The sequence below is a fragment of the Ceratotherium simum genome, chromosome 14, assembly GCF_057802395.1.
Source record: "Ceratotherium simum simum isolate JZ-2026a chromosome 14, ASM5780239v1, whole genome shotgun sequence".
Classification (NCBI taxonomy): Eukaryota; Metazoa; Chordata; class Mammalia; order Perissodactyla; family Rhinocerotidae; genus Ceratotherium; species Ceratotherium simum.
This window is the reverse complement of record NC_141913.1, coordinates 54,918,874-54,990,962: the sequence shown is the minus strand read 5'-3', so window position 1 is coordinate 54,990,962 and position 72,089 is coordinate 54,918,874. Positions and strand designations below refer to the sequence as shown.

The 72,089-nt window shown below is 37.2% G+C and overlaps 1 protein-coding gene across 2 annotated transcripts; it reads left to right on the top strand.

Annotated features, from left to right (window-relative positions):
- Nucleotides 1–23,037: 23,037 nt before the first annotated feature.
- On the top strand, nt 23,038–67,040 carry TMX3 (thioredoxin related transmembrane protein 3). 2 transcript variants are annotated; one of them, XM_004422627.3, is made up of 16 exons: nt 23,038–23,171; nt 24,208–24,262; nt 30,291–30,330; nt 31,821–31,944; nt 39,426–39,471; nt 41,018–41,098; nt 43,241–43,340; nt 44,280–44,357; nt 48,793–48,859; nt 52,352–52,450; nt 55,231–55,288; nt 55,470–55,523; nt 56,354–56,410; nt 60,313–60,442; nt 61,898–61,966; nt 63,523–67,040. In XM_004422627.3, the coding sequence occupies exons 1-16, from the start codon at nt 23,126–23,128 to the stop codon at nt 63,781–63,783; spliced, it is 1,365 nt and encodes a 454-aa protein (XP_004422684.1). In that variant the 5' UTR covers nt 23,038–23,125; the 3' UTR covers nt 63,784–67,040. The 2 variants fall into 2 exon arrangements, with proteins under 2 accessions (XP_004422684.1, XP_087295452.1); XM_087439326.1 differs by lacking the exons at nt 23,038–23,171; nt 24,208–24,262; nt 30,291–30,330; nt 39,426–39,471.
- The last annotated feature ends 5,049 nt before the right edge of the window (nt 67,041–72,089 follow it).

Sequence of the window (72,089 nt, the reverse complement as noted above, 5' to 3'; positions counted from 1 at the left end):
ATTTATAAAGTCTGAAAGGAAATAAATGGGGGAATTCATTTTCAGAATACTGAATGAGGAGGCATTGCTTTAAATCTGAAATAGACTTAACAATTGTGAATTTTCAGTCACTACACGTAAAACCTTTGGCATTTACGGATTCCTATTTGTGGCTTAAATATAATGATACACAAAATTTCTCCCTAAGCAAGGTGATGACAGTAGTCTCTGGCTATTGTCATCCTGTGGCATTCAAGACATACTGCATCATGCTGCCTGTAAACTGCAGCTTGGACTTGAACATAATACATACATCAGTACCCTGCTGTTTTGGCTAATCTCTACCCCTCTGATGCAGCAGCCTCATGCAGTAAACGTACTTACACACAGACACTTGTCTAGCTGTTTGTCTTTTCCGTGCTAGGTGTCTGCTGTCACCCCGGGCCTCTTAATGAGCGCTGGAACCAACTTCCCTGGGGGAAACTAGCTATTCTTTCCGTTCTTCCCGGAGGACAGGTTTACTTTCGCTACTATAGCAACCACCGCTAACTGCTCTCTCTCTGAATTTTTAAGCTTTTTAGTAGTGAGGTTTCTTTGCAAAGATATTCTAGACGCCTTCAGCTCTTTCGAAATCTTGTCTTCAAGAGCTTGGCTTTGTCTATAATAAATCTCTATTATAAATAAAGCATGGACTTGATCATTTCTCCATTTGCTTGCATAACTGTAACCTCTCCTGGGAAATGCAGGCATGACTTGAGTCAAATTAGTTGCCGAGACCTAGCTCTTCGATGCCGAAACACGTCGCCATTCTTATTACCAGCAAAAGTTCCAGCCTAAAGGTCCTTCCAGGCTAATAGAAATAATTTTAGCTCATGTGAGAGATATACCATCACAAATGGAAGGAGCAAACACATGCAATCCAGTGTAAATTTCCTTTTTAATAATTGAATCTACAGAGGCTGTTGGTTGGAAGGCCTCTTAGGTAAGTTCTCATTTGAGACAACTTATTGGTAGTTTGCTCCCTAAATCTCAGTTTCCTCATCTATAAAGAAGAGTTACCAATTCATAGCACTTGAAGTTGTTATGAGAGGGTTATATAGTAACATATGTGATGTGCCTGGCATGCGATACACTTTCAACAAATTTGTTTTGCTTCAAGAGTATAAGTATTTCTTTCGCAAAGACAAATTATGAAGAACTCAGCCCCTAGGTAGTCAAAAGGTAGTTTGAGCAAGATAGAGCCTCAACAAAATGATACACCCTTAATATTTTTGTTAGAAAAATCTTATATGAATATGCACAGTTTACTGTATGGCAATTATGCTTTAATGAAGCTAAAAAATAATAATAAAAATTAAAAAAAAGAAAAACCTTGTGACCCCATTGAAATCTATATTTTCAATGCCTCTTCCAAAGAGCTTCTTGAAGCTTCCTAACTTATAACTGGAAGTTTGGCCTTCCTCTCTGGTGATTGGTATCACCACGTCTTCTCTTCCCTGACTGTGTGCCTGTTAACCACAGGTAATTCTCAAAGAGATTTAAACAACCAGATTTGTAATTTTGATATATTAAAGAACCAATTATGTGATGTGTATTCCTCTCCTCTCATTTATTTATCATGCAGTTCTTTGTAAACAACACTTATTTTTAATTCTGAATCTGTGGTCTTATTTGCCAGGACAAAGACAGAGTATGTGAGAGGTATGAGTCATTGTGTCTTACTTTCAGACCCAGCTCGTTATCCCCCCTCGCTGTCTGGGGCTGACATCACTGGCTCTGGCTCCATTTCTGAGCTGTTCTAGTTCAGAAAGACTTGTGAATTCACATAATGATCACAAACTGCCTCTGTTTAGTCTCTGCATACGAGCTCTTACATCCTCTCTACATAGTTCTCCTTATAAATGGGACGCCTAGGCTAGATCACTCTACAGGAGGTCCTCAGTCCAAGGATGGGGAAGGGGTCCCTGCCATTGTTCCACTGATGTTTAAATTATTATGGTCCCTGGTCTGTAAATTTGTCATTGGCATGGCAGAGATGACTCAAAATTACAGTTTTCTATCCATGATTCTGGGAGCCATAATATCTTAAAGCATTTAAAAGAAAACCAAAAAACTTCAACCCTGAATAGATTAACTCATGTTATCTGTGGGCGGTGAGAGTTACAAAAGAAAGATAACCGGAGACATTCCTGTGAAAAGCCCTCAAGAAATGCCAAACACCCATTTAGAGGACTAAGACCTCAAGGAAAGATTACTATTTCCTGAGCCCTCTGTGGGGTCCACCCTAGAAATACTTAAAATACACAAGATACTCACATAAAAGCCCTGTACTTCAATAAATTCTGTCTGGCCCACACAAAAGAGGTTCAAGATTCCTTCCCCGAAGCAGTATATTTCATTGAAATTAACTCTTCCACTCACTGAACATTTAACTAAACATATATCAAAATGGAGAAAGTTCCTCAGATTGATCTTAGAATACTAAAGTCAGAGGATTGAGAAATTATTTTTATTTGAAAGAAAAATAGCAAGAAATTTTTAGCAGATACTAAAACTTAATCTGGAAAACTGTAAACTATTCTCCTTTCCTATGAGACATACTCACAATTTTATAAAAAAAAAAAAATACATATTTCCCCAAAAAAGAGCTTGGACTACACTGATTCATATAACTTTCTGAACTTGAACTGAATTCGAAATGATGTTCAGAGATTTCAGAGTCTTAAGAACAATTGTCTGTTTGAAGAGCATCCTTCCAAATGAATTTGACAACTGATATGTACCTGAATTAACATTATTATGTAGCAGATTATATAACAGATATGTATTTATATATATAGGTAATATTATATATTTATATATTTTTTATATATATTTTAAACATATATAATTATTAATAAAATTATTTCTCCCTCTGTCCACTCAAATGGCCTAGAGGCAATGGCATCTCAGATGGGACCATATGAGTGATGAGTGATCACATTTGTGATTGTGACAATATGAGCATCAAAAATGCAGTAATAATTGTGGTTAATTAAAATATATTAAATCTATCAAAGTCCTGAGTCCATGATACAGAATAAGATAAACATTAATTTAAATATACCAAAGAAGGTCAAGAGATCAGAATATATTCCTCCTGGATCTTATTACTCAGTCCTTTTGATATTGTTGACACATTTATCATATTGATGAATGATACAAACTCTGGTATGTATTCAATACATCATTTAAAAGACGTTTTCTGACTAAGGGGAATGGCATCATAAGTGTGACATCCAGTCAGGTGAAGATATATGACATCCATAATCAATCTGCCATCATTTTTAAAATCAGTAAGATTTGCATGCTTTTAAGAATGTGAATGAGAATAAGGTTGCATTAGTATTTAAAAGTCTTTAAAATTCAGGGGAAAACTTCAGCTGTTTATCCTAGGTAGAGCTGCAGACTTCTACGAGCAGACAGAGTTGTCACGTTAGTCACTCCTATGCTGAATTACGAAAAAATTGGCATGATAAGTAAACATAAATTCAAAGCGTTCCTTCTGGGTGATAGACAAGAATCTAAGTTATTCCCCTGGGCTAACTCACTAGAAGTGAATAACCTAATTAACTGGAATATTAACTGACTGCCATAATTGGGTTAGCACCTTTCAACTCCGGAGAGATTTAGAAGTAAATATATATTCACAATAGCCAAGACTTGGAAGCAACCTAAGTGCCCATCAAGGGACGAATGGATAAAGAAGCTGTGGTATATATACACAATGGAATACTACTCAGCCATAAGAAACGATGAAATCCAGCCATTTGTGACAACATGGATGGACATTGAGGGTATAATGCAAAGTGAAAGAAGTCAGAGGGAGAAGGTCAAATACCGTATGATTTCCTTCATTAAGTAGTAGATAATAACAACAATAAACAAACACATAGGGACAGAGATTGGATTGGTGGTTACCAGAGGGGAAGGGGGGAGGGAGGAGGGTGAAAGGGATAATTCGGTACATGTGTGTGGTGATGGGTTGTAATTAGTATTTTGGTGGTGAACATGATGTAATCTATGCAGAAATAGAAGTATAATGATGTACACCTGAAATTTTTACAATGTTATAAACCAATGTTACTGCAATAAACAAAAAATTAAAAAAAAAAGAAGTAAATATAGACATTTTTATAAAAAAAGAAAATAGAGCATTAACATTTTTGTATTTTTATATTTATAATGGGTAAGAGAATCTGGCCTATTATAATGATAGCCTGGAATCTAATCTGAAACACATAATCAAGGAAATTTATTTAGACGAAATCTTACATTTTATATGTAGTATAAAAACATCTAAGAGAAACTTAGGTGGACTGTATTCATAAATATAAATTTTACTCACATTGATAGTGTGTAAGAATTCCCAATGTTCTACAACCACATACAAAACGAAAGGCAAATGGTACGTTAGAGGTCTTATTTTGAATGTAAAAAATGTTAATCCAATAGAGCATCTTCGCATATTGTTTGATATGTGTTTTCTGTTTTGTAAAATGCCTGTTCACGTGTTTTGCTCATTGTAATGTGCTTTGTACTTTTTTCTTCTCAACATTCTTTATTAACTAATCCCTTCTCAGTTATGTATGTTACAGGTAATAGTTCCAGTTCCATTGCTTGTCCTTACACTTCACTTTCTCCACGGTGTCTTTCAACAAGTGTATCACTCTTTTTCATTTGACTAGCAATTTTTATGTTCAAGAAAATCTTTTCTACACCAAAGGATCAAAGATATTCTCATATATTTTTCTAAAGATTTTGATATTTTGCTTGGCCAGTTGTCTTCTTTCTCACTGGAGTTGATTTTTGTCAATGGTGTCAGATTTGGATTCAAATCAATTGTTTTGTCTTTATGGATATTAAATTGTCTCAGTGCAAATGTTCTTTTCTCCAGTTTTCTCCAATGTGATCTCTGTCACATGTCAAGTTTCTATCTATGCATGAGTCTGTTTCTGAGAAGTCTATTTTATTCCATTGGTCAGTTTGTCTATCCCTGTGATAATACCATATCATCTTCATCATTATGGCTTTAAGGCTTGATATTGAGCAGAATAAGTTCTCTCACCTTATTCTTTTTCTGGATGGATGTCTTGGATATAGTTGGATGTTTGCTATTCTATATAAATTTTTAAATCAGCATGTCAAGATCTTTGAAAAAAATTTCTTAAATTTTTCAATTACACGTCATTGAGTCTATAGATAATCTGGAAGATAATAAATACTTGTATGTTGTTGAGTTTTCTATCCATCCAAGTATTCTGTCTCTCCATTTATTGGTGTCTTGTTTAGTGTATTTAAATAATGTTTATAATTTTCTCCATATGGCTGTTGCACACCCTTAGTTTATCACAAGGCAACATTTTTTTGTTAATAATATTAATTATATATTTTTAAAGTATGTTTTCTCTTTATTGCTATTTTAAAGAAATATAATTTTTGCATAATGATCTTATATCTAGCCACTTTTTAAACTTTTATTAGTGCTAATAATTAGCATGAGGTTTTTTTTCATTTAAAAATTTTTTAAATTTTTATTTATTTTTTTATTGATGTAGCATTGGTTTATAACATTATATAAATTTCAGGTATACATTATTATTTTTCAATTTCTGTGAAGACTACAGCATGTTCACCACCCAAAGACTAATTACCATCTGTCACTGTACACATGTGCCCTATCACTCCTTTCACCCTCCTCTCTCCCCACTTCCTCTCTGGTAACCACCAATCTAATCTCTGTATCTATGTGTTTGTTTGTCGTTGTTTTTATCTTCCACTTATAAGTACTATCATATGGTATTTGTCTTTCTCGACCTGACTTATTTCACTTAGTATAATACCCCCAATTTCCATCCATGTTGTCACAAATGGCTGGATTTCATCGTTTCTTATGGCTGAGCAGTAGTCCATTGTGTATATATACCACAGCTTCTTATCCAGTCATCTATTGATGGGCACTTAGGTTGTTTCCAAGTCTTGGCTATTGTGAATAATGCTGCAATGAACATAGGGGTGCAAATATCTTTTTTGCATTTATGTTTTCCTGTTCTTTGAATAAATACCCAGAAGTGGAACAGCTAAATCATATGGTAGTTCTATTCTTAATTTTTTGAGGAATCTTCATACTCTTTTCCATATTGGCTGCACCAGTTTACATTCCCACCAGCAGTGTACGAGGGTTCCTTTTTCTCCATATCCCCTCCAACAGTTGTTGTTTCTTGTTAATTATTGCCATTCTGACAGGGGTGAGGTGACATCTCATTGTATCTTTGATTTGTATTTCCCTAATAATTAGTGATGTAGAACATCTTTTCATGTGCCTGTTGGCCATCTGTATATCTTCTTGGAAAAATGTCTGTTTACATTCTTTGCCCACTTTTTAATTGGGTTGTTTGTTGTTGTTATTGTTGACTTGTATGAGTTCTTACATATTTTTGATATTAACCCCTTATCAGATATGTGATTTGCAAATATCTTCTCCTAATTGTTAGGCCACCTTTTGGTTTTGTTGATGATTTCCTCTGCCGTGCAGAAGCTTTTTAGTTTGATGTAGTCTCATTTGTTTGTTTTTTCCCTTGCATGGTGAGACATGATATTCAAAAAGATACTGTTAACATCAATGTCAAAGAGTTGTACTGCCTATGTTTTCTTCTAGGAATTTTATGGTATCAGGTCTTACATTCAAGTCTTTAATCCATTTTGAGCTAACTTTTGTGTATGGTGTAAGATAGTGGTCTACTTTCATTCTTTTGCATGTGGCTGTTCAGTTTTCCCAACACCATTTATTGAAGAGCCTTTCTTTCTCCATTGTATATTCTTGGCTTCTTTGTGGAAAATTAGCTGTCCATAGATGTGTGGGTTTATTTCCACGCTCTCGGTTCTGTTCCACGGATTTGTGTGTCTGTTTTTCTGCCAGTACCATGCTGTTTTGATTATTATAGCTTTGTAGTATATTTAGAAATCAAGGAGTATGATACCTCCAGCTTTGTTCTTTCTTCTCCAGATTGCTTTGGCTATTGGGGTCTTTTGTTGTTCCATATAGATTTTAGGATTCTTTGTTCTGTTTCCATGAAAAATGTCATTGGGACTTTGACAGGGATTGCACTGAGTCTATAGATTGCTTTAGGAAATATGGAAATTTTAACTATGTTAATTCTTCCAATCCATGAGCAAGGAATATCTTTCCATTCCTTCATATCTTCTTCAATTTCTTTCAATAATGTTTTATAATTTTCAGTGTACAGATCTTTCACCTCTTTGGTTAAATTTTTTCATAGGTGTTTTATTCTTTTTGTTGTTATTGTAAATGGGATTGTATTCTTAATTTCTCTTTCTGCTATTTCCTTGTTAGCATATAGAAATGCAGCTGAATTTGTATGTTGATTTTGTATCTTGCAATTTTATTGTATTCATTTATTATTTCTAATATTTTTTTCCAGATTCTTTAGGATTTTCTCTATATAAAATCATATCATTTTCAAATAGTGACAGTTTTACTTCTTCCTTTCCAATGTGGATCTCTTTTATTTCTTTTTCTTGTCTGATTAACATACCAATACTATGTTAAATAAGAGTGCAAACATGGGCATCCTTCTCTGGTTCCTGTTCTCAGAGGGATGGCTTTCAGTTTTTGCCATTGAGTATAATATTAGCTGTGGGTTTGTCATATATGGCCTTTATTATGTTGAGGTACTTTCCTTCTATACCCATCTTATTCGGAGTTTTTAATCATAAATGGATGCTGTATCCGGTCAAATAATTTCTCTTCATCTGTTGAGATGAACATGTGATTTTTATTCTTCATTTTGTTAATGTGGTGAATCACGTTGATTGATTTGTAGACGTTGAAGCATCCAGGCATCCCTGGAATAAATCCAGCTTGATCATCATGTATGATCCTTTCAAGGTATTGTTGTATTTGATTTGCTAATATTTTGTTAAATACTTTTGCATGTATATTCACCAGTGATATTGGCCTATAATTTTCTTTTTTTCTGTTGTCATTGCCTGGTTTTGGTATCAGGGTAATGCTGGCATCATAGAATGAGTTAGGAAGCATCTCCTCCTTTTCAGTTTTTTGGAAGAGCTTGAGAAGGATAGGTATTAAGTCTTCTTTGAATGTTTGGTAGAATTCACCCGAGAAGCCATGTGTACTGGACTTTTGTTTTTTGGGAGGTTTTTGATTACTGTTTCAATCTCCTTACTAGTGATAAGTCTATTCAGATTCTTTATTTCTTTTTAATTCAGTTTTTTGGAAGGTTGTATGATTCTAAGAATTTAACCATTTCTTCTAGATTATCCAATTTGTTGGTGTATAGCTTTTCTTAGTATTCTCTTATTATCCTTTGTATTTCTGTGGTGTCTGTTGCAATTTCTCCTCTTTCATTTCTGATTTTACTTATTTGAGCCTTCTCTCTTTTTTTCTTGGTGACCCTAACTAAAAGTATGTCAATTTTGTGTATCTTTTCAAAGAACCTGCTCTTAGTTTCATTGATCTTTTCTGTTGTCTCTTTAGTCTCTATTTCATTGATTTCTGCTTTGATTTTTATTATTTCCTTCCTTCTCCCAATTTTAGTTTTCATTCGTTCTTTTCCTAGTTCCTTTAGGTATATTGTTAGATTATTTGAGATTTCTCTTGTTTGTTAAGGTATGCCTGTATTGCTATAAAATTCCCTCTTAGTACCACTTTTGCTATATCCCTTAAATTTTGGTGTGTCGTATTTTCATTTTCCCTAGTCTCCAGGTATTTTTTGATTTCTCCTTTGATTTCTTCGTTGATCCAATAGTTGTTCAGTAGCATTTTGTTTAATCTCCACATATTTGTGACTTTTCCAGTTTTCTTCTTGCGATTGATTTCTAGTTTCATACCATTGTGGTCAGAAAAGATGCCTGGTATTACTTCAATCTTCTTAAATTTATTGAGACTTGTTTTGTGGCCTAGTATGTGATCTATCCTGGAGAATGTTCCATGTGGGTTCAAAAAGAATGTATATTCTGCAGTTTGGGGATAAAATGCTCTGTATATATATACTAAGTCCGTCTGGTCTAATGTATTATTTAAGGCCAATGTTTCCTTATTAATCATCTGTCTGGATGATCTATCCATTGATGTAAGTGGAGTGTTAAAGTCCCCTACTATTATTGTATTACTGTCAATTTCTCCTTTTACGTCTGCTAATATTTGTTTTGTGCATTTAGGTGTTCCTATGTTGGGTGCATAGATATTTAAAGTGTTATGTCCTCTTGTTGGATTGTTTCCTTTATTATTACGTAATGCTCCTCTTTGTCTCTTGTTACAGTTTTCATTTTAAAGTCTATTTTTTCTGACATAAGTATTGCTACCCCAGCTTTCTTTTTGTTTCCATTTGCATAGAATATCTTTTTCCATCTCTTTACTTTCAGTTTGTGAGTGTCTTTAGGTCTGAAGTATGTCTCTTGTATGCAGCATATATATGGGTCTTGGTTTTTTATCCATTCAGGTACTCTGTCTTTTGATGGGACCATTTAGTCCATTTACATTTAAAGTAACTATTGATAAGCATGTACTTCTTATCATTTTGTTACTTTTTTCTGGACGTTTTTGTAGTTCTTCTCTGTTCATTTCTTCTCTTGCTCTCTTCCCTTGTGGTTTGATGGCTAAAATTAGTGTTATGTTTGGGTTCCTTTTTCTTTATTTGTTGTGCATTTAGTATAGGTTTTGGTTTGTGGTTATCATGAGGTTCACATATAATAACCTGTGTAAATAGCAATTGGTCTCTTAATTTTGACCTCTTACTAAAAGCCCTACACTTTTACTCTTCCCTCCACTTTTTAATATAGATGGTCTTATCTATGATTAGTGAGTTTCCTTTTCTTCCCATCCTTTTGCTATCCCATTTTATTCTTTATTTTACTACATGAGCCAGGACTGTCAGTGCAATATTTAATAGGTATGGTAGCAATAAACTTCTCATCTGGTTCCTAATATTAAGGGAAATTCTTTTTTTTTAACCATTAACAATAATGTTTGATGTAAGTTATTGATCCTTAGTATGTATCCTGGTATTTCCCAACCCTTTGAGCATGATAACACCCATAGAAAATGATAAGTTTTAAGGGCATATTGATATAAATGTATGAGGCTGCTCAAGGCAGGAGACAATAGACTTGGTTGTTCTGCCTACTCCAGGCCACACCAGCTGCACCTAAGGCTGAGAAGATAATATCATAGCACAGCTGCAACATATTCTTGGTTCATGGGTTGAAAGCTTTGCCTGGTTCTGGGGAATGTAACTAGGAGGACCAAGCTGGCCCAATATTTTTGTTTCTGTTGTTCAGGAATAGAAAGAGAGTCAATATAATCTACCCGCCTTCTCTGTGCTGGGCCCTAAGTATTCTCCCCTAGGAATACTTCCCAGAAGTAACTGCAAATGTTGCCTCTCCTGTTGGCTAGCAGTGTAATTTTATTAACAATTTGAGCTTAAACAGAGCCCAGTGATATATGTTGCCATTCAGCCCCTCACTGCACAGTTTGAGTTCTAGCATGGTCACTCATTGCATGGGCCCACACTGCCACTTCAAGAGACAGAACTAGAGAGTCAACTTAATTCCAGTCACCTGTAGAAACTGGAATAGTTCTTTGGTGAGCAACAGTATGTTCTACTTTGATTTGCACTCAGAAATGCTATAGTGATTTCCAAAGAGCAGTACCTGACACAGGGGTCCCTTTATTGTTTATTTATTTGTCAGACCAAATTGCAAGTCTATAGGCAATTCCAAGAGTCAATACACACCCAACTGTGGATATTTTATTTGTGTCCAGTTCTCAACCTGCCAGGAACAGGGCCTGTAACTCAGCCTACTGGGTGGCTGACTTGCTTTTGTCTTCTTCCATGAAGAGTTTACTATCTGCTTGTCACAGGACAGCTGCTTTCCCTCTGGAGCCATGGCACTCCATTCTGGAACTGCCACCTATGAACCAGGCCAATTCCCTTGTATCCTTGGGAAACTGATGGAAAGTTGATGCCCATCAGTAATAGCAGCAGGCAAGTCTTCAGATGGCTTTTTATGAGGTCCTAGTGGGAAATAGGCTACTTGCTCATGAATACATTGAGCCCCACTGTGTATCATGGCAGAATGCTTCTGTAATATTATTTTCATTTTATGATAGAACTTCTTTTGTAATTTCCCTCCTCGTTGAGATACTTTTTTGACATTACTCGTGACTTGAGGGGTAATTCAGGAGTTGATATAATTTTATGTCCTTCAGTTAATGGAGTTGTCTTAGTAAATGCCCAATAACTAGCTAGTAACTATCTTTAAAAGAAATTTACCAGAGGGCTGGCCCCGTGGCTTAGCGGTTGAGTGCGCGCACTCCGCTGCCGGCGGCCGGGGTTCGGATCCCGGGCGCGCACCGACACACCGCTTCTCCAGCCATGCTGAGGCTGCGTCCCACATACAGCAACTAGAAGGATGTGCAGCTATGACATACAACTATCTACTGGGGCTTTGGGGGAAAAAATAAATAAATAAAATTATTAAAAAAAAAAAAAAGAAAGAAATTTACCAGAGAGCAGTATCAAATAGTTTTCTTGTCCAAAAACCCAGAGGTCACTGTTGACCACAGTTATGAGCTTTTGCCAAAGACGTGAGTCTGCATGAAGGTAGGTGGTTGATATTTTGAATATCATTTCAGCATTAGCACCTGTATTAGTCTGCTCGGGCTGCTATAACAAAATACCATAGACTGGGTGACTTAAACAACAGACATTTATTTCTTATAGTTCTGGAGGCTTGAAAGTCAGAGATCAGGATGCTAGCATGCTTGTTTCTGGTGAGAGCTCTCTTCCTGGCTTGCAGACAACTGCCTTCTTGCTATATCCTTACATGGGAGAGAAGAGAGCGCTCTCCTGTCTCTTCTTCTTATAAGGACACCAATCCCACCATGGGGGTCCCATCCTCCATGACTTCACCTAATTACCTTCTAAAGACCCCATCTCCAAATACCATCGCATTGGGAGTTAGGGCTTCAACATATGAATGGGGGCCCACAAACACTCAGTCTACAACTTTATGTCTCTGGCTCCTCAAAATTCATGTCTTTCTAGCATACAAAATACATTCATGCCATCTCAATAGCCGCCAAAATTTTAACTCCTCCAGCATCAAGTCTAAAGTCCAAAGTCTCATCTAAATATCTAAATTAGATATCCGTGAGACTTCAGTTATGATTCATCCAGAAGCAAAATTCCTCTCCAGCTGGGAACCTGTGAAACGAGATGTTTCAGTCAGTTCAGGCTGCTATAACAAAATACAACAGACTGGATGGTTTAAACAAAAACTTATTTTGTACATTTCTGGAGGCTAGCCGTCGAAGATTAGAGTGCCAGCATTGTTGGGCTCTGCAGCCCTCTTCTTGGCCTGCAGATGGCTGCCTTTTCTCTGTATCGTCACATGGAGGAAAGAGCAGGCTCTGGTCTCTTCCTAGTCTTTTAAGGATACTAATCCCATCGTGGCCCATCCCATGCCCCCCTTTAAACCTAATTGCCTCCCAAATGCCCCACCTCAAAACACCATCACATTGGGAATTTGAGCTCCAACATATGAATTTGGGGGACACAATTCAGTCCATAACAGCAACATATGGTCCAAATGGGATAGCCTGGGCTACAGTCTCTGCAGTTCCGAGAAGGCTTGTTGTGTAGGATCCCAAAAAGGGAACCCCAACTCCAGCCTCGGGAAGGCGCGGACCCACAGACACAGAAGACCGAGCTTGATGCAAACGCAAGAGGTAAGAGGTTTATTAAGCGGAGCTCCGGGTCGACACGTATCTCTCGCAGGAGACAGAGGAGTCGACCCCGAACCTTAAAGGGCAAGCTCTTTTATAGGATTCGGAAGCATAAAGCGGGAAAAGGTTGGCGCGGTCTTACATGATTGGCTAATTTAAAACATTTAAACAGTTACATTTTATGGCGCGAATTGCTATGGCGCGAAGCGATTATCAGGTTACACACACGTGTCCCCATCTGGACCCCCTCCACCCCGACCCTCCCAAACTTATCCCTCTGGAGCACTCTCTTGTTCTCAATTCTTCCCGGAACAGTTTAGGGTGGGTCTTTCATGAATAGAGACAGTCAGGATTGATAAACGTTCCCTCCTATACCAGGAATCCTTAGGGCGTGGAGGTGCCTGTCTCTAAGGTAGTAACTTTTAAATTTTTAATATAATTTACTTCCTTCAGTTGTTGTTCAGGCTTCCAATCAAATATTACCTTTTTCAAGGTAATTTAAATGGATTGGGCCCAACAGGATCCTTAAGTGGGGGGATATGATTTCGCCAGAAACCAGATACACCTGTTAGGCATTAGGCCTCTAGCCTAGTCTGTGGGGCAGTAGCAAGAACTTTTATTCCTAGTGGTCTGCAGTGTATCACAAGACAGTCCAGCCCATGTAATCCTCTCAAACTTTACAGTCTATGCACCACGGTCCTAGATTTTCTTCAGGGTTCATTAACCATCCTCAACCAATCGTATAATTTACGATCATAATAAAGTTGCTTTTAGCTTGATTCTCACTTTCAAAAATAATCATAATGTCATCAATATAGTGCACTAGAACACTGTACAGTTGTATTACATTAGATCTGCCTCGCTAGATTGTGACAATACACAGGGGAGCTCAAATATCTCGAGGCAAATGTAGATTGGAAACCATTCCACATGAATGCCCATTGGTGTTGACTAATTGGTGTTGTTAATTGAGCAATTAACATTGAAAAAAGGCATTAGCCAGGTCACCTACAGAAAACCAGTCACCTTTAGCTTGTTGAAATAATCTGTTTAGCAGTTGAATAGTCTGGATTATAGTGGGGACTGCTGAACTATTAGGGTTACTGTTAATGGAGCCCCCTGTAGTCCACGGACAGACTCCACGATCCATCAGCCTTCCCCACTACAACATCAGGTCACTGTAGAGTGAGTGTGTGGGCACTAACACACCTGCATCTAACATGTCCTTAATTAACACAGTAAGTTTTGTTGCTATAGGCCTATGATAGTGTTTCAAATTAACTATTTGAGTAGGCTTGGGTAACTTTTACAGCTCCCATTATTCATACCCAATTAGTACTGGATTTAGGGTATATCTATGAGTTATTTCTTTTTCTCATTTTACTCAGTAGAGAGAGGAACTTTTACCCATCATTATATCCATACCAATTTTATATTCAGATAAGGGAGACATCCCCACAGTATACTTTTTAAAATCATATATTTCAACTTTTAATGAGACTTTAATTTTTATTTGTTTCACAGCAGCGTCTCCCTGTCACCAAAAATTAATGTTATCATCACTAAGGGGCTCATTAGTAGGCCTAGGCAGTGCTCCTGTATCCAGATGATCTAAAAGAGTTTCTTCTCCATCTGCAGGCCATTTCACCCACACATTTGTAAAAGGCCTTGGTTCTTCCATAGGGATATGGCCAGGAGACCCTGTCCTTCACGTCATTCATGTCTTTCTCCATTACCAGGCAGAATTCTGAAGGTGTCCTCTCAAGCTTCTTATACCCTACTTATTCAGTCAGACACTAACCCAGGAACTGCTCTGAAGGGATTTTGCAGATGCAATGAAGGTTACTAACTGGTGATTTTAAGATAGAGAGATCATCCTGGATATCCAGGTATACCCAGTGTAGACACCTGAGCCCTTAAAAACAGAAGAGGAAGGAAGAAGATTCAGAGAGGTACAGCAGAAGGGCAAGTTAGAGAGATCTGAAACAGGAGATGGACTGCATCCATTGTTGCTGGCTTTGAAGGGGGTCACAGTCAGAGTATGCAGGTGGTCTCTAGAAGCTAAGAACTCCCAGCCACCAGCCAGCAAGGAAACAGGAGCTGCAGTCCTACAACCACATGGAAACTAGCAACTTGAGTGAGCCTGGAAGTGGGTTCTTTCCCAGAGACTTCTGACACCTTGATTTTGGCTTTGTGGAACCTAGAGCAGAGAAACTAGCTTAGCCTACTAGACTTCTAATCTATAGAACTGTGAGATAATAAATTTCTGCTGTTTTAAGCTGCAGTGATAGAAAACTGATAGCTTGTCTTAGTATTAAAAGTGGGTACTTTGGAGATGCTGTATGCTCATGAGAACCTTTCCGTATCTGAAATTCTTCTAATCTTGGACAAGACAAGCATATCTGCTTTGATATTTGTATATCTTGGGAAGTTTGAGGAGAGGCAGTATAGACGTACTGGTCTCATTGGCTTCCTATAAAATTCTATCAAAGTTTTGGTGGGCACTCGGCCAATTTCCTCCTTCTCAATGCCATTTAAAATTAACCATCTAATGCCTTCCACACCATTTAGGTCCTGAATTTTTGCCTTTTCTTGTTTTTGATTCTTTTCTTTTGTAATACCCAACCTTTGTATTATCTTGAAGACTCATATGAGGAAGCTGGAAAAAAAGATGCCAAACTGCCTCTTTTACAGCCTCTGAGGTCCCAAGAGCAAAATCACAAGTGGTATCCATGGTGGTGGGGCTCCTTTTATCGTAACCTGGGTGAGGGGCATCCCACAGGGAGCTCGTCATGTAGCCAGTGCAGTACTGTCTGCATCTGCAGCATTTCTGCAGCTTCCGTAGACATTGACATTTAAATGACAAGGGAGGGGCAGAGCAATTCCCCTGCTCTAGCATGAATGTCACCTGTCTTAATCTATTCTGGTTAGCAAGGACTTTTCCTTGAACCATCCTCACAAAGACAGCAGCCAAAAAAGGATCCAGGATGAGCACAAACTTCCCCCTCCACTCAACAAAGTTCAAAGCCAGAGACACTGCTACTTGACGTAAAATTCTCAGGAGACATTTTAACAAGGGTCATCAGGACAATGCTTGTAACAATCTACAAAATGCCTCCATTTCATTACTGAATAATCCCTTGCTTGACTGGTTTCTGGCCCTCCATCCTCAACTTGCCCCACTGGAGTTATCTTCTTGGTTGTAGTGGGTATCACAGGCTAAGCTGACCCGTCAAAAGTTATAGTGCCCAGGTTCCTTTGGTTGGAGATCCACTGTCCCACAAGACAGGATAAAGCTCAACCAAAGGGGATTGTGAACTGTCACTTTTGCTAATGCTGAAAGCAGCAACCAGGAATTGATTTAGCCAAACTACCATCAGTTTGCACTTGTCTTCTAATTTTGCTAGCTCCTGGAGTTCAGGTTCTATCATTTCTAGATTGCAATGGAAAGTCTTATAATCAGTAACTGATTTCCAAGTCTGTGCTACTTCAAACCAAGCGTAGCTTGGCAACCACCTCTGCATAATTCATTTTAATCTCCTTTATCAGAACTAATCGTTTTCTTTCTAAATAATGCCCAGGCCACATTTTTAGCAAAGAATGAGTCGGAAGTCTTTTAAGCAATCCCACCTCTAATGCCAACTGTATTAAAACAGGCTTCGATTACTAAAGGAGACTGTTAGGACCCCCAAATAACAATACATATAAATCTATAATTCATTGGAGAAAAAGGAAACAATATAACAGCAATGTTGAAGTAAGGATTTGGATCCCTGTCAAAGGCTGTCTTGCAGTAAGGGGTCTGGGGAGGTCTGGTACAAGCTTTTGTCTTCTACCTTCTGTAAGGGTCATGGTTGTACGCGCTTTCTCTCTTGGGTCAGGAACCACCTACCTGTGCATAGAACACTTGGAACTAGGGAGCCCAGGAGCCTCACTGGGTTTTTATATTTGGCTGGTCACATAGACATATTTCTGCTACAAAGTCAGCTTCAACAGCAGAGCTCTCTGAGGGTCTCACTAAGACCAGTTGCAAATCATCAATCTTACTCTTACAATAAACAATGCTGACAGGCTGGTAAAAACCAACCTAAAACTCCTCAGATCCATGGTTACAAAAGTAACATTAATAGTCAGCATGTTTCAGAGGTGAGTGAACAGCAGGAACTTGAGCAAAACAGCTCAGATTAATTCCAGGACTGCTGGAAATTAACCTGTACAGCACGTCATGTTGAAGAATTGTCCTTCTATTCCTAGTTTACTGTTATTATTGGGGGTTGATATGTATCAAATTCTTTTACTGCATTTATTTAAGTGATTACATATCTTTCATCTCTTATCTGTTACTGTGGAAAATTTACACAATTTTTCCCTCTAATGTTAAACCACACTTGCTTTTCTAGGAAAAAACCCAATTTTATGATTTTTTGTCACTACCAGATCTGGTTTGGTAATATTTTATTTGGAATTTTTTCCATTTTTGTTCATGAATGAAACTGACTTGTATAATTCCTTTCTCACACCTGCTCCTCTGGTTTTCTTAACAAGTTTATACTAGCCTCATTGAACAAATTGAGAAGTGTGCCTTTTTTTCTGTTCTCTGGAAGAGTTTGTAACAGATTTTTTTTCATAAAAGTCAGATAGCACATTTTCTTTATGAAACAATTTTAAACTTCTGATTCAATTTCTTTAATGGCTATCCAATTATTGTCTTTGTAATTCTTGAATCGACCTTGGTAAGTTATATTTTTATAACTTTCTGATTTTGTTTAATTTTTCAAATATGTTGTGATAATGTTATCTTTTTAACCTCCACTGTCTATATTTATGTCCGTCTTTTGGTCCTAATATTATTAATGTAATTAATATACCGAATAAACAATAATGGCAACATAATCAAAATACAACTGATTGTTCTCCCATCATTCTGTTAAACATTTTCCAGTGTGGGTATTCTCCCCATCCCTGTATGAAAATTCCAATGAACCTACTTGGATAATAGATAGTTCTAACTAACTTTAAGTTGCAAACACAGTCTAATAATTTGCATATCCAGTCCTGGTAGTAATCAAAATTCTGAACTAGATTTCCTATCAAAAATTTTTCCCCTTCCCCTCCTAGAGACTGTTTTAGGCTGGAAATGTGCAGTGGGATAGGGATAGGGATAGGGGGTCTTGATCTGCCTGCTCTCTTGTTGGCCTTCCCCAGCTAACTGCCTGGGGCTATACTCTTCTAGGGTTGGTGTGTAGAGAGAGAGAATGGAATGGGGCAGGAGCTGTCTTACTTGAACCGGCCCAACATTAAATTGGCTTCCACTTCTCTGGGCCTGAAGGATGATTCAGCCTGCCTTTCAGAAGGTATCCTGGTGATTTCTGGATGTGTTATTTTCTCATTTCTTCATTCTCATAAGCTCTCACTCTATTTCTGGATTCACTATAAATTTGTCCATTTTATTGATTGCTACAAAAAACACACTTTGGGACTTACTTCTTTGAGTCTATTGTATCTTTTTCTTCCTATCTCTCTAAACGAGTCAATGTTGCATTTAGAACCCTGCTCGACTACATATATGCCATATAAGTGATAACTCTTATAACCTACTAGGAAGTGAACTGCGCTAGGGTCCATTTTGTTCAATGCTATGTTCTCAGTGCATAGCACAGTTTCTGGGATAATGAAATAAATGTCGCTGTTTATCTTTTGCGCCTTCCTTCTTTTCTGTTGTTTCTCCCACTTCTTGAGGAGAATATGTAGTTCACTGATTGTCATTCTTTCTTCAATCTAAAATAAAAAAGCATTTATGTCTTTAAGTTTCTCTGAATGCACAGATTTTGCTTCACTCCACAATTTTAATAGGTATATTTTCTTTCTTGTTCAGTTCTAAGCATATTTTAGTTCTCATTATTATTTTTTACAAAGATGTTATTTATAACTGTGTTTTTGAATTTCCAGATTGGGGGGGGTATTTTTATCTTTTATTATAGATTTATAACCTAATTGTGTTGTGGTCAGAGAATATATTGATAATACCACATTTTTCTCAGTCTGTTGAGCCTTACTTTATGATATGCTAGGTATGTGAATTTCTTTTACCTCTTCGATGCATGTTAGAGAAGAGTATGCATTCTCTGCTTGTTGAATGCAGAGTTCTGTAAACGCCCACTTTGTTTTCAAACTTTTGTTCTCAGGACCTCCGTACATTTTTAAAAATATATTGAGGACTCTAGAGATCTTTGTTTTTAAATGTGGGTTATATCTAACAATATTTACCATATTAGAAATTAAAACTGAGACATTTAAAAATATGTAATGTTATTTAAAATTAACAACAAAACCATTATACACCGTCAAGAAATAACAATTATAAAAAATTTGATTTTTATTTCTAGATTTGTTTTTACCTCATGTATTTTACACAAAGCAATATAAAAACGAATGGTATTTTCTGGATTTATTTTTCCTCAACACCACTGAGATCTGCAGGCCAGTGCAACAGCGTCACCTGGGAACTTGTGAGAAATGCTAATCCAGACCTACTGGCTCAGATTCTGTACGGAGTGGTCGGAAACTGTGTTTTATCAAGTTCTCTAGGTAACTGATGGTTAGTACAGTTTGAGAAGCACTGCTTAACACTTTATAATGATCATCTTTCCATTAAAAAAAAATTACATAGCTTTATTTATTTTTGTTTTTAAACTTTTGTTAGAGTCCATATACAGAAAAGTACAAAACCATAAGGGCAGAGCTCAATGCATTTTCACAAACTCAACAAATCTGTGTAACCAGCACTTAGGTCAAGAAACAAAACATTACCTGTACCCCTGACTTTTAACACTATGGATTAATTTGCCTGTGTTTGAGTTTATGTACATAAAATCATACAGTGAGTACCTTTCTTTGGTTTCTCGCTTCTTTTGCTCAAAATTTTGTTCATGATATGCATCCATGTAGTTCCCAATAGTTCATTCATTCTCACTGCTATATAGTATTCTTCTATAAGAACACAGCATGACTTATCCAGTCTACTAAGACATTTGAGTTTAGTTTTTCACAATTACCAACAGACCTGCTATAGACATCCTTAAACATGCCTTTTGGTCAGGATGTGTACGCGTGATATACAAGGCATATATATGTATAATATGTAGTTCATTTAAAAGGTTTTTTAAAATATTGTTACATTTACTACAGAACTTTCTAAATCTCAAGGAAATTCATAACCACTAGAGACAGATAAGCAGGAAAAACACAACTTTTTCGTTAGTTAAAACTGTATTCCATATTGTACTATGAACTTACTAAACATAAGTTTTAGCATACGTAAATTTAGCCTTTTTCTATTCAAAAACTCTAAAAAATTTGTTTTGGTTATCATTTTCAGATTAATGCTTTATTTTGATCATTTTCATATTGTCTAGGTCAGTGGCGTGCAATGGAAATACAATGTAAGCCACAAGTGTAATTTTAAATTTTCTAGGAGTCACATTGAAAAATAAAAATAAACAGGTTAAATTAATTTTAATATATTTTAACTCATATCTAAAATATTATAATTTCAACATATAATCAACATAAAAATATTGAGAAATTTTACATTCTCTTTTATATGTCTTCAAAATCCAAGTCATATTTTACATTTATAGTATATAACATTTCAGATTCCAAAATTTCATCAGAAATATTCATTATTTAGATTTCATAAAATTTACAGTCGAGGGGCCGGCCCTGTGGTGTAGTGGTTAAGTGTGCACGCTCTGCTGCTGGCGGCCCGGGTTAGGATCCCGGGTGCGCACCCACGCACTGCTTGTCAGGCCATGCTGTGGTGGCTTCCCACCTAAAGTGGAGGAAGATGGGCCAGATGTTAGCTCAGGGCCAGTCTTCCTCAGCAAAAAGAGGAGGATCAGCATGGATGTTAGCTCAGGGCTGATCTCCTCACAAAAAAAAAAAAAAAAAAAATTTACAGTTGAAAAAGTAGAGTCACATAATCAGGTTTTTCCAGCCATACTTAAAGTTTTCCAATAAATGAATCAAGTATCAGTTTTAACATTTAAGTTTATTAAAATTAAATTAGATATTGTTACTCAATCACATTAGCCACATCTCCAGAGCTCAACAGCCACCTGTGGCTGGTGGTTCCACTATTCAAAAGCTTAGGTCTAGGTCAAGCATGGTTTAGGCTGTCCTCCACATGCCAACTGAAGCTGTGATGCAAATTCTAGAAGATTATTCACATGCTGTGGAAGATGGAGAATTTTGAAATAAATGAGAATGATAATTTTTTTAGTCTACTTATTTTTTGGGGATATCTTTGCACTTTTCTTTCAATTTTGCTGTGAACTTAAAACTGCTCTTAAAAAAATATGGCTTTTTTAAAAGAAAATGTAACATAGAAGATTTTTGCTAAAATAGCAAACATGCTGATGGTAATAACATTCAATCTAACTGATGATGAAGATTATTTTACAAAAGGTACAAGGGATGGAAACAGCACGGCTGGTTCAGCAGGGAACTGTCACTAGTGGAGCACAGTTAGGGGAGGATGGAACTAAAGGAGAGAAGTTGGAGAAAACAATAGATGATGACTGTACTTGCTCATAGTACAGAACTGATTTTATTCTGTATTCTAGGGTGTAGGATTAAAGTTTAAAGTAATCTGTTTTGATTTGTATTTTTGAAACAACAATCTAGCAAGTGATGGGCACAATGGCTTGGGGTGAAACTAGAGGCTACGAATCCAGTTGGGAGGCTATTTCAATTATCCAAGCAAGAGAAGATGAGAACCTGACCCGGGAGTAACGGAGATGGAGAAAATGGGGACAGATTCAAGAGATATTTAGGCAATAAAAGCAGCAAGATGTGACCACTTGGATAAAATATGAGGTTGGCAAGTACCTAGCATAACTCTCCTGGAAACTGACTGCTCAAACATTTGTACCATTAGCCAAAATAGAATGACTGAAAAAGAAGATAGAGAAGAGGGCAGGAGATAATTTTAGGGCAGAAAGAAATCCTGCCAGGCAGTGTAGTGTTACAGAAAGAACACAAGCTCTGCAGTCTGAGCCTTTGTTTCAAATAGCAACTCCATCATTTTTGGTTATTAAGCAAATTACCTTCTCCGAGGCCCAGGATCCTAATCTATAATATTTCCTACTTTGAGAACTTTTATGAGGATTAAATATTTATGTATGTGAAGCTCTTAGAATAAGCCAGATAATTAAAAAATATATTTGAATCTGCTGAAGGCCTGCACTGGTACTATGCCATATGCATAAAAAGGATGAAACCTGTAGCTTGCTCAATCAGATTATAATTTAATCTTCTAGTCATTAGGAATAGCAATGTTTTGAGATTTCTGCCTGTTGGAATTTTGAACCTAAGGTGAACTGGCTGACATCATAATCCGTTTCCGTTCTCATAACACACGTTCAATAATTGACTTAATCTAAATCTTCTGATATTTTATGTCCCATAAAAATTTCATCTAAGTCAGATGTAGTGACTGCTGCAGGAACCATCGTATAAAACTATTGCTTTTATAAATCATTTTTGTTGCATAGAAGAACAAACAGCAATATAAGTATTTTATAATATTTTACTTATTTCAAAAATAATCAAAAAACAGAGGAACAAATAAACAAAAAAATTATATCCTATGATCAACTTCATTTTTTCAGGTTTCAACAGAAACAAATTTTAAGCAGGGACTCCTTTAGTTGGCAAAACTGCATTTATGGGTCTTACTACTATAAGACCGATCTCCCATTTTGCAAACAGGTTCAAAGAAGATTCCAAATTCATTTGGGAAATATATGGAGGGTCACACAGCAATCCACAGCCTTCCATCTTTCTACCAGTGCTAACTCCCACCTCTTTTCACGAATTGGATCGCTCACTGCACAGGAGCAGCAAGTGAAAGAGCTGGCAGAATTCAACCTCAGGCAGCGTTGTCCGAGACGAAGTCGTTTTCCAAGTTTAGCTAGTATTTAACTTCCGGGAAACGCCCCCCAACCCACACAGCCTGCCCCGCCCCCACCGAAAAGCACCCCCTCGCTAGGTTCCCACGCTGCCGGAGGCAACAGAGAGCGCAAAGGGTTCCAGAATGCGACTGCGCGTGCGCCGCAGTTCCGCGCATGCGCCGTAGTCCCGCGCATGCTCAGAGGCGGAGGCCGGCCGGGTCCTGGGAGGGTACCGGAGGCCGGCCTGCCCCGCCCCCGCCCTCAGCGCGGAGCTTCCGTTCCGCGCCCGCACCGGCGCGCTTCCCTTTCCGAGAGCGCAGGCGGCGGCCGCCGGTGTCTCTCTCCTCTCCGCCAAGTCGGCTCTGACCGCTCCCCTGCGGCGAGCATGGCAGCTTGGAAAGGCGGGGCTGCCCTGCGGCTCTGCGCCACAGGTAAAGGCCGCGCGGGCCATGGGGCGGGCGCGGGGACCCTTCCCCGGAGGGATCGGGCCTGGGCAGGGGTCTGCGGCCCCGCTGGGGCGAGGCTGCGGGCTCTGCCCCAGTGCTCCTCCGCTCCCGGGCCCGCCTAACTGAGCGGACGCCTTAGGGTCCTTCCCCCACCCGCTCTGCGGGGACCCGGGCCCGCCGCCGGGAAGATGCGGCTGGCTTCCGTTCCTTCTTTGCTGAGAGTGGCAGGAAGTTTCAGGAGCGCTGACTCCATTGATCGGCGTGAAGGGTGATGCCGCCTTCCCAGCTTGTGGCCAAACCTTGCTCTGGCTTTAGCTTCCGAGTTTTGTCACGTCTGAAGAATTTTTACCCCCAAGAGGGATGGCCGAGGACAGAGAGATCACGGTCAGGTCGCCGGGGTTGTGCGGTGTGAGAAGTGATCTGAGGGCGTGGTGGCTTTTCTCAGCCTCCTCCTGCCAGCTTGGGGCACCGTGGTCCTCACTGTGGTGTGTTCACTCACTCAGCCACTGTTTACTTCCCACTACGTGCCAGACCCTCTTCTGTAATAAGTGTTAGAGGTGGAGCTCAATTTTGTTTCTCTCAGTCAATTTGGGGGGAAAAAAACCTAATAGTATTTTGAATGGCATTTGGAGTTTATACTGAGGCGGTAATTGCTACTAGAGAAAAAGGAGAATATAGAAGAACGATTTCTATTTCTACTCCAAAAAGATGGAATGGTAAACAGGAAAAATTAGGAGGAGAGAAAAAATATATTTGAAAGGAACTTCTATGTCTTAGACTTACCAGCCTACATAGAACTTGCCTGTCACAATGGTTGCATGCAGAGTAAATGTTGATTCAATGGATGAACTCCTTATGCTTGCATCGTTTGTGCTCTGGGATGAATCAGTGATGCATTTTTTGTTAGGTTGTAAAAAATCAAAAAACATTTTATGGGTGACTGAGCGTATAGTACAAGCCAAATGATAAATCAGCACTTAATTGTGTTGTGTATATTTTGTCTTTTTCTTTTCTTTTCCAGTTGTTTTACTTGATATGGCTTTCTGTAAAGGATTTGTAGAAGATTTAGATGAATCGTGAGTATACATATTTTTAAATAGTATATTCTTTCAACTCTAATGTTATCTGAATATTTGCTTAAATATAATCTTTTAATAATAGAGACAGTAATGACCAGTGCTGACAGCACTCATTTTGTGGCAGGAGCTGCCCTCAGTGCTATGTAAGGACAAAATGGGGTTATGCTCAGAGTTTTACTAGCAGTTTTAAGATCAAAAAACTGTGGCATACTCTTCTATATTCTATTTTATCATTTAACTGTGTACTTGTTATGTTTTTCTGCTTTAGTCACTACTGAGTGGGTGCTGAAATTCTGTAACCACACTATATATTTATCTTTTCAGTACCACAGCATTAATCACAAGGCCTTGCTTATAGACCAGATTCCTATGTGTGATCTTTCAGTCCTGACCAAAGGCAATTACAAGGCTTTTTCTAGCAGGCCTCAAGGGAGAAGCTGCCATCCCCACATCAGACTTGGTGCACTGTAGTCTCTGGAGAGAGTTGTAGTCATAGACTCAGGCCCCCTGGGCCAGCCATGCTCATGGATGTCTGCATTCCTAACCTCGTTGCCCTTTTGGAGGCCTCCTTACTGGGCACCTTACCTAAGGTATTTCCTAGGCTCCTCTGCTGAGACCTCCTAATTGAGGGGCTCGGCTGAGGCGCTCTTCTCCACTTGGACTCAGTACCTTTCCACTCCTATCCCTTTTCCTTCTCCCTCCCTCTGCCCATGGGTCCATAAAGAGGCAGCAGCCTCTGATTCAGTGCTCCTCAGCAGTGGGATGAATTCCTCGGTCTGTACTGCCTTCATCTGACACTTGGCTGTGGCTGTTCCACTTTGAAAAATGGAACGCCAAGGAGCTGGTGCCTTTTTTTGCCTCTTGGCTTGCATCGTCACAGTAAGTGATAAAAGGCTTGATGGTTCCTTTTAGTTAGACTGTTGTCCTAATTAACCACCTCTACACAACAAAATTGATGCAGCAGCAAGGTGGTCACTTGAGCACAGTGCTGTTCTGGAAGAGCAAAAAGCCTGCGAGTCCCGTGGGGCACTGCACCAGCCAAGTACTAATGGGTACTGGGGAGTGCTAGCGGGTTATTTGCAGAAACTCTTTGATTCCAAAGAGAACATTGTTAACACAGAGGTAATCTTGTTAAACTTAGTGGTACCTTGAGGCGTGTGACACTACAGACCTCCTCCTTTAGCATGCCCTAACGGCGTGAGGCATGACTTTGTCTGAGGAGGAGGAGGAAGGGGGAGAGCAAGTGCAGACACCCAAGACCCTCACCTTCCTCAGCTGGGTGCTGTGTGGACTCTGACAGGTTTGATCCACCCATGATGAGTTTCCTGTCACCAAATAACATATCTGGCCCCCCCCCCCACAGAGGCTGTAGTGGCCCTGCAGCCATCCTGGTGATCCTTGGGTATACAGTGCGGGATTAGGAACGGTGGATAATGAGACTATTAACCAGACTGAGATTTCTAGGTTTGTCCTTGCTGGTCCTGCTTTTTACCAGATTGAGTTAAGCCTCCTCATGAAGTCAGGTCATTTGGTCTGTGACACAATTCAGGTCTCAACTGACAAATTTCCAGGCATGGAAAAAGCAGCCACCACCAAGATAGCAAAGATTGACCGACACAAAGAGTGACAATAAGAGTGAGAACTGGGCACCCTCTCCTGGGCGACCCATGCAAAAGCCTTTCCGAAAAGATCTCCAGGTCTGATTACTCAATAATGGGGTCTCAAAGGAGAAGATTAATAGGCTGTTCACCAACGACCTCATGGCCAGGTACCAAGCATGTGGGGTCTGATGGTGGTTCTGCTACAGTCAGCACGATGACAGCCCTGTGAGTATTATAAGTACTGTCCCCTCCATTCTACCCAGTGAGTCTGGAGAAGAGTCGGAGAGCCCCGAAACCTTTACCCAGACCTTGACAATGTGTTAAGTTGAGGCCCCTCTGTCCACACTGGGGGCTGGAGATCCTGTGCCAAGGTCAGAGTTTGTTGGAGAGGTGGGGAAGGATTGCACTTCTTGGGCCTTTTGCATATCAGTGCACAGATGAGTGTGATCCCTACAGTCCCTGCTACCAGCATGAGGAGGATACATGTAATACTCTCTGGTTTTGAGTTTGTGACAACCAATACCAGCACCCTGGCCATGGCCTGGCTCTGGGTGAGTACTTTTCGGGCCCCTACTACTGAATATGTTATTAGTATAGAGGTTTTATCCATGTGCATTCTCGGTCACCTTTGTCCCCAAGCCCCAATGGGAATTGCTACAGTTAGGGCCATCTTAGTGGAGCGTGGAGAAGACTTAACCTACCAGACTACCAGCTCCTAGTGCCATTGCCTCCCCAAACAATATTGGCTGCCTGGTGAGTAAAAGAAATAACTGCCCTAATTGCTGAGCTGGAGGAAGCCATAATGCTCTGTGAGACTGTTTCTCCATTCAGTAGCACCATCTGGCCTGTGCACAAGGCCTTGGGTACCTGGAGACTCACCATTGATTATAGGTAGCTCAGTACCATAGTGCCACCCTTGACACTGGTGGTACCTGACGTCGGGAAGATGCTGCTGGAGGAAGCATGGTCTGCAACATTTGATATTGCAAATGCCTTTTCTAGCATCCCTCTCTACTGGGCCAATCAGGATCAGTTTCCTTCCTGTGGAATGGATTCCAGCACACCTTTAATGTCCTTCTACAAGGCTATCTAAATTCCCCACGTATCTGCTATATATGAGTAGGCCATGACCTGGAAAAGCTCCTCCTAGAGGGAGCACTGGCCTTCCACTGTGTTGATAATAACCTCCTAAAGGGCCTAGGCAAGGGCACTGCCCAACAAGGACTGGACACCATAGTGACTCACAAGTGGTAACATGGCTGGGCTGTTAATACAGACAAGGGACAAGAACCTGTACTCAACTGAAATTTCTGGGTGTAATCTGGGAAGCAGTATAACATTTCATTCCAGAGAAGATCATTTCCAAACTTTTGGCCCTTCTGACCCCCCCCTCACCAAAAAAAAGAGGCCCAGGAGTTGATGGGCCTCTTTGGCTGCTGATGCTCTTATAACCTATGCAGGGATCTTGATGGTACCCATCTGCTGGGTTACCAGAAAGGCCACTGCCTTTGAGTAGGGCCCTAACCACCAGGCATCCCCTCTCCTGCGCCCCAGTGATCCACATCTCTCATTTGAGGTACATGTCTCAGAAACCTCTCAGTTCACTGGAGCCCATGGTAGAAGGACAACACCACAGGCCAGCATGGACCTGTAAGCTCCCCGAGTTGGCTGCGAGATAACCTGCCCTTTGAGAGGCAGTTATTGATTTGTTGGGCCTTGGTGGATGAGGGCAGTAGGAGGCTCAAGAGCAGAAATTCCAGTCGTGTTGCTGAATAGCGACAGCTCTGGAATCTCTAGTGAAGTGGAAATGGCACATACAGTAGCCCAGCTGGAATCTCACAGCTCCATGAAAACGTCTCATGAGTGCCCCTCCACCTCCCAGGAATAACACCCAAGGAGCCACTGCTTCCTCTGGCCCACTGGGGACCCAGATGTAGAGACCTCTAGGACCACCCATGGGCCTGGTTCACTGATGGCTCCTCCTGGTTAACTTGTACTGGGATGGAATTGGGTGTGGCTGCCTTCCAACCTGAAGGAGGCCTGTCCTTCACCAGGCATGGTAAAGGGCGTTTGCGCAATAGGCAGTTTCATGCAGTGTGGAAGACTGTAAGATTATCTGCCTCACTGTTCCCCTGCCTCCTGCTCCTCGCTCCAGCCCCAGTGAATGAGCCCTGCTATATTTTTGCTGACTCATGAGCTGTGGCTAATGGCTTGGTTATTTGGTTGTGTGGCATATAAAACAGGATCCTGGTGAAGACGAGACATTTGGATAAAAGATTGGTTCTCCTTCTAATAAGCGTTTTGTTGTGTATATGGATACTCACCAGAAAGGCCCCTTTGCTGACAAGGGAACATCACCATTGAGCATGCCATACTTGTCAGCTAAATGGGGAAACTGAATTGTTCTTCATCCCAGAGCAGTCAGATGTGCAACTAATTGCCTCCTGGATCCACAAGAGGATGGCCCATGAAAATTCAGATACCATCCTAGATTGGGCTGGCATGCTCGGACTGCCACTGTTACTTCATGTCAATGGACCAGGGCGTTCTCATGAGATAGAACATGTTGGACCCCTGATTCCATCCATATTGTTCCCCTGGATCATGATTGCATTGACACTGTCTCTGGATTTGGTCTAGCCGTCCCCATGCATTCCACTGACTCAGGCCACATTATCCAGGCCCTACAAGACCATATTTGTTTCCTGTTCGTTTTCCCTGAGAACACTGCATCTGATAACAGCCCTGGATTTTGCAGCCCAGGCTACACATCAGTGGGCCCAGTCACGGGGCATACAATAGACTCTTCGTGCTCCATATCATCCCTAATCCACAGAGGTAGTTGAGCATTTTAATGAACAGTTAAAGGAGAGGCTTAATCAGCTGATGGGTAGCCCCATGGGATGCATATCAGTATATAAAATAAAACTTTTTACTAAACCTCAAGGTGAGCAAAGCCAAAATATTTGAATTTACCAACCTGGGGGATTGAATAAGGGTGCTATCCTTGCCCATGGTACAGGACAGGCTGCATTGCAGGTGGATAGATGTGAACACCATTGGACCTCAGAGCTCAGATATGGGGGATATCCTCTCTTTGTCTTAATTACAGGTTTAAAAATCTTATTAAAATATTCCCATAGAGAACTTTTGTCATTCATCCAGTAGATATTGAATATAGATCACTGTGCAAGACACTAGCCAGATGAAACAAATATACTTCTTCCGTGGATTAGCATATTTGTGGTTGGATAACTACAATGTGTGGAAATTGATAATCATGAAGAGGATAAGGGTGATATGGAGAGATTGACTGCAGCTGTGAAGAATTTAGGAAGATATTATGGAGTGATCCTTTTAGCTGGATAGGATTTGAACTTGAAAGAATGCAGAAAGTCAGATAAACATTGTGAACTTAGCTGTGATAAACATCATAGTCTTGGAAATCATAGGGTGCTCGTATTTGAGTGGAAAGATGTGTTGGAACCAGATACTAAGAGTAGCAATTTGTCCTTTTTTTGTAGGTGGCAAGAGAGGGCCTAGAAGGTGTCAAATGAGAGTGACATGATCAGAACTGTGTTTTAGGAAAATCCTTTGTATTGTGTCAGTGTCCACAAAAGCACCCCCAGGTTTGGTTATTGACTAGGAGTGCTCACAGGAGTCAGCCTATAGTCGAAGTCACAGCTATGATCTATTACAGTGAAAGGACATGAAGCAAAATCAACAAAGGAAATGGCTCATGGGGCAAATTCTGAGGGAAACTGGGAATAAGTTTCCAAGAGTCCTCTCCTAGTAGAGTCATGTAGGATGTGCTTAATTCCTCCATCAGGAGTTGTGACCACATGTGAGGAATGTTATCTCCCAAGGTGTTCATTAGACACTCAGTGCCCAGGGATTTTTGATTGAGGGTTGGTCATGTAAGCACCCTTCTGCCTAGCCTGTACCAAAATTTCCGACTCTCAGAAGGAAAGCACTGTTTGTCACAAAACCACATTGTTTGTACAATGTAGGAACAATGGTGGGAGCCCTCCTAAAATTGGCCCTCCTGGATGCCAAGTGAGGGCCAATTTTGCAAGCAGACCTTTTTAAGGATGGCAGCCTCAGGCTTGCTGTGTTAACTGTACTGCACAGGTGTAAACGGAATAGAGGGGCTAGGAGCTGAGGCGTATATCTGTGTTTCTACCAAGTCCTACTTTAATTTTTTTTTTGATTCTTTATTCCTAACTACTTTATCAGTCCTCTTCTTTTATTACGATGTTTAATGGATAAGATTTAGAGGTCACTGAGTAAAACTTTTACATAAAAATTTATTTAAAGAATTTGTTCTGTGCTTCTGTATTTATCAGTTTATTATCCTCACCTATACTATTCAATTGCAAAGTGGAAATGTACAATCAGAGATTTGTTTTCTTGTTGTTTTTTAGGTTTAAAGACAGTCGAAAAGATGACATTTGGCTTGTAGATGTGAGTATGTAAATTTTTTGTACCAATTAACCACCCCTACCATTCTAAGTGTTATTTTCTATTCTCCACCCCAATATGGTAATATGCGGTTAGTGCTTATGTATATTACTAAATTTGTTTTCTTAGGTAGTACTGTTTGGGTTTTTGTATTAAAATCAACCTCAGAGCTTTAAGGTTCCTGGCAGGGGAACCTGTTTTTGATGAAATTCTGATGAGATCAACTTGCAGTTTATGTCTGAGGGAGATTAAGTATGATTTTATTGCAGAATTCACTCTCATTTTTTCATATTATCCAAGAGATTAAGTATATTAGTATCACTTGGCAGTCAAAATCATATTTTCATCTTAAGAGTGAACAGAATTAAATTTTCATCTTCCTTTCCTCACTTTCAAGTTTGGAATGTATTTAAACCGTGTAATGTTTGGGATTCGTTTTGATGTGCCTCAGTGAAAAACAAGTACAGTGGCAGCAAACGAGAGGGAGTAATAATGGCAGAGCTGACAGTCATTGAAGCCAGGCCATGGGCGTTAGGGCCCATTGTTTAATTCTTTCTCTCTCTTTTTGTGTGTGTTTGAACATTTCCACAGTATAATGTTGAAAAATAGATAAATCTCATTTCATGAAAGTGCGCCAAGCAGTTTGTGACATCATTTAACTAGAGGACCTAAGCACTAAGTCCCCAGTCATCTGATGGTTCTGGAGAAGGAAGAACTGTGGTTTTAATTTAGTCAGCCTGACTTGCCCGTATGCCAAGCCAGGCATCTTAATGATCTCCCGTGTCTTACCAGTGGTGATGCTTGAAGTAGCAAAGGCACCTGCTGTGTTGGAATTTCTGTAATAGAGATAGATGGATGTTGTTCATTAACCCTTAGGGGGTGTGCATATGAGGTGTGTATATGTACTTGGTGGTTTCATTTTATGTGTAGACACACTCACTTGGAAGCAAAGACGTTTTTATTGTAAATCGTATTTCTATTTTTTTTTTTTTCGTGAAGAAGATCAGCCCTGAGCTAACAGCCAATGCCAATCCTCCTCTTTTTGCTAAGAAAGATTGGCCCTGGGCTAACATCCGTGCCCATCTTCCTCTGCTTTATATGGAAGGCCGCCACAGCATGGCTTGACAAATGGTGCGTTGGTGCACGCCTGGGATCCGAACCTGCGAACCCTGGGCCGCCGATGCGGAGTGCACGCACTTAGCCACTGTGCCACCAGGCCGGCCCCTCATATCTCTATTTTAAATAGATATCAGCAGTCATTTTAAATGAACTTACAGTAGTATCAGTGTTGAGGATGTGTTGGGAGTTAACCTGTCTAGGTTTATGTGTGTTTTATCTTTTATTATATAACCGCTTTAAAAACTATATTTAGACTTTCTGTCTAAAACAGATTATTATCAGATCATTTAGTCAAAGCGATTCTTTAAAAATTAAGATTGATATCCACAGTAATACAACATTTTTGTGGTTGTCTTTTTTTTTTTTTAAACAAGTTTTATGCACCATGGTGTGGCCACTGTAAAAAACTGGAACCAATTTGGAATGAAGTTGGTCTTGAGATGAAAAGCATTGGTTCTCCAGTTAAAGTTGGAAAGATGGATGCTACTTCCTATTCTAGTAAGCATTTACTCAGTTTATTATTTTACCATTCTCATAATGAAAATGTTTTAATTACATGAAGCAGTATTCAAGGTAAGAGGAAGAAATTTTTTTTTGGTTATGTAAAATTAAAGTTATCTTAATAATTTAAAACTGTACACTTTACAGTTAAATGAATTAGCCATTGAATGGTAAATATGCAGTATATGTTAATCGTATGCCTAACAAAGAAGTGTAAGCCATTGCTCCTACTTTGAGCCCACTTGAGATGATCAGTTTCCCTGAGGCATAAATACAGAAATTTGACTGTTAAACTATTGATGTTGGTTTGTGAATTGAGAGTGAGGTTTGTTGTCTGTTTGAGTAGCCTGAGATGATATAGTAGAGGAGTAAATGGGAACTTGAAAGATGAGTTGAGTTAGGATAAATACAAGTGAGCATCAGAAAAGTATTCACATTGGAGAGAATATTAGAGCAAAATCTTAGAGGTAAAAATGAGCTTAATAAGTATGTACCAGAGAATACAATGTCTTAAAGCAGAGATTGGCAAAAAACCTACAGCCCATGGACGAAATCTGGCCCGCCGCCCGTTTTTGTAAGTAGCGTTATTGGAACACAGCCACACTCTTGGTTCACTATCGTCTGTGGCTGTTTTCATGTTCCAAGGGCAGAGTTGACTAGTTGTAACAGAGACTGTATACCCCACAAAGCCTAAAATATTTATTATCTGACCCTTTACAGAAAAAGTTTACCAATGCCTATCTCAAAGGGTTTGAGAAAAGAAGAAATTAAGTTTAGAGAAGTATGATGTATCATAGAAATTTGGAAAAAGCATGGCTTCAGAAAGCAGACCTGGATTCAATTCCTGACTCTGCCTGCTGCTTTGCTATGTAACGTAGGGAAAGTTTCTTTGTTAACATCTCTAAGCTTTGATGTCCACATTGGTAAATATTTATTAGTAATGCATCCTTTATTGTTTGTTTTTAGATTTGAGTGATGTAGCACATGTAAAGTCTCTTGTAGTATTCAATAAATGTAGGTTCTCTTTTCCTTTAATTAATGAAGAAAGTGGGAGTACGTAATGTGTATTTCTTTTTAGGAAATCAGCATTGCGTACTCAGGATACAACTTTGGAACAAGACAGACCTATGTTTTAATCCCAACTCTGTCATGTCCTACTTTTGTGGCTTTGGGGAAGTGCTTAACCTCTTAACTTTAGCTTCCAGGTCTATAAATGGGAGAGTGATAATCCTCAAGGTTGTGAGGATATTAGTATTTCATGTTCACAGTCCTTGGCACAGTGGCTACCCTGTATTACACGCTAAAGGATAAGACCAGATTTTAAGGGCCTCCCAGTTCAGACAAAGTGTTTGGATTTTATCAGTTGTCAATTGAGAAGTAATACATATTTTTGAGAAGGCAGGTGACTTGATAAAAATGTTTGTGGCAGCAACATATAGGATAGAAAAGAAGAGCATTTAGAGACAAGAAGATCATCTAAGTCGACCTTTGTATGCATCTTGGTGTAGGATGCTGGGAGCCCAGACTTGGGTACCAGCAGTGGAGTCAAGAGGAAACAGGAATTTTTACAGACATTTTCAAGGGTGAAGTCACAGATGTGATAGATTGGCTCTGTAGTATAAAGAACAACAATCGAAAATAATAGTACATATAAGAATCTTAGTGTAGTTACTGAACGACACTGCTACTGGTTATATGGAAAAGAATAATTAATTTTGTGTGCATTTTCATGTTAGCAGCTGTTTTGAATTTATGGTATTTTCCTTTATTGATGTTTGGAAATAGGGAACTGGAGTGCAGGTGAGATGTTAGAGCTGGATTTATTGTCACAAATTAATTATTGAAACTTGGAGAGGAGAAGAGATCAGTGGCAGGAAGTTATTGGAGAGAGAGAGAGAGTAATATGCTTGAGTTGGCATTTCTTAAAATAAACTTTTAACAATGTTTAAGAAATTATTCCTTTCTGCCATTGCTCACGAAAGTAACTTTTTGTGTCTAGGCATTATGTGTTGATTGGACGTGCGTACACGTACATTTATTCATATAGTCATTCATTCATACTGACTCAATCAGTATATATTTAGTAACTACCATTTGTCAAGCCCCGTACTAGTCTCTAGAGATTAAAGAAAGACCAAAACAAAGCCTTCTTGTCCTGGAAGTGCTTACAGTCTAATAGAGGGAGAAAGAACAACAAACCAAGTGCAATAAAATCTTACACATGGCAAATTCTTGTGATCAAGTCAATTAGTCAATGGAATAATAAAGTAAAATAATGTTTAAAGGAATGTGGGAGTATGGAAAAAAATAATCAGTAAGAAAAATAGTATCTATAAATCAGTAAAAATCTTAGTGGTGGATTATTCGTGTGATTCTACAGGGATAGCACTTTACATCAAGTCAAATTCTTTTTTACAGTATCTAATTTGTTAGTTTATTATTTAGTTTGTATTAAGTGCCCCTGTGTACCACTATTGATTAGGTGGCACTATGATTAGGGAAAAAATAGCCAAGACTTTTTGCCTGAGTAGCTTAGAGGAGAAAGTGTTTTTAATGCTGTGATTAAAAAGCAGTAGTATTCTTTTAGGTCTTAAGACTTCATGTATGGTAGGTAGCCTTTTAGGTACTTTATGGTGGGACTTTTTTTCATTTCATTTTTCATAAACCATTAAGAGGTTTACCTTTTTGCTTCTGATATATGATTGTTATCTTGTTCACTTAGCATTGTGTAATACATTATATTGAATTAATAGGAAAAAACCTCTATAGAAGGTGCATAGCACATTATCTCAAGCAAACCATCTGGCTTTGGGAAAAGAGAAAGGGGAACTCGTATATACTGAGGCCCACCCTCTGCCAAGCATTGTGATAGGTGCTTTATATGGAATAAACCTCCTCCACCTACTTTCCCACCCCAAACCCCAACCTGCATGGTGATGCGTGCTTGTAAATCCTTGTGACTACTTGAATCATATAAACGTAGTTTATTGAAAAGTCATTCTTTTGTCAGAGAGTTGTAGAGTCAGCATTCGGTCAGCAGATATTTAATGAGTGCTTCCTATATGCCGGGATGTGCCAGGCACATTCTAGGCATTGGTGATACATCCATGAGCAAAACAGAGAAAAGTTTCTATTCTCGTGGAATTTATGTTCTAGTGGGGAGAGAGAAAAAATAACCAATAAACATAAGTAAATTGGTGTTATTTAGTGTTTGAGGTTAGTGATGGATACACTTTCCACTTTGTTACAGAATCAAGGAGATGTTTTATGTGCTATGGAGAAAAGAAATATTATCTTCCTAGTATTTAAAAAAAAGTTAAAGTATTCAAAAACTACTGTCTAGAGATTACAAGTAGATTTTTGGCATATAATTCTTAAAATTTCCTTAAATACTTTGACAGCTCCAATATAGGCATTTTAGTAGAACTTGGAATCAAACAGGTGAAGAAATAGAAGTTTTTTTCAAGCTAGCTGTCAACATTATTTTAGGTCTAACTATAAAATACTAAAGAATTGGCTGTTGTATAGGTATCTCTTCTACCCGCCCCCGTAAGTTGCTTTTCAAGCAGTCACAGCATCAGTCTTTCTCAGTGTTTAGTCTGCAGACTACCTGCCTTAGGATTACTTGAAGTGCCCAGTATAAATTCAGATTCTGAAGACCCACACCAGCCCTACCAAATGAAAGTCTTTGCGATTGGGTCGTGAGAATCTGTATTTTTAACATGGACTTCAGGTGATTCTGCTGCACACTTAAGTTGGAGAACCACAAATTAAAGTATTATTTTGATGGGTAGATAGTCATTTATGGGATTTTGGTTTGGGGTGGGATAGAATTATTCAGTGCTGAAGTGTAGAATATCTCTTAGAGTATTTGAGGGTAGCTTATTTCCCAATCACATAATTGCAGTGATTAGGAGCAAAAGCCCTCATGCTCAGTCCAACGAATCTTGGCGTATAGAATTCTTCAACTAGAGAAATTTGAACTGTCGTGATTTATCCTGCCCTTTGTTTGGAATTGTACCAAAAATTTCTCGATGCGTGGTTTTAACTAATAATATTATTTATCAACATAAAAGGTTGTATATTATTGGATGTAAATTCAGATATATATTTTAGCCTCTCTTTTTTGTACATATCTCTTCAAAAATGAGTACTAAAATTGTTTCTTATTCAGAAGTTAAAATATGTTATGATGCTACGTGTAATGGTGTACTTTTTTCCATTATGAAACCACTGAAATTCTGTTTGTTCTTTAACCTAAGTGTGACGTCATTTTATGATAAAGATCATGTTTTACTTCTCTTTGATGTGTAAACTTGCAGCAGCATTTGGCCAATAATATTCTTATTCTGATTTCTTGTTCGCAGATTATATTTGCAAATTAGTTTTACCTTTCTAGACTATAAGCCCTTTTGCTCAGTGTATATATTTCAGGGTTGCTCATCCCTGGCAGTATTGACATTTGGAGCCAAATAATTCTTTGTGTTTTGGGGAGGGCATTGTGGGATGTTTAGCAGCATCCCTGGCCTCTATCCCTACATCCCAGTAGTACCCTTCTCTTCCTGCTCGAGTTGTGGCAACCAGAAATGTCTCCAGACATTGCCCAGTGTCTCCTGGAGGGCAAAATCGCCCCCACTTGAGAACCGCTGCTATATTTTATTTCCTTTTCATGTTAGATACATAGTGATACTCAACAAATACTAAGAAAAATAGAATTTTGAACTGAAAATGACTTCAGATTAAGTCCAGCTGCTCTCTTCTTCCTACCTCCTATTGTATAGATGAAGTCGCAGAAGGTAGGTAGTGGTGAAATAACTTTGAGTAATTTCAAACACCAAAGTTAGGGGCAGAATTAGGCCCAGAATCCAAGATCACCAGGATTCACATTGAAACTTATCTCTACATAAAGTTATTATCATTTCAAGGAGAAATGAAATTGGGGGCTTCATGTTTAACCTCATTTTATGAGCATTTAAAATTACAGACTTCAGGGGAAGTTATTCATGTTACAATGGAGTCTTCAATTTGTGCAGGAATTGATCTTAGGTTTCTAAACAAACCATTCTTGTCTAATACAAGAAAAGAACAATAAATTTAAACTCAGCCTTGAGTTTCAGTCTCAGCCCTGCTACCTAATCAATGCTTGCTCTCAAACAAGTTACCAGATCTCCCTAATATTAGTTTCTTTATCTGAAAAATAGCATTAGCACCCTTTTCCCCCTTCACAAAATTGTTTTGAGGTGTAGTGGGAGGTATATTAAAGCCAGTCATAAGGTATTCCACACATGCTAGTTCTTGTTAATATTATCTGGACATTGATGTGTCACCAGATAATTACCTAACGATGAGATCAGAATCAAGAATAGAAAGGAAATGGACCTAGCATTTAAGGATCTCTATGTGCCAGACTCTGCTAGATTGTTTTCCGCATGTTTTCTCATTTTAAAATACACCCCCCCCCCCCCCCCACGAGATGAGTGGTATCCTCAGATGGGAAAGCAGAATAAGAGAAGTTAAGAAACTTATGCAGAGCTGCACCGATAATAAATGGAGAAGTTGGAATCCTGACCTGGGTCATCATTTGTCTATGACCCATGCTTTGCTTGTGTGCTTTTTTTAATTATACAACCATTTTCCTTTAGGGAAACCTAAGTTTGAAGTTTTAGGAGTCATTGTCAATTGAAATTCTGTCAGAAATGAAGGTTAATGCTCAGGGAGCCAAGGGACCATAGAGTGGGTGGTATCAGACATTTCCATCTGTAGATAAGAAAACTGAGGCCAAGTTATAGGGTTAAATGTGGAGCTGGGATTTTCTCTCTGAAACCTATCATGAGAACCACAATGTCAGCTATAAAATGCTACCACTAGATTTTCTTGTTGAGTGCGTGTTTCCTTTTCTTTATTTGATTTGTGTATAAATAAATTTTACAATAAATTATATAAAGAATTGCTAGTGGGGTATACCCCCCCCAGTCAATTATATTAGTCTTTAAGTTATGGCATTTCTTAATAAGTTTTAGTTGAAGGTAATAAGGGCTAGTATTTACCTGCCTCCTTATTTTGGCAAGGGGGGCATTAAGAACATACTTTACTCAGTTAATCTCCCCCTAATCATTTCTCTGTTTTTACTGGGAAGAAGACAGTCTCAATAACAGCAGTCCTCAGTTAGAATATACCAGACAGAACTAAGTCCTAAATTAGAGACGGGCGCACATAGTCAGAGGCAAGACCTGTATCTTCAGAACCTGAGTTCTTATTTTTGTTACCTCTTCTGTTTGTATTGCCTCTAGTTAAAAACCAGTGTTGATCACTGTCCAGATGTTTCTCCTCTCTCCACATGTTTAAGAGAGAAGCTCTAGAGTTGACAAAGCAAGGCAGAGAGATTTTTAGATGTTGTTTTGCCACAATTCACTTTGTCATTATTCTTGTGTATTGGTGGGGAGTGATGAGAAACCAAAGATTAATGATTACCAATGTGATTGGTAAACTGGAACACACGTATAGAAGTCGTTTCCTTATACCCAAGTGTGATAAGAAAATATCCTAGAAATAAAGAAAATTGACAAAGGGAGAGATCATATGAGTAAATACTGTATACTTTGCATATACTAGTATAGTTGTGTAAATATATTGTACATTGTCTATTAACTGAGACTATTTTATTTCTTCTTTCTTGCTTTAGTTGCCTTGAATCTTTAAAGTAGTATAGTGTTAATTTGCCATATGCTATAGTGATTTGTATATTTCTTAAAATCTTAATTCTCTATCGTTTGATTGTTTTTATTTTTGTTTCTTCTTTCCCTCAAAAAGATGCCATTGTAGCAACTATATCTTATTTTAATTAACGTGTGGTTTCAGAATAATCTTTGAGATAATTGGAATTATTCTAGGTTATTACAAAAGCAGAAACTTCTAAGTAAAGTTGCTTTTAGATCATATATTGACTGCAGAAATGAAGTAATTTTGCAAACATGATTTATGTTTTTAAAATTAAAATACAATGCAGTTCTTTTAAGACTCAGAAAACACTAAAGGACGAGATGGGCTTTTGCAGGTTTTTTTTGTTTTTTTTTTTTTTTAAGAAAAGTCAGTGATATCTAGATGAAATATTTGTCCTGGAAAATGAAGTCAAATGAGAAATGAGACTTTATTTATATATATTTTTTAACAAGAATATCTTTTAAAATAAGTATTTTAGAGATAAAATTATAACTCTTCTTTTGGCATTTATTTCTTATTTGTCATAGTGTTTTGTGCAGGCCGTAGGTTGGATTATTAAGTGATGGTTTTCTATGGGAATGTGATGTTTTTTCTTTTTTGTGTGTGGTTTTTCTCTTCTTTTTTAAGACTTAAAAACAACATATCTGTATGGGTTTGTATAAATATATCTATATATTTTTAAAGTAAAAGGCTCATTTATTACCTAGTTTCTCATTTTTTAAAAAAATTTAGAACTATTTATTCTTTTTCTTATCAAGGCATTGCTTCAGAGTTTGGAGTTCGAGGTTATCCAACAATTAAGCTGTAAGTTGAGTGTTGTATGTTTATATGTGTATTTTTATTAGTTCACTCTACTTACGTTTTATTACGTTAATTTCTAGTAATTTCCTTGGAGGACTGAAGATTTGGGTTCAGCACTTCTTTCTAGGCATAGTATGTGATCAAAGTATATGCATCTTTATGCTTTTCTTTGTACTTAAGTAAATGTGTTGTCTAAGGCTAATTCACTAAACATGTTTTGAGTGCTTACTGTGGACAGGCACTATGCAAGGGATACAGTTGTAAATTATGAAAGGTCTTTTACCCTTGAGGAGTTCAAGAGTGTATTCTGCTGTATCTTGTGAATCCTGTCTCCTAACAAATTTTACTTTTCTATAATTAGAATAGACTTGTTTCGTTAGAGATGAAAGAAAGAGAATCAAATTGATGGATGTTAGTTCTAATCAGTAGATGTTGATCAAGTCTAATACAGAGGTATAAGTTGGGAGAAATGGTGTGATAATTCTAAAGGACTTAGAGTCATGATTTTATTGAATTTTATCATCGGTGTCATCCTTATTTTGGTAACATGGGGAGTTGAGGAGTTATTTTGAAACTTATTTTTATAGCAATGTGAGTTTTTATTTCAGTATTAAAATTTCAAATTTCAAAATTTGACTAAGTTTAACTTTTTTATTTCTTGAGTTTTCTGTTGACCTCACTCCTTCCCCCACTTTTTAAAAATGTTTGCTAAGCATCTTTTACTTTGTTGTGTTAAGTAAATTATTCATTCTGTTCTTTCTGCTTAACTATAGATGTTCTATTGTGTTTTCATAATTTAAAAAAAAATCTCAGTTACTTGGACACATAATTTATTGGCAGTCTTTTCGAAAATTATCTAATTTTCTAAAAATGGTATTTTTATGCATTGTTTTACTGTGTAATCTTGGAGCATCTATCAAGCTACTATGATGTTGTATTGCTTAAAATTTGTCTTACCTTTACCAAAGTACATTTAATTCCCTGCCCTTGAACTTACCTTTTAACAGAGAAGGTAGTGAGAATTATAATGTTTTGACAAGCTCTTGACTGTGAATGTGCAGATTATTCCATTTTTAGAAGGCATAGACACAATGCAAATATCAAATGCAGTCATGCGTCACCTAACAACAGGGATACATTCTAAGAACTGCATCATTAGGCGATTTTGTCATTGTGTGACAAATGTACTTACACAACCTAGATGCTATAGCCTGCTACACATCTAGGCTATATAATACTAATTTTGTGGGACCACCATTGTCTCTGTGGTCCGTTGTTGACTGAAACGTCATTATGCAGCGCATGACTATAGAGAGTGAACTTATTTCGTGTAATTTTAATAAAGTATAACCTTTTCTTTATATTTTAAGTTGTTGGTCCCTTGAAGCCACTTGCCTACTGTATTTTACATGGTTATGCTGTTTCTAAAACTCCTCTGCATTAATTATATACTGTAATTTTATGTAACAATAGAGAGTGGTTAGCATTAAATATTAAAACAGTTGCAATAATCCAAGGGTTTTATATTTCTTTTTTTTTTTTTTTTAAGATTAAAGGGGGACTTGGCATATAATTATAGAGGACCACGAACTAAAGATGATATTATTGAGTTTGCTCACAGAGTATCTGGGTAAGTTCTTACTAAGAAAAGCCTTTACTATATAATATTAATATTTGAAAATGTATTTTAATAGACCATATTGAATGTGCATATTTTTAGGGACTTAAATAAATAAACAGACAGATTTTATTTAGGTTATGAGAAAAGATAGGGTTATATAGCATATGCAAAGAGATCCTTTAAAGAAACAAAAGGGACCATGATTTGTATTATATACTTGTTAACCCCTCATTTAAATTCATTTAGCGTATAGAAGAATATTTTTCCTCATGGATTTTTAATACATTTTCAAAATATGATTACTTCTAACAACTTTGTGAATCTTAATTTTTATTTTATTATAATTTTGGTTCTGTACTGCCTTGTTTACATCAGTTAATTTTTCATGTTACGTAATTGCAGAGTTTTAAGAGAAACCCCACAATATTATTGTTCTGAGTAGACTTGGGCTTTAATCCCTAGCCTATGATACTGGAAAATGCTTTTTAGATACAGCTAAAATACTTGTCCTGATCTATCACGTGCTACTTTATGCTGATTGTGAGGTATTATTGCACGTTTTGCTTAGAATGTGACATAATTAGAACCCAGAGATCTATTTGAATTACAGATCTCTGAGGTTTTACTGATAAGGAGACAGAAATTCTTCCATAAGCATTTTCTGTTGGTTTGAATTTGGTGATTTTGTGTTTTAATATATGTCTTGCTGGGATCTAAAGAAAGTTGGTGCTTATGATTGTATAGTGTGATTCTGTGGAACTTCCTGAAGAGAACATTTATCCAGATAGATTAACCTATATTGACTTTGAAAGTACAGGCACTTTCTTATGAGTTTGACAGGATATATTATATTGATTGCTTTAAATAGCTTTAAATTGAAATATTGGGGTGGATTTATTGGGTGGCATGATACTATATGGCTTAAATTATTTGAGAAAAGGCACAGGATAGGAATAATCTTTATATATTAAAGTTTGCAAAGCTTATTAACATAATTTTTACTGTATTTTCTCATTGATTGCATATTTCATTTTCTTTATTTGCTTGATGAACAAATAAATTTTGAGATAACTTTATATGAGAGGATTGCTAGTAGGATGTACTTTATTCTCCATGACCTAGATTAGTCTTTATGTTTTGGCAATTTTTAATGAGTTTTAGTTTAAGCTTAAGAAGGGCCCTCCTGATGTAACTAGGGGTGACTCTGTTGCAAATGAAGTTTCAAGAGTCAGTTCTGGAGTTGCATCACAGACCTGTTAATTACTGAAGTATTGAAATAGAGGCTACGGTGGAGTGATGCAATGCATCTAGAGAATTGTGCATTTTGAAAATACGTTTGCCTTGGCAAAGTATGTTTTGTTCTTTTTGCAATTTTGGTGGAGTAAAAATCTGATACCGCAGACCACATTTAAAAGAAGACTGCCTCCTCTGTTAGTTTTTTAATAATATTGTGTAACTGGTATGTTTTATAGTGACCTTTGATGTACTTCATTTCTCAGTCTATTTGGCTTTAAAATATGCTTGATAATAAAACTCTTAGTAGAGATTTGTTTTCTCTTTATGAGGTTCTTATGTACTATTATGACTATCATTTTCCATTTTATTTTTCCTGAGAAGAATAGCATACTTATGAAACATTTTAGATTTTAACCTCTGTAGGGTATTTTAAAACTATATAGCATTTAAATGGACAGAATAAGACATACATATTCTTAACATAGTATTATAAACTCCTGGGATAGTACTTCCTAGTGTGTTTATGTGAATGATCTTTTGAAAGGAAGAAAAAAATAATTCTCATGTGGATTGTTTTGTTTTGATCTGAGGACTCTGAATGGATTATAGTTCTGTTTTTGCCTGTCAAAATATTGGCTAAGATGATACTCTCTAAAGGAATGTATTTGAAACATTTTTTAAAGTGATAGATTACATTGTGGGTACTATATTTTTATTATATAGATATAATAGTGGTCATGGGCTAGAGTTTTATTAGATTTATTTGTATTGAGTAATACACTTAAAATACAGTTAATATGACATTAAAACTTTATAACTTTAGACATGATAGGCTATCATATAAATAGGAGTAAATTGTTTACTGTCTTTAGTTTAAATGCAAGTTGGTTTTTTGTTTGTTTTATTTTCAAACAGGGCTCTAATTCGGCCACTTCCAAGTCAGCAAATGTTTGAACATGTGCGGAAGAGACATCGTGTATTTTTCGTTTATATAGGTGGAGAGTCACCTTTGAAGGTATCAGATGATTTTTATTTTTTTTTTATTTTTTAGTGAGGAAGATTTGCTCTGAGCTAACATCTGTTGCTAATCTTCCTCTTTTTTTGCTTGAGGAAAACTAGCTCTGAGCTAATATCTGTGCCAGTCTTCCTCTATTTTGTATGTGGGTTGCCACCATAGCATGTCTTGAGGAGTGGTTTAGGTCCATGCCCAGGATCTGAACCCATGAACCCCGGGCTGCTGAAGCGGAGCATGCCGGACTTACCCACTACGCCATGGGGCCAGCCCCATTATTTTATTTTTTAATCCACAAACACAAGTGTATCGAAATTTAATTTTATCTATAGCTAAAACTTCACCAAAACCTCAAAATTACTTTACTCTTATTGGAAATACTTTAGTTCAATTTAAGTATTTTTATTAAAAAAATACTTTCTTATATACCCTCTATAGTGTTTGCTTTCATGAAACAGAAGTGAGTAAAAAGTCGATAGATGTTGCCTGCTTTAGTATTTCTTAGTATTTCTGCTGTTATTGACCTGGTTATTTAAATTTTATATGGCTTTTTTAGCATTTTAAGTTTTTGAGACTGCAAAATGCAATTTGAGTGTAGACTTTTTGAAGGCAAAAGGTCATTGTCTTAGGTGTGTGTGTGTGTATATCGCATATCTATTCCTATAATCATCAAATTAAGTTAATAAATATGAATCGAGCTTATATCATACTTAATGAATTTAACTTGAAGGAGTATAAAAGCACCTAGTTACAGTGGTCTTTTGCCTTAGAAGCAGTTTATTTCATTTGCTTATGTTCCATCTTTCCACATAAAAGGACTCAAGGTAGCAAATTATGATGACACTACTTAGTGATAATACTACTTGCTCTGAATGTTTAATGAGGAGCGACTTGATCTTAATTAATACTTAGAAGTTACCTTTTTTCTTTTTGTCTTCACAGGAGAAATACATAGATGCTGCTTCAGAATTAATTGTGTATACATACTTCTTTTCTGCCTCAGAAGAAGTGGTTCCCGAGGTAACATTTAAAATTGGATTTTAATGACTTAAATTTCATTTTTTAAATTATTTCTTGATTTTATCTATCTGATTTATTTACTGTGATATGTCTGGAAACAGTAAACTTGTTAACTCTTTACTGCTGGCACCAGATTGCTTATCGTTAATAAGCAGCTATCACTAGATTCATAGCATTTAGGGATTATGATTATTACATTAGTGCTTTTTTTCTCTTTAAAATAATAGCAGTAGTGGGGCCGGCCTGGTGGCGTAGCGGTTAAGTTCGTCTGCTCCACTTTGGTGTCCCAGGGTTCACAGGTTTGGATCCCAGGCATGGACTGACACACTGCTCATCGAGCCATGCTGTGGCGATGTCCCATATAAAGTAGAGAAAGGTGGGCACAGATGTTAGCCCAGGGCCAATCTTCCTCAGCAAAAAGAGGAGGATTGGCAATGGATGTTAGCTCAGGGCTAATCTTACTCACCAAAAAATAAATAAATAAAAAAAAAGTAATAATAATAGCAGTAGTGAGAAGTGATACCTCAAACCCTTAAATTGGTTTATAAATAGTAGATTAAGTAATATATAATAATATGTATAATATATATTAATAAAAAAAATATATATATATAAATTAAACAACTACTTCTTATCCTCTAATCACTTTCCATGCACGGTTTTAAGTCCTGGATAATTGATGACAAGCAAGATCATCAGGATCCTGGTAGGATGGAGCTTACATTCTCATGGGTGGAGGAAGTGGACTGAATTTTAGTGTTGCAGGGGAGGTCTTCTATTGGGTCCTCAGATCGAGATAGTGATCATCAGTAAACAAATCAATAAACAGGATATCATAACTGCTATAAAAAAATAAAGGAGTAATGTGATAGTAGGGACATTTAGAGATGGGATGGCTGCTCTGGCTTGGTTGATTAAGAAATGTCTGTCTGAGAAGAAAATATTTGAACTGGGACTTGCATAACATGAAGGAGCTGTGGAAAGATCTGGGCCAGAGTAGACCAGAAATGGACAGATGCCCAAGGTGAGAACATGCCTGGTATATTTGAGGAATGGAGTAGTAGGCCATTGTGGCTGTAACACAGTGAGAAAGGAGGTAGGAGGTAGCCAGAGGCCAGTGGAGGCCTTGCAGGTCGTGGTCTTGCGTGTGGTAGGCTGAAGTTGGTGAAGAACTTGGTCTCATGTTCTTTTTAAGGACATTGCTCTCTGCTAAGCACAGAATGAATTGGATAGGGATGAGAGTGGATCCAGAGAGATCAGTTGAACTCTTGAAGTAATCTAGGAAGTTTGAGCTTGGAGGTTAGTAAGAGAATTGGGGAGAAGTGAAAGAATTATTGTGTTTGGAGACAGAACTGTTTGAACTCGCTGATATGAAGGAAAAGGGATGAATCAAGGATGACTCCTAGGTTTTTGTTTGAATAGCTGGGTAGGTGGTGGTATTACTCATGACCTTGGAAATATTGCGAAAGGAGCAAGTTGGGGAATGAGGGCATGATCAAGAGTTTTGAATTGTTCATTTTAATTTGATTCAGCATATTAGACATCCAAGTACAAGCATCCAAGTACAAATATGCAGTTGGATATAGAGGTCTAGAGTTGAAGCTGCATAAAGAAACTTCTTAGACACGGAATACAAATTTATAAGGAAAATAAGAAGGCCAGGACCTAAAGATAGCAAAGGAAAATGAGAAGTAGGAAAACACAACAAGTGGGAAGCCAAGAGAAAAAAGTGTTTACAAAAGGAGTGTCTAGTTGTACAAGATTCTTGCAAGGTGATCAAGATGAGAAGGCGACGGTAACCACAATATTTGTCCACATGGAGGTTGGTGGTAGTTTTAAGAGAAACAGTTTGAGCATGATAGGGAAAAGTGCTTCACTGGTGTTATTTGAGAGAATGCGGGTAGGAAATTGGAGGCCACAAGTATAGACTTCTCTTTAGAAAAGTTTTACTGAGAAGGAGACCCGAAAAATTTGGCAGTAGCTGAAGGGCAACATGAAATAAATCAAGGGAGCTTTGTCCCTTTAATCACTATAAGTTATAAAACTTTAAACAATTTTTTTTCACAAAGATATGTCATATTACACATTTATTACTTTTTTGTTTAATATTTTTTAATGTTTAAATATTTTAAGAAGATTACATGATTCCCTAGAGTATGTGTTTAATACTTCCTGCAAATATACATAGATGTTTATCTTATAAATATGTATTCTGAAATGATTTTCAACACCTTGGGGAACTGCAGACAATTCCTGCTCAGCCTAAACTGATGTAGGTTTACTTAGTTTGTCTAAGAAGTTATTTTGCAGTATTTTATGTGTATGCATTTACTCTTGATGGGGAGGGAATGGAAGAAGAGCCATACTTGCCATCAGAGTCTCAAACAGTGCCCCAAAAGGTTATGAACCACTATTCTGGAATGTCTTAGGATATCTTAATGTGATACAAAGGCCTAGAATGGACTAGAACTATAACTTTTAATACGCTTTTATCTCCTAAGTCCAGTGGACCACGTTTTAGTATTAGAGATCAGTATATATACTGGACTCTCGTCTGCAAAGCTTTCCAAGCAGTTTCATTTGGAGTGCACCAGAGGGTTTGCTGCATTCTGGGCCCTGACTCCATCTGACACCATCTCAGTCCTCATATAACGATGGGATGTCTTAGATCAAAATCCCTAGAACCTAGGAGGTCTGGGTGAGCACAAACTGCATCTGCTACATGGGCATACTTCTTGGATATTATGTATTATTTTTATTATTATTAGCCTTCTCAACTAGTTTCTTTAAGCATTCTTTAATTATTTCGGCAAATATCAATACTTGTCATCTCTTTTTTAGTTCTGAGTATGTGATTGCAGAAGTCTGCTAGGGGGAGTAATAGTTATTTCGGAGTTATTTCGGATTTTTACTCTCATAGAGAATTCTCAAATAAAGGCAAAGCCCGTGATTTTATGTTCTCATATTTTGAATTTTAATGTTTGGTCACACAAAACTTCCTTAGCTGTACCACTAGTATTTATGAAAACCCCACTAAGTGTAATAAGGGAATATGAAGATAAAAATAAGAGACTTTCTGACTTCAGGATACTTAAAGATGAATGGAGAAGATTGGCGTGTAGACAAATAACTGTACTATAAGATAGTGAGTTTAAAGGAACAACAGGAAAGAGGAGGAGGGATTCAGAATATGTAGAAATAGATGGCTGCCAGGTTTCAACTCTTTGGTAATATTATAGTATGGCCCACTCAGGGATGTCCTTGAAAGATGAATGGAGAAGATTGGCGTGTAGACAAATAACTGTACTATAAGATAGTGAGTTTAAAGGAACACCAGGAAAGAGGAGGAGGGATTCAGAATATGTAGAAATAGATGGCTGCCAGGTTTCAACTATTTAGTAATATTATAGTATGGCCCACTCAGGGATGTCCTTGAAAGAGAGAGATGCTGAATGTTAAAAAATCCTTCCAAAGCACCTTTGTGGATGAGTTGCCAAGAGCAAGTGAATAGAGGCATACTTGGTGATGGAGCCCCCCCTAAGAGCTTTACCACTGCCCTTAAAATAGTTACGTTGATGGTGCTGTATCATTTTTTTACTAGTAGGATAACCAGATCGTTCTGTGCTGCCTGAGATATGCCTCCTCCCCTTTTTAATCTTTCCAGGACACTGTCTTTATTTTTATTTTATTGTTATTATTTTTATTTATTAGTTATCTACTGATTTATTTATTTGTTGTTACTTTCGGTATTACCACACTCATGTAATAATTCTATGTGGCTTACCCAAACTATCTTCTCTGCTCTGATAGTGATTTCTCTACAATAATCTTACTATTTTGAAGTAATTGCAACACAGGTGTAAGAAGCAGGTGCCTCCTGAATGAATCCCTTATTACTAATTACCGTTATGAGTTCCCATTTGTAAAGCAGTTTATAGTGTAAGCCTGCTCTCACATATGTTAACAAACCCAACTCTCCTAACTCCCTGTGAGGTGGGGGCTCAGTGTCCTTGCTTTACAGAGGACCAAGCCGACTGTCCAGGTAAAGCTATGGACTCATCGTCACACAGCCCAGGAGTGGCGAGGGAAGAACTCGAACCTACTCATGCTGACGGATACCTTAGCCCCTGCTCTTCTGCCGCTCAGAGTGCCTCTTGTCCGTTACTCCCCGTGATGTCTTTAGGTCTGTTATCAACTCTAAGAATATTCCATGGTTTTCACCACAGCAAACAGGGCACGTCCAGAGGATGTATAAAGAGATATCAAACCCAGTCCTTGCATGAGCTTGAGATTGACTGTGCTCTTTTTAACTGTTTGTAGCAATTTTGTTATTGTTGTGTTTATTTCCTCATATCCTTCAATACTTTGACATCATAGCTACCAACTGAAATTTTTTAAATGATAATTAAAGTTATTTACACTTCTTGTTTTTCAGTATGTGACACTGAAAGAGATGCCCGCTGTGCTTGTTTTCAAAGATGAAACTTACTTTGTTTATGATGGTAAGTTCCAAAGTTTTAACTCATATAAAATATCTTAAAATTAAAAGGCTGTGTTTATCATAGGATTTAACTGTTGCTGAAAGATTTAGTAAATGTAGCTACTGCTTACGGTTCCCGTTAGTTGAAACACTGATGACCTTTTCTTACCCTTCAACTTTAATTTTTCCATCCAGTGTTCTTTCATTCTGGGTTTTGCCTACAATGAATTTTTTTTGTTTTATGAGGAAGATTAGCCCTGAGCTAACATCTGTTACCAATTCCCCTCTTTTTGCTGGGGAAGACTGGCCCTGGGCTAACATCCATGCCTGTCTTCCTCTACTGTATGTGGGACGCCGCCACAGCATGGCTTGGCAAGCAGTGCATCGGTGCGCGCCTGGGATTCAACCTGCGAATCCCGGGCCTCTGAAGCAGAACGCATGTGCTTAACCACTACAACACCGGGCTGGCCCCTGAATTTATTTATTTTTTATCAGGTCATTTGCCTTTTTCAGAAGTGAACCCTATGCAATTTTTATACATTATTTTAAAATACTCTAAATTAATTTAAAGAAAGACCTAACACTTCAGGCACACAGAAAGGTAAAGAAATAAGACATCTTCCATAGTGGAAACGCGCCCAGCGTGTTTTTCCCTAGCTCCAGCCCTCCCTCCCTGACAAGTAACCACTCACCTGCTATTCAGCATTTCTTCATTGAAGCAAATACTTGATGTATTTTTAAAATGTTTTTATTATATCAAACATACACCATTGTGAGGAGAATGCTAAAATAATAAAACCCTACATACATACCCATCAGCCAAGTTAGACAAATTAGCAAGGTCTTACCACGTTTGCTTCAACAGGTTTTTTTCTTTGTTGTAGTATTTCAAGGCAAATCCTAGTGGCATTTCGTCTCCATGCTTCATTATGCATCATCTCTTAGAAAACGTGGACTTTTTTGTTTTAGACAGCCACATGCTCTTACAACACTTACCAAAATTAACAATAATTCCTTGGCATGATCAAATACCTCCTCCTACACTTCCCAGACCGTGCTCTGAGGTCCCTTAAGACAGTGGAGGAAACTCACAGGGGCACCAGGAGATGTTTTAAATTTTAAGAAAAATAGTGAAACTCAATATCGTTGGCCGCCACACAACCACTCAAAAGCGAAAGTGAGTGCAAAGTCTCGCCTAAGAGCTGTCCTGATAGCATTCTAAATTACAGTTTAATAAAGCAAAACATTCACTTTCTCATTCTCACTAGCTACATTTCAAATACTCGGTGGCCTTGTGTGGCTTCTGGTTACCATGTTAGAGAGCACGGATGTGGACTGTTTTATTCACTGAAGAGACTTTCTAGAGTGTTGTTACTTTATATCAGAAGAGAAGCTAGAATTACTTGAGAGCTGTAGGTTTTGAGTTGCTTAAATAACTCGAATATAAGATCTAATAAAAGGGATATTTTGATTGTTTAGTTTTAGTAAAAGGAACATTTTAATTGTTTTGACAGTCTTGTTGTGAAGACTAAGCATTTCTAAAATCTTGTACCTTCATTATCTTAAATTCAGTCCTCGTGAGGACTGAATTTTATTCCTTGCTGTAGTATATAAACCATTTATGTGTTAGTTTTTATACAGCAGGTACCATCTATGTACTTAACTTGATATTTTCACTTTGTCCTCACTGTAATTTATGAGGTAGGTGGTAAGGCAGATAGATTAATATCCTGAGATTACAAAGGAGGTAACTAAGAATGTTAGATAAGGAGATAGATGTATAATTAAATTGCAGATTCATTCATTTGCTCATTCATTCGCTCATTCATTCATTGAGTATTTATTAAATGTCTGTATTAGACATTGGGCTTGAAAAGGAAGTTGAGAGGCAGTTGCATATGTGAAAACAGGAGAAGGAAAGTAGTGCACCTGCACCGATTCCAGCCACCTGCTCTTTGATTGCTGCGCTCTGTGTGTGATAAGCACTTAGTGTATGTTGTCTTATTTGATCATTACAACAATCTTTTGAGATCAGTATTCTTACTATTTTACAAGTAAATAGGATTAAAGAGATTTTTTTTTTGCCAAGTTAAAATAGTGGTATAATCAAGCTTCAGCCTTCAAATCTCAGGTTCTAGTTCTATTCTGAGTCTCTTAACAACTCAGAGAGCCGCTTGGTTTCTTTTTGGAAAAAGTCTGATCATACATATCTGTTTAGACTTAAATGTATTTCTTTAAGTGGGCTAAGAAAGTGACCCTCCTCAAATGTGGCCCCCTGTGCATAAGAAACACAGGAGTAATGCGTTAAGTATCTACAGCTATTGTAAAGCCCAACATTTTCTAACATGCGGTCATCAGTATTTAGAACCTGCCTGAAGGCTTCAGATAAAACAAAGAGTTTCCTTTGAACCCTTATTCTAATATTTAATAGTTAATAAGTTTAGAAACATCGGGGTAGGGGCTCAGGAGGATAGTTTATCTTCCAGTGAGTTTCAGATTTATCAACTTTGTGCAGTCTTTACAAAATAGGCTTTTGACCTGGAATGGAGAGTGTGGCCCAGTAATCAACTTCTGGTTTTATGTTTATTTTTCTAATTTGTAAATCCAAATCCATAAATACTTTCAGATTTGCATTATATCACTTACTTTATAGGTGTGGTAACTTGAAAATGTTTTGTTTAGCAATGCAAGTGACAGAAAAAGCACATCTTTCAAGAAATCAGTAAAATCCGTCTTCAACCAGACATATTGGTAGGCGTTTACATCAGCTTCTTTTTCATGAAGTTGTAATAATTTTTCAGAATTACTTCAGAATTATATTTCTAATCAAGACATAATATTTCTCTGGGATGTTATAGATGTTTTCTATCTGCTTAGCAAAAGAAGTATTTGATGTTGGAAAAAGGCTAAAATACTGTGGCTTTATATGTGTGTTTGTATTAGTTTTACATATGAGAAAGTGTTGTAAACTGAGGTAGAAATGTCATAAAATAGAGAAGAGCAAAGAAATTGTGATAAAAAGTTACCTGTACTGCCATCATCCAAGGCTATCAACCCACGATAACCATTTAGTAGGAGTATATACGCCTTCGTTTTATCATTTTCTCAGTTTTTTTCAGACTTTACTTTTTACAAAGTTATAGTCATGCTGTAGTATTATTTTGTAATCTGCTTTACCACTTAATTATTACAAAACTTTTAATCTATAAATCTTCTCCGATATATACTATGATTATTTAAATTATTTTCTGTTTAGAATATTTCAATTATTCCCTTTATTTTTATTTATTTATCTTTTGCTATTTTTAATGTTGCTGTAGTGAAGAATTGCTTTGTGCATTAATCCTTTTTTACATCTGATTGTTTGCTTAGATTAGATTCCTAAAAAGAAAATTTGTGAATTTAAGATTATGATCCTACGTCAGGCATTTTATACATATTGCTACATTAGAACATTATAAACATTTTAAGGCATATTTACACTAAAATTTACCAACTTTGTTTTGTTTCTAAGAGTACGAAGATGGTGATCTGTCATCTTGGATCAACAGAGAGAGATTTCAGAATTATCTTACTATGGATGGCTTCCTCTTGTATGAACTGGGAGACACCGGTAACAAGCATATATACAACTCTCCATCACTACAGAATTTTTCCTTGTTGATTGCTTAAATCTGATTCTGTAGGAAATGAATTTTAAGCTGTGTTTCATAGTTTTATTCCTTCTTTCCAACCTGAATGCCAGTTCTGCTTTATGAGAATATAGATTAATATTACCAAAGAACATACCTTTGTATGTGGATCAAAGATTAACTAGAGAGGGTTTACTAATACAACTGATCGTGACAGAGCAAACAGAGCCTGAATAATAAGGAAATGAGAGAAAATAACCAACCAAGAAGCTGTACTCAGGAGGCTGGTTTTGTAATAGGAGTTGGAATACAGCTTATCACAACCTTGTAAGGCCCACTTTTACTTGTGAGGAAAAAATGGGCATCAAATTGGCATGGTTTCTCAAAGTTACATGATTGAAAATGACAGGCAAAGCAAATATAAATATAGATGCAAAAACGAAAGCTGTAAGAAGCTAACTGTATGGTCTCAGATGGAAACTACAAAAATGATAAGAAGCTAACCATATAAGTTTTAGGAGGGAGTGTTGTATAAATTTATAATGAATTACAAATGAGAAATAAATCATGGATACTGTTGTCACATTTTTTTCCATTCACAACTTTATGATAAGTAGGATGGAAGTATAGTTTTAGATTAAAAGAATGAGAAAACTTTACTCAAGGCTCAGTTTTTTTAAATGAGAAGTATTGGGCATAGAGTTTCCTCTTCGTGATTTCCTGATCTTCAATCTGTTTAAGAATACAAATTAGAAATATTTGAACATGTCCTCCTGTTGCTTTGTGACTCTTAGGATACTTGTTCTGGTTCCTGAGCCAGCTTTTTGTGTGCTGTGTCTGCTGATGGTTCTGCCTTGGCTTCTCCTTAGCAGAGGGAGGTGTGCATTAGCCCAGTGTGGGAAGTTGACGTGGATACTGTCAAAGATTGTGGGTTTTCAGGCCCGTGTGAAGGTGAAAGGGGTAAAATGTAGGAATTCGGTAGTTTAGCTTGCACTGCAGTAATCATAGGAGTCAGCGTGATGTCGAGGTAATTAAAATAGGCACCTTTGGCTCTATTCAGACAGTTTCTTCTCCCAGATGAATTTGGAAAGCAGTTGGCTATGGCAGCATTCCTTTTGTGTCCAACATCATTGCCTTTGTTAGGTGTCAGCTGTGCCCCCGCGCGTTGTCCCACCTGGGCCACTTACCGTAAGAGCACCACAGCCGACTCGCGGCTCTCAGCGGCTTCAGACGTTTCTTGTCTTTCTCAGCAGTTCTGGTGACCTCAGCTTCCTGCCTCTTCCGACTCCTGTCTGAATCTCCAGTCTCGTCCCACTCCAGTCTTTCCCCGCCCTCTCCCTTCTCCAGCCACACTGACCTTTCAGTTTCTTCAAAAGGCTGTGCACCATGCATCAGAACACACGTCTGTGTTCTCTTTTCTTTGCCTGGACACGTGTAGTTAATTTAGATTCATCTGTCAAGCTCAGACCACATGTTGCATCCTTAGGAAATTCTTTTACTGCCTCCCTCAGCTACATTAGTTGACTCTGTACTACGCTTCTGTAACACCACGTTCCTTCCCTTCAGAGCGCTCCTGATTGTTAACCGTACATCTGTTGGTGTGATTGTCTTCCCTACTAGCCCGTGCTTTCCCCAAGTGCAGAGCTGTGTTGCGTGTGCTCATCACTGTATGCTCAGAAACTAGCCCAGTGCTAGGGACGTTGCTTGGCGCTCAGTAATTGTGAAATTAATACGTGAGAAACTGCCTGTGGGAAGGTGCTCTGCGTGTTGTAGGCATTTTGGAAAAAGCGCATAAAGCACTTGAAAACGAAAGAAGCACAATGAAAATAAAACACTGAACATAGATGAAATAATATTTCTCGAGAGGAAATAATCATTATGAACTAATGTTTTCAGTTGAGAGTTAAAAGAAGAGTCAAGATTGTGTAGAATTTGAAGATGTGTTTGAGCAGGATGGAATTAGAGAAGAAGCATTTAGATGTGGGGATGATACTGAAAGATTGTTAATTCAGTCTTACATTTATATTTCTGAGCCGGAATCTGTCCCAGTGTTTTTGTGCATGTAATCTCATCCAACGCGCCCACTAACTTTGAAATAAATATTCATTTCTAAAATAAGTTGAAGTTTACTGAGGTGAAGTCACACAGCTAATAAATGATGGTGCTTCTCCATTGTTCTCCCGGGATTAGAACTGGTTTTCTGACTCCAATACCAGTGCTCTAGTTATTACGTCGTGCTGCCTTCCTGGAGGATATCAGAGATGAATATGATTTATGTTCTATTTAGGGTTAAGTGAATTGGAGTCAATTTTATATTGTGTATTGTTACTGGCAAGTAGTGACCCATGCTACCAAGGGGCATAGCAATATAAAAATAATTTTCCTATGGTTATATGCTGTTGTCTTAGAGCTACAGTCATTAATAGTGAATTTCTTTTATCGACTTATTCCTTTTGGCTTTAGCTTTTGACAAAATACTGATTTTAGTTGGTTTGTGAGTTGTGTGAAAAAAATACAATTTGAATATATGAATTGTTAAATATTTACTATTATTTACATTTTGGAGATGGGAGGTGGGAGGGAGCTTATCTCTTGGAGTCACCTAGTTCACTGGTTCACCCTACTGAGTGTAACATGTAGGGTAATAGGAATTAAATTCTAGAAACAGTATTTACTACTTCCCTCTTTGCAGCTACAGTAATAATTGAAAAGCTTATATAATGAGGATTATTGAATCTAGATGTGTCCTCCTTAATTTCAGGGAAGCTTGTGGCCATTGCAGTTATTGATGAGAAAAACACATCAATGGAACACATGAGGTATGATGCCTTGAAATAGTTTTAAGCTTCAAATATCATCTAATTCAGACTATACATGGCTTCAGATAAATATGATATCTTACTTTTCCTGCAGTATTAAGTAGGACAGCAGATATTGTAATTGAATAATTGTATTTTTCAAGTGAAGAGATGAAATTTTCATGTGTTTGTTCTTCCACAGATTGAAGTCAATTATTCAGGAAGTTGCTAGAGATTACAGAGACCAGTTCCACAGGTAGGTGCTTGCTTTCTGGAAGATTCCTTTATCTTTATGTTTTGTAATATAGTAAACCAAAAGTAGTAGTATTTCATACTTCTAAAGGTAAATAAAGGAGCTGAAGTGAGTTATAGCATGTTGCATTTCAGTATGAATTGTCTGGCCTTGAAATTTGTTGGTAAATGTCCTACAAGTAAAAAAAAAAATATGTGTATTTTCTTTATAATTGGTATCATACCTGCTTCTTGATAGGGTTTGGGATAAGTTTGTGGTAAGAAAATATGCACATACACATTTGAGATAAAGGTAAATGAGCAATCACAAGTCAGATATGGACAGATGATTGTAATAGGAACTCAAAGAATAACAGAATGTAAAAAATAAGTGATTTTTTGCTGTGTGCTAAATCATTCTGTTTGTTGTTGCTATGAGACAATCAGTATAAATTTGTTATATTATTTAATTATTATTCCATTTTTATTCTGAGTCTTCTAATGATGTATCAGTGATATATATTTATATTTCTCCTGTTACATAGTATGAGCATCTTCTAATTAGTCCTTTTTTAGAGTAAATGGGTAACTTTTCTTAAAATATTTTAATTAGAAAAGCTTATATTGGCCTGCATTTTAAGTATATATAAACAAAGTAGAAATGTCTTAGAATTTACTTAAATCTACTCATGTGTATTTGTATCTCAAAAGCCAGTAGAATTGACATTTTTTTCTACATTTATTGTATGTGATGTATATGTTAAATGTTTATAGCGTTTACATGCTTAACAAGCCCTAAAGTTCAGTTCTTTGTATTTACTTCTTTTTTTTTTCTTGGTTGCTGTTGTTGGTTAGGGATTTTCAGTTTGGCCATATGGATGGAAATGACTATATAAATACCTTGCTGATGGAGTAAGTAAAGTGCTAAATGATTAAGTGATTTTGCTATCAACTTTTAAATTTCTGTTTCTGAGAGATAGACGGAAGGACTAATAGCTGAAAAAAGCAAACCTTTGGTATATGATGATGCAGACATTCTCACATTAAATATTTTACTTTAGCTTTTAAATCTATATTTGAAACCTACTGAGCTTTAATATTGTTCTATACTAAAAAAAATTTATCTTTCAATTCAGTGTTAATAGTTTATAGTATTTTGAAAAGACATCATTCAAAAATTTGTCAATTTTGTAGTCTCTGTTTAATATGCATTTTAAGTTCAATTTTAATGAATAAATGTAACTTAAGTAGAAAATTTTACCCTTCAAGAATTAATTGCTATTCTAGAAGAATTTAACAGAAATAACTTCACAGGAAAAATATACAATTTTAAAATAATTTCATCGATTATGTTTATGATGTAAAGATCTGATTTGTCACTTCAGAAAGTTGATGTTAGAAAACATTTACCATACCTAAACTAAATTAATAAATTTCAAATAAGAGCCCACTCTATGCAGTGGACGTTTACTGAGTATTTACTCTGTATTATACACTGTTTAGCACTGTTGATGGAAAATATGAGTCAATTAGAGTCCCTGTCTTCAAATGCTGATAGTCTGCTTGGTAAGACAACGTGATGATTACAGAACTGTGTGAAGAGGTCTGTGCGGTAGAGAGCTCTGGAGACCCCCACCCCAGTGCTCGCTAAGGCGGAAGGGATCAGAAAACGCTTGCCGGAGGAGGCAGTTATTAAGAGAAGTTCTAAAGAATGAGAAGTTAGCTGAATGAAGAATGCAGAGAGGTTATTTCAGGCTGAGCCTAAGAGCAAACACAGGAGGTGGTAGGACGGTGGGTCTTAGGAGAGTGGTGGAGCCTTAGAATAGCCCCTGATGAGAAGGTGGGGAGAGCTCAGTCGTGGCAGATGAACGTGTCCAGCCACAGTGAGGGCCCAGTTCCAGTTAGCAACAGTGTGCTGTGTTTGGGTCTTCTCTAGCTTTGTTTAGTAGCATAGGTGTAGCAAATGCCTTCTTTCATTGTTGTAGTGGTTTAGGTTAAATTAGTGTCTTCCATTTTTGAAGAAAGAACACTGGGGAAATAAAAACAAAATTCACAAACCCAAAGTAACAGTCATAATTTTCAGTTAAAGCCTGAAATTATAAAGTAGCATTCCTTTATTCATTTATGTTCAATTTATTATCCCTCTTATTCCAATAACAATTTGAGAGGTTTTAGAGAAGATGTAAAGTACCAGATATAATATATAATGAAAAAAATCAAGACAAAGCAAAATAAAATAAAGGATCTATACAATTATTAAAGGTACTTGAAAATTTTTTAATACTCAAAACAAAGTGGAAAAACATTATTTATACACTTCCCATTGCCTATAAAATAACTTTCTTATAGGAGTATGGTTGACATTATAGAAACCTAAGAGAAACTGCTATGCTATATAATCTCGTAAAGGGGGACACTCTATCATAGAAGTATATTTTTAGTAGGATTTTTACAGTTTATGTAGTGGGGACTTTCATACAGTCATTTCTTATAATGTCCTTTGAGGCAAGCCAATATAGTGACTCAGTAAAACATTGTTTGCAAGAGGCCAAAGCAATTGGGTCAAATAAAAAAATCCTTGATTCAGGATAATATTCAGAGTATCTGGAGATGGATGGACATTCCTTCATGAGTATTATTTCTAATGTGCATTGTGAGATAGAAATTTTGAGCTACAATTACGGTCCGAGAACAACAATAGTCTCTACCATCAACCCCTTATTGTTTGGGTTTTTTTTAAAATTCATATTTTGTTTTTGCTTTTTTTGAGAGAAGATAGAAGGCGTATAATGATGGTTGTATAATAATAATTGAAAGTCCTTATTGAGCACTTACCCTGTGACCAACACTGGACTAAGTGGTCAATGTGTATTTTCTGACTTTTTCAGTAACTCAGTAAGGTGTAAGTACTATTATTATCTCCGTTTTATATAGATGAGGAAATTGAAATTTCTTAGAAGAAACTCAAGAAAGTTAAATAATATGCCAGAGGATGCCCAGCAAGTAAGTTAAAGAGATCCAGTCCTCAAATCCAGATCTCTCTTACTCCAAAAGCTCTTAACTACTATAACATTAATATTAACAGATAAATTCGTGGAATTTAATGGGTATTGATGCCTAAAATATTGTTAACTTAAGGCAAATACATGATGTTATATAAGATAATTACACTGCAGCATTGGTATGTTTTTTACTTTTTCTCGAAATAAAAAGAGTACTATCAGACTTTTGGTTTATTAAGTTATTTTGTATTGGGTTTTTTTGAGTATAATTAAGAGGAAAATGGATGAGATGTTATTTTCCATCATTATTCAAATTGAATTATTTCAGAACAAGTAGTTTCTAGTTCAACTGTGTATTTAACTTTTTCATTAGATGTATTTTTATAGCAAGGCCAGGTTCTGATTCAGTCTATAAAAATAGAATTTTTTTGCTACTCTACTCACGCATTATGAAAACTAACAACTAAACTGCTATAAATCAAAAAGTGCCTGTTGTGTTTTTATGAACAAGAAAGAAGCTAAGATTTTATTTATTATACAGTTAACTACTGCCTAATAATAATACTGGATAGTAAACAAGCCTGATACCTAGTCGCTTAAAACAGTAATCATTTATTCTCTCTCACTTGTCTGGGCTTGGCTGACCTTGGCTGGGCGCAGCTCACTGTGGCTCCAAACTGCCAGTTAGGTTTAGGTCTACTCCACATGTCTTCCACGTTCTTGACCCTGGAAGGATATTTCCTGGGGGATGTTCTTCGCATGGCAATCACAGGGACACAAGAAGGCAAGCCCAGCCATGCATACACATTTCAGACCTCTGCTCTGTCACTTCTGTTACCTTCCTGTTGACCAAGTCCCATGGCTGAACTCAACATTAGGGGTCAGATGAGCACGGTTTGCCTCAGTGGGGAAAGGGTGTGGCATGCGGAGGGATCGAGAATTATGAACAATGATGCAATCTAGTGGACTCAGTTACTCATGTGCTGGTAATATAGTGGTGTAAATTGTTTCTGCTGTAGAGTTTTGTGCTTTTGGACAATACTTTCATATAGACATACAAATAACCATAAACTGATGTGTAGGTGGCATACGAAATTAAGCACCCTCCTTTTATGATTACACAAAAACCTATCCTTGAAAGAAAAAAAATTAAAATTATTTCAATTAAATGACATATATTGGTAATATTATGGTTTTCCATCTGCAGACTGAATTATGTCTAGTATATCACTGAATCACTTCCTGAGGATGGGGTAGAATATATAGGGGGATAGTGGGAGTTCAGAGAATGTGGAATAGTGCTTACTGAATGTGTATTACGTATAAGGTACTGTGCTGAATATTTAACTTGAATTTTCTCATTTAATTTTTATAATAAATAAGCATTTATTATAAATAAACACACAGCAGTGTGACTCCAGAGACCATTCTCTTCCCTGTCTAGGTACCTGAGTGCCATTTGACGGGGGTGGGTGTATGTGACTAACACTGATGTATTTAAAATAAATCTGTGGCAAGGAATAATATAGCCCAGAAATTGATACTTCATACATAATAATTATTATCCTTAATTTTAATGGTGAATACTCAGCTATCTAATATTGTACATTAGAATGTTTTTCATATAATCCTTATTTAACTATTTTTTAAATGGATGCACAATTTGAAATATTCTTCATGCAGGCAAAAGGAGGCAAAGCTGTTAAATAGCTCCCTCCTTTTATAATTATAGTTACTTAGATATAAATTAATATCAAAATATTTGTTAACTCTGTGTTTAATGTGTATTTTGATTTGTTTTTCTATTGTCAGTGAATTGAAAGTCCCAACTGTGGTTGTACTGAATACTTCAAACCAACAGTACTTTTTACTAGATAGACCAATTAAGAATGCCGAAGACATGGTCCAGTTTATTAATAACATTTTGGATGGCACAGTACAAGTAAGTTGTTCCCTTCCATTTCAAGGGGATGATGGGAGGAGGTAGAAGAGAAATGAGTTCTCTTCTGATTCTGAAAGGAAGAGTCGCCATCATCTGGGGTGAGGGAGCAGGCCTCCGTTCCTTGCTTCTCACACATTATAGACAGAATCGCATTCTCCAAGGCATAGTAGGTTCTTTTGTGGCAGAAGCTGCTCATGGTCGAAATGTCCCTTTGAGAGTTATTTGGAGGGCGTTTGGGGTTGTTACAGTGATTGGGAGGTGCTCTTGGCATTTAGCGTCAGGGCACCCAGGATGCTAAGAGATCTGCAGGTACAGAGATATCCGGACAGTGAACTTTCCTGGCTCTTAGTACCTTTCTGGGCTCCATAGTACAATTGGGGTAAGTTATTCAGATTGGTTTTCTAAGAAAACCTGTGAATAAGACCATAGTTTCTTTAAGAGATAAGGAAATGTATTGAAAATCAGAGCCCCAGTGGAGAGTTCCAAATATACTTTTGGTATACAACTATACCAAAATACTTTATAATCCTGTAAAGTATTTCTCAGAAATAATGAATGGATGGTTTTAACTTTGTCTTTTTTCTATAAATCTTACTGCCGTGTTTTTCACACTGTGGGTTGCAACCCATATTAGAGGGTCATGAAGTCACTTCAGCAGGTTGCGACCAGCACACATCTGAATTCAATAGACTGGAATAAAATACAGAAGAAAAGATGAGACTTACATGCTTTCATGAAGTTTATTATTTTGTGAGACTTTTGTTTCAGCTTTACACAAACTTTATTTGAAAGTTGGCTCGCAGAATAACAAGTATTTCTTCTTTGGAAACACTCAATCATGTAGTGGGAATTTTATATTTGTGAAAATAACACTTGTTGAAATGAAACACACCTGTGTGAGTGAGCCCCTTTCTATCCGTAAGTTAATGAAACCCAACTCAGACTGTTCAACCACAGATCTTACTGGCTCATGTAGCTTGGAAATTTAAGGAATGACCGAGACTTCAGGGATGGCTCAAAGCAAGGATTTGTTGATTTTCGTCAGGATTTTTTCTTTCTCTGCCCTTCAACACTTTTGCCCTTTGAGATTCATTCTCAGGGACTCTCCTTACACCATAGCAAAGATGTCCTGAGGCAACTTTAGTTTAACAACCTCAGCTAAATTCAGAAAGGGGACAGACCTGGACTCGGGGGGGTCAGCCTAGCCAAGCTGCTGGGATTGTGAATAGGGAGGGTGGATTCTTCAGAGGACAATCAGACAGCATCACACGAGAAAGCAGAAGGAAGGGGGGGGGGACGGGAAAAACAGTTAATATTTACTACGTGGCTCTTGCAGGTGCGTTATGAAATCTTTTTTAGTCAACCCTTGACCTGCAACTGTAAGAGTATATGACAGAAAAATGAAGTAATAGTACTGAAATAACAATTTCATTGTTTTTTCCTGTTAAATTTAAGGCCCAAGGAGGTGATAGCATTTTGCAGAGATTGAAAAGAATAGTATTTGATGCCAAATCTACTATAGTGGTAAGTTGTGACAGTTTGTTTAGTGTCATTGATAATTGAGTGTATATGGGTTCTTTATGTCTAACTAAGGTAAAATCTGGATTTCAAAGGATTAGGTAAAAATCCTTTAATTTGCAAGATAAAAACTAGTCCATATTTACATTAAGAAAATATATTCATCGGGTGGAAATTGTTTTGCTAGTTATTCATTTCTGTCTGATTGGTGAGTTAACTGGAATTCAGAATCAGCGAACTTGATAGTGTGGCTTAAAATGTTTTTTAGAGTCTTCTTTCTGCCCTTTTCAGTCCGTGGATCTGAACCCTTCTTGCTTAGAGCTCTAAGAAATCTTTCTTAACGATCCCAGCTTTAACTCTTAATCAGCCTGACAGCAGCTTTCCCAAACTTGTTTGAGCCTTAAATTTAGTTGCAGTTGTCTATTTTGAGCTACTCCATGGGTATTTTTATTCATTATGACCAAAAGCAGTCGTCGAAATAGGGCTAACCTTCTTCTATTGGTGAGAAATAAATTCTAATAATCTTTGACTTATTCCATGCATCCTTCAATTTATCTGCGACCTTTCTTTATTTTCCTGTTGCCACCAACATGGATTGGCCCTTATCCCATTACGTCTGTCTGCTGCTCTGGCTTCCACTCAGTTTCCTCACTTCCTCTTGCCCTGTTTCCAGTCCATTCTGTACACTACTACACAATTAATATTACTAAAATCATCATTTGATCATTTGCCTTCCCTTTTCCAGCGATGCTCATCAGAATACTCTGTCCATCTCAAATACATTCTCCTCCTTAGTCTGAATACAGCGTAAGCTTCGCTGGTGCTTCCTGCTCGTGCTCACACTGTGCCTGAGCATGCCTCATTCTAGCTCATGCTTAAATTTCCGCCTCAAAACACCTTTATTCTGTGAAGCCTTCTTCCAGTATCTCAATCCAAAGTGTCCTTGCTCTCTTCTGAATTTGTCTATATAGTTCTCAAGAATTATGGTCACAACCCATAGGATATATTATAGTTGAAAAACCTATTCAGTAAAATTGCTTTTACTTTTCTGGGAGCTGAGGAGATGGTATATAATAAACTGAGGGAAATTATTAAGTTAATATGGCTTTAATACTAACCAGATAAGTAAAAAATTTTTGAAATATCATGTGAAGAAAATATGTGTACACCTTCTTTATGGTAAATAACCAACCTTCTCAGTGAGCACATTCCTGTAGCCCAGGATACAACTCTAAAGCTCTTGGGCACATAGAAGCCGTCTCAAAGAAACCTTTGTGGATAATGTGAGAAAAAGAAATGTCTTTAGATCAGGTTATAGAATATTTGCTGCTGTTAGCTGGTTACACATATACACACACACACACACGCACACACATATAAAATTTCCCTTACAGTGTCTTTAACATGGTAGTCACTGCAGAAATATTGATACTGATTCATTAGAACTGAAAGCAGATTGGATGGCAGCAAGAGGAAGAAATCTGTAGTGGTTTTAGATTTGTTCATGCTTTTTATATCAGAATACATCTGAGGGGAACTGAGTTGTAATTGTCTTTCCACAGTCTATATTCAAGAGCTCTCCACTTATGGGCTGCTTTCTCTTTGGCCTGCCACTGGGTGTCATCAGTATCATGTGCTATGGAATCTACACAGCTGACGCAGATGGAGGGTACATAGAAGAACGATATGAAGTATCCAAAAGTGAAATGGAAAGCCAAGAACTGATAGAAGAGAGCAAAGAACAAGAGGAGCCAAAGAGTGAGGACTCTCCAGTGCCTACAGTGCAAGAACCCAAAGATGTATTAGAAAAGAAGACAGACTGAAACTCACTAATATAAAATATTTGATAGGATTTCCAATTATGAAAGTCTATTTATTGAATTTAGACATTTAATCATGTTCTTTACAGAAGAGAACATGTTATTTGTATTTTGGTAATCTCAACTGCATGGATTAAAGTAGTCCTTCCACAAATGGGGAGATGTTTGGAGCAAAGAGATGAAATGTTTGTGTGAAGCAGACAAACAAAATCAAAACATGCCATCCAAGTTTACCTTATAGATGTTTAATAACAGATCAGTTCTATTTGCATGTTTCTCTATCTGAATATTCTGTGACAAAATTAAGATTCTTGGGCAGAATATTTAAGTTGGTCAGTCAGGTAGAAGATACATGTTTGGTAGAGAAAAATAATACCTCCACTTCCTACCATCCATTCTCCTCATATATTTTGAATATTTATATGGACAAAATTAAGTCTTTAAAATTTAGGCACTTTAAGGAAAACTAATCACTTTTTCCACAGATCAGATTAAGATTATGAGATTAAAAATAATTTGGTTTTGTATAGCATAGCGATTTTATTTTGTTGTTATTTTTAAAGGAGAGGAAATGTTACTTTTTAACTTTATACTCAGTTGCATTGTAAAATTTTCATATGGGCCTATATAGTGGGGAAAAAATAGTCTTGTGTTTAATCTCTGCAACATACACAGGATTTGCCTGGAGCGGGGACTTCAGACGGGCCCCAGACACTGTTGGCAGGTGTCTCAGTGGTCGCTGCAGGAAGGGAATGGTCTCTGTTACTCCTGCCCTGCTTTAGCCGGAACAGCCTCCTTTGTTCCTCCATATTTTATATATTGGGATTTCCTCTGAAAATTTCCTGTGATAAGAAAGCTCCTGCTGCTTTTTAAAAACTAATATGTACCATATTTTTATGTTTATTATATGGTAACTTATGATCTGTGTGTGTATGTGTGTATATATATATACACACACCTACATACATATGTATGAAATTTATTGACATACATCTGTTATGTAATATTATGGGCATGTCTGTGTTCATAATGAGTAATAAGTGACGTAATCAGCCTGTCAACAAAATTCATGTCCAGTGATTAAAGAGATCTGCCAGTTAGCTTCTCCATCCCCTCAATTCTTTCAGCCATTTGAGCCAGTGACCTCTCATCTTCTCTCCATAATGAAATAACAAGAATTCTAGCCCAAGTAATGTATAAAGATTGGTATTTTTTTTTAAGTAATAATATGGTATGTTTATTGTAGATTAGCTTATTTTTGAAACCTTCATTTTAGCTAAGTTTAGGATTTTTATTAAGTGACTTTTATTTGGGTGATTATTCATTGAGTTACTGAGTTACCCAGTGTAAAAGATTTTATTAAACATTTAAAAATCTTTAATCACTTTAAAAATATGTAATTCATGGTCCTGATACTGAGTTGTTTAAGGTCTTTGGTCCCCAAGGGCAGCCTTTGGTTATTTCTGGTGCCAAGGTGATCACAACTAAACTGAAACTCTTCTATCTTACGTACTAAGGAGTTATAGTGATGGTTTTATTGTATCCATGTACTCTTTTAATATATAATAAGTACTTTTAATATTTGGCACCCCATTATTATTATTTTAAATAATGAAGCACTATGCAGTGGAATTTCAGGAAATACTAGAATGAAATGTTCTTAAATGGAAATTGGAGATAAATGCTGTTAATGTAACAAGTAGATTCTTCTCCAGAGAGTGATGAGGGATTCTTTTGGAAGATAAATATTAATGTTCCCAGTGGTGAAGCTTGTTGTGCAGCATGAGAAGCTTGGTGAGTACAGATGCTGCACTTGAGTCTCCGTCTAGTGAGGAGGTTAAAACTCGGCTACTGCCAGTGACGGGAGGACATGGGGGTAGACATGTCATGGCTTTTTCCTTCATGTTTATTGCTGTCAGATGTCCATCATCTGCATGTTTTTGTCTTCTGTCAAGCATGGCCTATAAATGAAAGACCCGAAGAGGGGAAGAAAAAGAAAAAGAGTAAAACTCAGTATGTATCCACAAAGTCCAGTGATGTTCGTATTCTGAGATTTTCTTGTCTGTAAACTAATGCCTAGGTCTCTGTTACCTTTTTCACAGCTCTGTACTGTTGCCCCATATTCTATTTGAGTTTTCAATGGAAAACAAAATGTGTAGATGGTTTAAGTGAATAATTTTATTTCTTCCTTTTTGTATTAAAATTTTGCTTTTTACTTGTCTCTACTTTAGGATATTGTCAGACTCCTCACAAAACGTATTTAAAATTTTTGCTCACTAGTATGCTTTTCCCTTCAGTGTGATATCAGACCTCACTAGGAATGCTGTTTTCATTTCAGGGAAAGTTACTTCAGAATAAAGGGAGGTTTCTTAATGAATCTAATAGAAGAACATCAATATCATCCTAATTTAGTGATGAATCTTACTATGATCACATATCAATAGGGGAGGATTGAGTTGGAATTTTAGTGAGTTGGAATTTTGCCTTCTCTTTCAGTTGTGATAAAGTTCTGTTTCTAACTACTAAAATTCAAAGTCCTAGATGCTTGCTGTTGCTGAATCTGGTGCTCAGACAATATTTAAAGATATTTTAAAGAGAGAAAGTACATTTTTATTAAGCTATGCGCACTCCATTATAGCTTGCAATCCTTTTTGTTTGTTTCATTGTGTACATCAATATTTCTGTAGCTACTGCTGTCTGAAACTTATTTGAGGTGGATTAGACCTGGAATTTTTGTTTTCTTCACACACAATGCTTGCTGGTATTTGATTTAGAAATAACATTAAGAGCCAAATGTCTAGAGGTTGAAGGAAGGGTCTATATGAGTAGTTAAACAATTAGCTATATTTTTTTTGTTTAGGGGTTTTTTGTTGTTGATGTTTCTTGTGTTTTGTTTCAGGGGCTTTTTTGGTTTGGGTTTTGCAAAGTAATTTAAATAGTTTTCATGATTGATTCATATGATATGGAGGTAGGTTAGGAAAAATCACTCAGCTATTATGCAAAAATTGTTCAAATAAACCAGTGTGGGGTGTTAAGATTATCAATTAATTGGTGGGATTAGGTTTGCCATTTTATTTTTATAAATATATATTTTTTCTGAAAGTGAGTCCAAGAGTGGGCAAAAAATAATTTTCTACATTGGACTAATCTATAAAGGTTTTTGAAAGTCTGTGTTACTAACTTGTTGAATTCATGATACCTTGCCTTAAGGCACCAATTGTAAACCTTTGGTTTTCTAAAATAAATTAATTGAAAGCATATGTAATTATTTTTACTATTTATCTTTTGGTTGTTTGCGCCGTGAATAGTTCTCTGTGCAGGCAAAGAGGAAGGCTAAGACTCATCTTCCACAAAGTGTTTTTTCATTTTATTGTAAGTTATTCATAGTTATAGAAACATAGAATTTTAGAGTTTAAACAGACTTAAGAGAGATAAGATTGTAATCTAATCCTTTTATATTATAAATGGAGAACCTGAGATTTATAAGTTTGATATATTTTATATTTGTAAAACCTGATCATTTTTAAATATTAATTATAGAGTTTAAAGTTAGAATAATTGGATTGAGTCCTTGATCAACTGCTAAATTGTGATCTTGGACACAGCCACTCTTCACTGTCATTGTCACTAAAATGGGAATCTAAAGCTTCAAGATTTCCTTTTTTAGAATAGCATCAAATGGGAAGAGTATGTTATGAAAAAACAAAAATTTAAACAAATGTTAATTTTTAAATAATTTATATTTCATACTTTTTACTCTGGCACAGAAATAACAGCCAAAAAATTGGTCCCACACGACGTGTGAATGTATACAGACTAACTGGCTAGAATGGGCCTCTGCTGATAGGAGTGACAACGTGCGTCAGCTCTGTATGAATTCCCTGGGAGTAGAATGGGCTCCCTGTCCCTGCTGAGCGGCTGTATCACACTGTGGGTGGGGAGGCCCTGGTGTCACGCTGCCTGGGTTCCAGTCCTTGCTCCATCCCTCACCTGTGTAAGGTCAGTGAGCCTCTTAACCTCTCTGCTTCTGCGTTGTCTGTAATTGGAGGATGATGGCATCTGTCTCATTGGATTATGAAGAGTAAATGAGTTGCATGTGAGGCATATTAAGAACATGAATGGCACATAGTAATGGCTCAAAAATTATAACATTTCTTTATCCAATTTAATTTATTTCTCTTCTCACTTCATTTAGCATTTATATCATTGTTTACCACAGAGAAAAGCCAAGGCATTAGGAATGTGAAATCCTAATATGTTTAAATTTGCTTAGCTACTTATTGCAATTTAAGTTCTAACATTTTGGATAGAAATGAAAAAGGTATTTTTTTAACATTGAAATTACGCTTAATTACAAATATTTAGGTTCACAAACATCTCTGAAAATACTTTGGATTTTGTGCTTTTAGTGAAAATGAATAAGCGTAAGAGGATATATGTATCCAGTAAGATTATTTGTGTGTGTGAATAGTTTAGATAGATGTAAATATGATTTAGACACAGATTTAGAATACTAATGGATGTTGAATATAGATAAGAAAATTATTTGATTTTCCTGTCTGCCTTCCTGGCACTAGTTGTAAGCCCTCAGCTTTTCTCTAAGCCCAAACAACTAGTGAAAAAGTGGCAATTATTTTCTTGCAGTTTATTCTTTCAACAATTATTTATTAAAGTCTTCTATGTACTAAGGATACAGCAGTAAGAAGCAGTCATGGCCCCAGTCCTCATGGAGTTTTAGGCTACTGTAACTGATACTGAGTGTTTACTTAAAATGCTCTATTGCAAGTCTTCTACTTTTTCTTAGTTTCCTTGCTGATATATCTATTGTTCAACATAAAATAATTGCTCTTAGATCTTTGGGATCTTTGGGACTCGTAGAGTAAGAGACCAGAACAAGACAGAAGAACACATCACTTTCTTCAAATATATGAAGGGATTGGATTTCCTCAGCATGTCTGCAGCTCTGACAGTACTGTTGGTTGGGTAACAGGGAATTGGAATGCAGATCAAGGTAAGGGAACACTCAAGGAAAGAAATCTCCAGAGACAGAATGGGTCAGAGTTCCCACATTGACAATGTTTAAACATAGGCCAGACAGCCCTTTGGTATTAAGTTTTCTTCTGAGACCGGAATTCTGTGAGGCCACAAATGTAAGCTCTAAAGCCACCCTCTCTCCCCATATTTACGCCAGTCTCTTCTCTTTCCAACAAAAAATCCAGAAGAAAATTTGGCCAGCTTTTATATATTAAATTTTATTTGGGTGGGTGAAGCAGTCAAGTGAAACTGCATAATAGATAGTAGAAACCGAGGATAGTTTTCCACTCATTGAAATTTTCCCATGAATCTTGGCGTCACTGTCTTCATTGCTATGCTCACCGATGGATTTATGTAATAGTGGTTTTCTTCTCTCAAAATTGTTTGATATACTGCAGTTTCTGAACATACGTTTGATGCTATCACTAGAAATTCTATACCAAACAGTAAGAACGCAGTCAAAAATACAGTAAATGATTAGATTGTAATGACTGGTACAATGACATTTAATATTTTGAGGTTGTACACACAATAATCTGTGTAACTAGTTAATCTGTGTTAAAGTCCGTTGTATTCTTTTTATTCTTAAACTGTTAAGGGAACTTTATAAGATTCTAATTTGGCATTATTGAGATTTCAAAATCGTATGACTTCTCCAAACAATATTTCATTGTTCTAAATCAAATAATTGAGAGTGACTTAAAATAATCTGAAAGATTTTTGTAAGGTAAAAGGTGACTTGGGGCCAAGCTGGTGGCGTAGCGGTTAAGTTCGCACACGCCACTTCGGTGGTCCAGGGTTCACAGGTTTGGAGCGTGGGCCTGGACCAACGCACCACTTATCAAGCCATGCTATAGTGGCGCCCCATATAAAGTAGAGGAAGATGGGCACGGATGTTAGCCCAGGGCCAATCTTCCTCAGCAAAAAGAGGAGGATTGGCAACAGATGTAGCTCAGGGCTAATCTTCCTCACACACACACACAAAAAAGTGACTCCCTTTTTTACAAGGGATAATTCTGGAAGGAGTAAACGAATTCACAAAATTCACTTTATGTTGGGACATAGGTTAATTCACATTTTTCATGAAAGACTAATTAGGTAGCTTAGTTTTCAAGATTATCATATAAATTTCTTGCACCCAAATTACCACACTTAGTACAATCTATTTTCTTTTGTTGGTAGTATAACCTCAAATTCTGAATCGGTAGCCTTCAAAGTAATGAGTTTTTCTCTAGGGTTCTTGTAAATACATAGAGTCATTCTAATATTGGTGTGTGAAGCATAATGGTAATTTTCACAGGGGCCAAACAACCTCTAGGAGGGTATACTAGGAACATTTTTTTTCCAAACAGATCCACAGTTATTTATGAAATTATGAGGTATTCCTCAGATGTATTACGGAGGAAAAGTCGTTGATGATTGATTTTTAACATTTATAACAAGTATAGTTCAAAAGAACCTTTGAAGATACACTCTGGTTGAGATCTGAGTAGAATCACTCAGAACTTGCATAAATCTGAACAAATCACTTAACCACCCTTACTCATTATCTCGTTGGCTGAAGTCAAAATGGGATGGGGAGTCAGTGACCTGTCCCCCATTCCCTTCCCAGCAGTGAAGTTGGAACCTTAAAGAATTGATGGTGTCATCATGTATGTGCATAAAAAGGCTGAAGTTTTATGAGACTTGGGTGAAAAACATCATGATGTTAGGCGTGTTGGCCACTCCCTGTGATCTTCAGGGAGGTCCTTACAAGAAAGAGATGGTGTGGGAAACAGGAAGGGAGCGTACAGCTTTGCTGAGAGAGCCTTCTGCCTGGAGCCAACAGTACAACATGACGGCGAGGTCGCCATTTTCCTTTTTTACTTGGAAAAAACAAATTCCTTGCTCCAAGGTTAATTTAATTTGAGTTAAGGATCACTCTCATATATAGCCATGGGGAACAACGGACACATGAGAGTCTTCTGACCACATAACTCACTCTGTGCCAAGTGCTGATCTCCTAGGTAGCTATCTGGTAAAACATGGTATTTCTAGAGAGTAGTAGCTGATGTGTGTTGTTTTCTTATCTAAATTCCTGCGTGGGAAAGGATTTCAGTAAATCGTGCTGAATCAATTGGCAATCCCTATGGGGAAAAAAAATGAATAAAAATTGATTCAAAATGGATTGTAGACCTAAATATGAAAAATAAAACAATAGGGCCGGCCCCGTGGCTTGGTGGTTAAGTGCACGCGCTCCGATGCTGGCGGCCCGGGTTCGGATCCCGGGTGCGCACCGAGGCACCACTTCTCCGTTCATCCTGGGGCCGAGTCCCACATACAGCAACTGGAAGGATGTGCAGCTATGACATACAACTATCTACTGGGGCTTTGGGGGGGAAAAATAAATAAATAAAATCTTTAAAAAAAAAAAATAAATTTTTTTGTAGAAAATATTCATGATCTTTGGTGTAGAACAATTGCTTAAAGAGGACACAAATAGCACAAGTAAACATGAAAAAAGTATCAATTGGATTTTATTGAAATTAAGAATTTCTGTTTATCAAAAGACACCATTAGAGAGTGAAAAGGGAAAGGTATTCATAATACTTACATCTGGACTTGTATCCAGAATATATAAAGAACACTTGCAAATCAATAAGGAAAAGACAACCCAACGTAAACAAGGAGCAAATGACGTGAATAGAAACTTTACAAGAGACTATCCAAATGGTCAATAAGCCTCTTAACAGGTGCTCAACGTTATTACTCATTCAGTCTCTTGATTTGAAACATCCATGCGTGGACATCTCACAAATTTGTATCTCCAGCTTGAACTCCAGGTTTGTATATCCGACTTGACATCTACATTTGGGTGTTTAATAGGCAACTCAAACAACATATCCAAAACACTTTGATTTACCACCAAATACCTGCTTCTACTCAGTCTTTCTCATGTCAGTAAACAGTAACTTCATTATTTTCATTACTCAGGCCAAAAACCTTTCATCTGTCTCTGACTTCTTTCCTTCAACACCTGTATCTAATCTGTGAGAAATTCTTGTTAGTTCTATCTTTAAAATATACTTAGAAGCCAAACCTCACACCCCTTTCCAGGTTAGCATCCTGGTTCAAGCCGCCATAACCTGGTACCAGGCTTCTCAGCTTCCCCCACTGCCTGACTGAGTCTACTGTTGACAGAGCTGCTGAAGGAATCTTTTTACAATGTAAGGCAGATCGTGACATTTTTCTGCTCAAAACATTCCAGTGGCTTCTTATTGTACTCAGCATAATAG

Bases quoted from the DNA above. Each gene is read 5' to 3' on its own strand.
- TMX3 (XM_004422627.3), top strand. From the start codon at position 23,126: ATGGCAGCTTGGAAAGGCGGGGCTGCCCTGCGGCTCTGCGCCACAG. The intron at 39,472-41,017 runs GTAAGTTGAGTG...TTTTTTTTTAAG, and splicing joins GGTTATCCAACAATTAAGCT to ATTAAAGGGGGACTTGGCAT. The intron at 55,524-56,353 runs GTAGGTGCTTGC...GTTGTTGGTTAG, and splicing joins TACAGAGACCAGTTCCACAG to GGATTTTCAGTTTGGCCATA.